General features: G+C 33.3%; 2 protein-coding genes across 3 annotated transcripts; both read left to right on the top strand.

Moving 5' to 3' along the window:
• The first annotated feature begins 16,471 nt into the window (after positions 1–16,471).
• LOC111986886 (delta-aminolevulinic acid dehydratase, chloroplastic) lies at positions 16,472–24,703 on the top strand. Of its 2 annotated transcripts, none has more exons than XM_024018569.2 (13): positions 16,472–16,622; positions 17,096–17,438; positions 17,811–17,922; positions 18,074–18,147; positions 19,822–19,890; positions 20,027–20,110; positions 20,215–20,284; positions 20,651–20,706; positions 21,172–21,293; positions 22,283–22,354; positions 22,442–22,523; positions 22,629–22,706; positions 24,288–24,703. In XM_024018569.2, exons 2-13 carry the CDS (start codon positions 17,142–17,144, stop codon positions 24,453–24,455), a joined length of 1,284 nt encoding a protein of 427 aa, XP_023874337.2. In that variant the 5' UTR covers positions 16,472–16,622; positions 17,096–17,141; the 3' UTR covers positions 24,456–24,703. The 2 variants fall into 2 exon arrangements, with proteins under 2 accessions (XP_023874337.2, XP_023874338.2); XM_024018570.2 differs by lacking the exon at positions 16,472–16,622 and adding an exon at positions 16,650–16,797.
• A 7,786-nt stretch (positions 24,704–32,489) lies between these two features.
• LOC111986913 (IAA-amino acid hydrolase ILR1-like 6) lies at positions 32,490–34,067 on the top strand (the record flags this gene model as incomplete). Its single annotated transcript, XM_024018610.2, is given in 6 exon segments — positions 32,490–32,649; positions 32,652–32,884; positions 33,036–33,164; positions 33,474–33,552; positions 33,555–33,704; positions 33,707–34,067. Coding segments are annotated over 6 exon segments (882 nt in total), but the record flags the coding sequence as incomplete, so codon positions are not given.
• Positions 34,068–72,089: the final 38,022 nt, after the last annotated feature.

The following is a 72,089-nucleotide window of genomic DNA, read 5'->3' as shown; positions in this document are numbered from 1 at the left end:
TTTTTTATAGGTCAGCAAGATTGTCAACATGTTCTGTCTAGAGGGAATCATTCCTCGTGGGGAACAGCCAGAGCAAGAACCATACCCTTATCAGGGAATCAAAACAGCTTTAGTAACTTTAGCAGGAAATTTGAAGCTTTACTAGGTCTTAGCAGGAGAATTATTTTAGTAGTTTTGGCTACTTGTGCTAAGAGCATTCGCAGCAGTGGAGCTAAAAATTTAGTTTTTTAGCTCCACCAAAAGTTACTTTATCTATTATACCTACACACCTGTTGCAGCAGTGAATCTATTTTAACTATCAACACAATAAAATAATATAAACATCACAATAAAATAATATACCCCTACAATAAAATAATATATCTCACAACCCAAAAAAAATCCCAGCATCGACCACAACCTCCTCTACAATCAGCCATAGCCACAGCCACCACTACCACCACCACCACCACCAACACAGACACAATCAAACCCACAAACAAAATAAATCCCCAAACAACCATCACAGTCACCAATCCACCACCACAGCCACCAAGCCCACAGGAAAAAAAAAATCAAACACCGTACCACCAAACCATAGCCACAACAACCACCATCGCCACCACCACAGCCATCAAACCCACAGAAGAAAAAAAAAAACCAAACATCATTCCACCACCATAGCCATCAAACCCATAGAAGAAAAAAAAAATCAAACATCATCCCACAACTACAGCCATCAAACCCATAGAAGAAAAAGAATATCAAACATCATTCCACCACCATAGCCGTTGGATCGACGGCGTGGATTGATGTGGATCGAACGGCGTGGATCGATGTGGATCGACAGCGTGGGTCTGGCGATGAGGATCGACGGCGTGGGTCTGGCGGCGAGGATCGACGGTGGCGTGGGTCTGGGTCTGGCGGCGAGGATCGACAGTGTAGGTCTAGCGGCGAGGTTCGACGGTGGCGTGGGTCTGGGTCTGGCAGTAAGGATCGACGGCGTGGGTCTGGCGGCGAGGTTCGACGATGGTGTGGGTCAGCAGTGTGGGCATGAGCTGGCAACGGTGAGAGAGACTCTCTCTCTCTCTCTCTCTCTCTCTCTCTCTCTCTCTCTCTCAAGGTTAATATTTTAATCAGGTAAGGATTAAAATATATATTTTTTTTAGCTCTCATGAACAATGCACATTTATAAATAGATGTGCACTGTAGCAATGGAGCTAAAATTTTTAGATTTAGCTCCATTGCTGCAGCAAGACTTTTGTGTTTGTAGAGCTAAATTTTAGCAATGTAGCATTATACCTCCACTGCTGCGAATGCTCTAACAAAGCTAATTCTCTCCTATTTCTGGTGTGGAGGCTTCATCATGGCCAAATAATTCCTGATTGAAGGGGTAATAAGGATTAGTATTAGCAACAGGGGTTTCTGAGGATGCCCTTGATTCTTGACCATCTTCTTCTTCTTTTGAGTTAGCATTTGCAGATTCTTCTTCATCCTTCCACTGCTATTATAATAGGGTGATTATGGCAGATTTGTTAAGATCATCAAAAGCAGACTTCTTCTTTTTGGTCTTGGCAGAAGGCTTAGCAGGTTTGGCAATCAATATGGGGTGATTATGGCAAATATGCTGAGACCATCAAAAGCAGACTTTTCTTTTTTGTCTTGGTAGAAGGCTTAGTAGGTTTGGCAATGGATGTGATAGTAGGTGCAGTTGTCGTGGGCTGAGGCACAGCTATTTGCACAAGGGGGTAAGCTTGAGCTTTATCATGAGTAATGGTGTTAACAGCAGGGAATTCCTAGGTAATATTATCAATAACATCTTGGGTGTGGGAAAACTTGTCCCACCATTTAACAAACCATTGCCGAGTAAGGACGTCCCCTTCCTTTACATACAACCATTTCAAGATTCAAAGGACCTTGTATTTTTTAACAAAATGAAGTGTCGTAGGAAACTTAGCACCATGTAAATCTGTTTTGTAAACACTTGTAAAATACTTGAAGGAGCCAGTCAGAGGTCTAGGAAAAATATCAGTAATAGGGCCAAATTGTGTCAACCAACGGGCGAACCAAAGAGGTAGGTGAGAATTGAAATTTTTATCAAAATTAACAAACCAGGAATGAGTCATATTTTCGTCTTGGTGTAGCATGAACTTGAACTAGGCATGGATGTAGTCATGGTAAGAATAAGGAATAGTCCAGCCAAATAAAGGCTTTGTAGAAGTAAGATTGAGTCCCCATTTTTCTTCAGTAACAATGTCGAGTAAGAGAAAACTATGGTAAATAACTTTGGATGTATCAGCTTTATTAGATATAGGTTTAATAAATATTGACTTCTCATGGAACAGGATAGCAAAATAATATCTTAAATCTTTACCAATATGTCCAGGAATCTAGTGGAAATTCTGAGGAAAATAACTTGTTGCAAGTTTGAGGGGATCTTTAATCATAGCTTTGTTGGGCTCAATTGAGAACAAGTTTTGGCAATATTGTTTTAAGACATATTAAGAAGCATTGAGATTTCTAGAGAAGGTGGTTTTAATAGATTGGTTAACAGGGACCATAGCATATGGGTCATAAAAGGATGCTAACACAGTAGAGTAGTTTTGTTTGGGGATAGTACCTAAGGTGGTCAAACGGTTAGCAATGTCAACAAGGGAAATAGGTTCTTGTTTAACAGGTTGTTTAGAAGTATTTGTAGCAGGGTGTTTGTCTTTCGACCTTCTACTTGCCATTGTGGCACTGCAAGAATTCATAGATAAGGAAATCAGGAATAATATTTTGAGAACTTTTAATATATTCAATATCAAAATAAAAAACACTTAAAATAGCTTGTCCTCGAGCAAAAATATGCTTTGAAGCAATATTTTTAACATCCTTTTCTATAACATATTTAGCACTTTTGCAATCAATTCGTAATAAAAACTTTTGATTTAGCAAATCACTTTGAAATTTGGAAATACATAATACTACAGATAAAATTTCTTTTTTAATAGTACTTTAATTCGTTTGTGCATTATTCCAGACTCTGAATGGAAACGAACAATTTGTTTGGATGAGTTTGGCGAAACATGTTGTTTCAGGATACCTCCATAACCAAGGTCAGAGGCATCAGTTTCAACAATTTTGAAAGCATTGATGGTGGGAATACTAAGACAAGGCAAAGTTTTAACATGGGACTTGATTTGTTTGACAAGAGAAGTATGAATATCAAACCAAGGAGGATGATTATTTTGTAATCAATCAAATAGAGGTTTACATAATTTTCTCAAGTCCTTATAGAAGTCCACAATGTAGTTTAGAGACCCAAGGAATATTTGTAGTTGTGTTTTATCAATAATGACAACGAAAAACTTAACAGCAAACTGGATGGCTCTGTCAATGGGACGAATTTGTCCTTCAGAAATGTCGTAGCCAAGGAAATAGACATTTGTTTGAAATAGTTTGATTTTCTTAGCAGAGACAACAAGACCATTACGTTTGATGGTATCAAGGAACGAATACAAATGTTTCCAATGTTTATCAAAGGATTTGGAGTAGACAAGAACATCATCAATGTAAACAATGGTGAAATGACTAAAGGTATTGAAAATATCATTTATAATGTTTTGGAATTCACCAGGGGCATTCTAAGACCAAAAGGCATAACATTCCACTCATAATGTCCAAAAGGAGAGGTGAAAGCAGTTTTGTACTTATCATTTTCACTGATTTGGACTTGCCAAAACCCAGATTTCATATCGAATTTAGAAAATATGACAGCATCACTTAGCCTATGTACTAGGTCATTCTTATTAGGGATAGGATACCTAATCCATTCAAATACCTTGTTCAAAGGCTTGTAGTTAATAACTAAGCGAGGAGCTCCTCTCTCAATTTTAGCATTTTTTTTGAACATAGAAAGCAACACAAGACCAGGGAGACTTAATATTCCTAATCAACTTCTTTGGAAGCAAATCATGAATTTCCTTTTTACAAAATTTGATAGTTTTAGCATTCAATTGGATGGGACGAGCCATAGTTGGAATGTTTTTTTTGTTAAAATCTTTCACATAAGGCAAATTAATAATATGCTTTTTCGTATGCCAAAAAGCATTAGGGATATTAGAACAAACATCATTAATCAATATTTTATGAAAATTATCAATTTTGGATTGTAATAATTTATCTGAAAGCTGTTTAGCAATTTTCTTATACCTAACTTCTTGTTTTAAAAAATATAGGAGTTTGGTTTTAGCATGAATCAAATTTAAAGAATTATCAGTATTGATTTCAAATTTGGAAGAAAATTTAAATTTCATTTTCTGCCCAAATGGGTCAGTAGTGATACCATTATGTTCAGTAAGAAAATGATATAAAGAATTTATGAAAGGAATACCAAGAATCACTTTGTCAGTCATGTTTTTAACAAGAACAGAGGGAATTTTAAAACAAACATTGTCATGGCAAATATGAACATTATTTAATTCATATTTAATTTTCATTTGAGTACCATTAGCAAAAAATAGTCTGTGGTTTTTTCATAATATTTAGAAGGAATTATTCATTCTTGAATGCAATTCATATCAGCACCAGAATCAATCATAACAATAACATTGAATTCATATTCATAGCAAACAACAATTTTAACTTTTGAAAAACATTTTGGAGGAATCAGTCCATTGATAAGACCGAGCCAATTACCATCTGTAGGAGCCTTATCAGAAAGAGGAGCTTGTTAATTGGGGCTGTCTTCACCTCTCTGCTCATCAGGCTCACTATCAGTTTGTTCATTATCAAGTTGTTTATCAATTTTTAGAAGTAACATATCTTGTTTTAAGCTAAAGTTATCATTTTTAACATTCTTTAAATCATCTTTTAGTTCAGCGATTTCTTTCTTAATAATAGTAATTTCATGTTGTAAGTCATTAACATTTATTTCTCTAGACTTCTTTTTATTAAACCTTTCTAAGGTCTCATCAAGACTTATCTTTGGTTTCTTGTTTTTATCATTTTCTTCTTTAACCAAAGTTTTCTTGTGCTTTTTTAGATATTCTTCTTTAAGCTCAGGATTATCAATTTGGCTTATGAAGTTTATTAAAAAATATTCTTGCTCTTCTTCTTTGGTTAGAACATTAATTGTTTTGCGACCTTTGGGTAGAACATTAATAGTATTGCAACAAGAGTCTTTACAACCAATTTTAATATTAGGGGAATCAGAAGTTTTATTAGTAGAATGATAGCTAGAATCACCACCGGGCGCGTTGGTCAACTGGTAAGGGGTTGTCCTAGCTTAACCAAGGTCTCGTGTTCGAGCCTTGGGTATGCAGCTGCGTTAAAACTCAGTTGGGAGAGGTTTGCCGCCCTTGTGGTCCTACCCGGCTCGAATCCGGATTTAGTCGGAGCTCCTGTGGTTTCGGATACCAGGTGGTTTAACCAAAAAAAAAAAAAAAAGATAGCTAGAATTAGTTGAGGAGAGAATATCATTATCTAACAAGGAAGATGGATTAGAAGATCATGATTTAAGAATTTGAATCAGATCTTCTTTATCACTGTCATTGATATTTAACATATTAAGCTTGTTTTTTAATTTATCAGGTTTTTTGTTGCAGTCTTTACTAATGTGACCATGTTATCCTAACAAAATCCTATATATATATATATATATGTGTAAAAAGTCCTTTTAACGTGGGACCATGTACACAATTTCCACTACACGTGGTATGGAAACATAGCAAAATGGTTAGGATATCCAACTAAAGTTGGAGGGGAAAGGGAAAGGGCAAAAGAAACGTACTTCCAACTCCAATTAAGATTTTCTTTGAACATTTTATTGCTTTCGCCTTTGTCACCCATGATTGTCATGATTGTCAAGAACATCATGCGTGAAAATCCACGAGTTCAACAAACTTTGACTATGGTACGATCCCACTAGAATCGATTCAACACATAAACATTAGTGTTCGAATCATGGGTCTCTTCATCTCTTCAATGTTTAATGTGGAGATCGAGGCTAGCGGCCAACCATGCCAAACCATCCCTTTCCATTAGCACCAAGGGAAGTGAAATAAAAATGGAAAAGAAAAGAAAGAAAGAGGAAAAGATAAAAGAAGATTTTCTTCTTCTTTTAATGCATATGATGACATTATGAAGCAGAAAGAAAAAGAAAATGAATATGTGGCATTGATAGAATAGCAGAGAAAAACATATGGGGCATCTTTATTTGTTTTTTTGTTTTTTGTTTTTTTTATGCTTTTATATAAGAAATATAATTAGTGGGTTCTGATTAGTTTAATTAGTTAAATCTCTAGTGTAGATTTGAGATCTTGCATAACATTCCCATTTCAAAAAAGAAAAAAGAGATCTTGCATAACATCAAAATCCAAATTAGGTTTTTTGTGGTATTAAGCCGCTTCCTTCCCTTCCCTTCCCTTTTTGCTGGATCCAGTAGATATGAAAAAAAATACGGCCCTGGCCCCTGATGTAAGAAGCTTTTTGCCTTATTTTAATGTGTGTATTGCACCAAAATTTTGCTGGGCTACCCGGAAAACGAGATGGGCCTTTGCAAGGCATTACTGGGCCGGCCCTGCCCTTTTCCACTAGGGTTGTACTACAATTTTTTTGGTCCAACACAACGTTTTTATAGTAGTGTAATTGGCAACATGAAACAAGCGGCAAACCTATCCCAGAAGTATCTAACATTTTCATTCAAGATTCAAACAAATTATTGAGGATAAATTATAAAGTTGGTCCCTATTTTTTTATGCTTAGATTTTAATTTGGCCATAACCTTTTTAATTGTGTCAATTTAGTCTTTAACATTTGTAGTGCCTTGTCAATTTAGTTTATGTTATTATCATTTGAATGGAAAAAACTAATATATTAAACAAAACAATAAAAATTATTTTTCATGCCACATCAACTACCAACTATACTGCCAATCAAGAAGTCTTGGATCTCCAACCTCCAAATAGATATTTCTTTACCCTTTGGAAAATGTTTGCAATCATATTACTTTTTCAAATTTGATTCTTCCTTGTAAATCAAATAGATTCAAAGAAGTTAAATCATATGGAAAAAGTAATGTCGTCTAATTTTCATTGAGGGTCTTCATGTATAGGCTGTGATTGGTAGAACAGTGCTGCAGTTGATTGATTCCTTTAAGGAATTACCATAAAAAATATACTTTTGAAAATACAAAACCAATGGTTAAGGAAATTCCTGTGTCTCACAACTTAACAAGAACTTTTGAAAGTAAAAGTAAAAGCAATCCAAAAAGAAGAGGAAAAAAAAAAAGTGCGAAACTCATCTGCAACTTCTTGAGGATGAGGGAAATGATATGAAAATTATTAGTTTGCTTGGTGGTGGAGAGAGAGAGAGAGAGAGAGAGAGAGAGAGAGAGAGATTTTAGGGTCTAGAAATGGAGATGAGTTTGGTTGGTCACATGGTTATCAGTATCCCGATCCAGATTTTAGGATTTTACAATTCTAAAATCCAACATCCTTAAACCATCCTGAATCTCACTAGGATTTTTACTAATGTCAAATCTATGTGGGATCCCAATCCAAATCTTAGGATTTTATAGGATCTCGATCCCATAGCGATACTAAAGATCCTATGATATAAAGGAAAATTCAAAATTTTTTTCTTTTTTTGGGCCACCAAATGAAGCCCAAATGCTCCAAATTGATTTTAAAAAAAATGTAATAAACAGATTACCCAATAGCCCTAGCCTAAATTGATAAAACTTTAAATATAAACTTTCAAAAAAAAAAAAAAAAAGGCTAGGTGACAATGATAAAGAAGTTCATACTATTGGTGATGAATTTGAGTTTGGTGATGCCAATGAAAATGAAGTGAATGAACCTCCAAATACAATATTAAGAGATTTTGATGATTATCTAATGGATGGTGTAGGCCATGTGGCTGCTAACAATGATGATAATGTTGTTTATAATGTTAAAATGTCCTTTGAGGAACTCAACTAAGATAACCAAAACTTTGGTCTTGATGATTGAGTATGTTTATGGAGTTGTTTGAAACATTGTTATTTGCTTTGTTTTGTTTATTGCGACATTATGAATATGTTTGGATTCAACGTTTGCATCTGTGCGTTTCCTTACTTTTTTTTTATTTTATTTTTATTTTATGCATGCATTTTAGTTTTGAGGAGACAAAGTGCACTGTTCACGGGACCCACAACAACTTTATTAAAAAAAAATATTAAAAATTGGTCACACGACACTATTCACACATTTAAAAATTATTTTGCTACAATATTTTTAGTTTTTAGCAAAATAAGCTATATCCAAACGGATCCTATGTACGCTTTAAGTTTTTTAATTTAGAATTTAGTAATTAGGAGTTGTAAATTTTGAATTTTGAACTCTATTTATGTATTTGTAATTTGGTACTTTTATTAGTAATTTCACTAATTTGTGTAAAAAATTACTTCTTTTCAATGTTTTTTTAATATATACAAGTATGTAATTCGTGCTTACGCATAAGAATGATGAATTGTAATTGTGCTATTTATGTTAGTTTGAGTTATTAAACATATAGGACATAGTTCGACCAGGACATTTAAAAGTACTAAAATAGCTTTTCTTTGCAATTTTCATGATATTGGTTATTCTAAATTTCTTATTACATTGCTATTACGTATATAATTTTGAAAATCACTATTGAACACTATATATACAATATCAATTTACAATTACTGTCTGTGAAATTCTACTACATACAACACAAAATAAAATAATAAATTGATTAAATAGTATCTCCTAAATTGAATTGGGATAGGTACATTAGATTATTCAACTCACTTACAGTTAATTATGTTCAATATCTTCGCATACAAAATATCTAAATAGAAACAGTGTAAAAAAATATGCTCATTGGTTCAAAGAAAAAATAACAGCAAAAATATAAACAATTTAATTTGTATGAAAAGCTAACAAAAGCAAAATTTAATTTTGATTCTAATTGAATTTTCTTTAAACTTTGGTTTAAAAAAGCAAATATATATATATATATTGCCTACTTAGTAATGGATAGTACATAGTCATGGTATATTACATAAAAGACTTATAAATTTGAATTGTCTTTAGTTATACAAAAAAAAAAAAAAAAAGGCTCATAAATATAAAATCATTCAAACTCTCTCTTCCTCCAATATTATATATAGAGTTAGATATATGATTATATGCTTTTTATGGTTTATTTGTATTGGACTATATAGTGTTAGATATATGATTAGGTTTTTTATGGTTTATTTATGTTGAACTCATTGTTCTTTACACTAAATTAACTCATTTGGCACAATTTAAAAAAAAAAAAAGAAAAAAAAAGAAAGAAAAAAGATTAGATGGGACACGTGGCGCAAAATTAGACTTTAATTGAATTCCAATTTGAAATCCAATTGGATTTTCTCTCAGCTTTACCTGGAATAAAAATCAGTTGAGATTTTAACAAAATATAGTTTCAGTAATAGATTAAAACACTTGCAGGATAATAGTAGTTACAAGGCTTGAAATTGGAAAGGGAAGGGTTACAAGCTTAGCTAGCAGTCTGCAAACAAAATGGGATTTGAAACTAGGAAAATTTTGTTATGATCCTTAAGAAAGGGACATCCCCCCTTTTATAGGCAAAATAAAACACTATTTAAACAGTGAATAGTGAACAGTAAAATTGACTTTTTTATAGTCAGCAAGATTGTCAATATGTTCTGTCTAGAGGGAATCATTCCTCATGGAGAACAGCCAGAGCAAGAACGATACCTTTATCAAGGAATCAAAACAGCTTTAGTAACTTTAGCAGGAAATTTGAAGCTGTACTAGGTCTTAGCAGGAGAATTATTTTAGTAGTTTTGGCTACTTGTGCTGACAAAGTTAATTCTCTCCTATTTCTTGTGTGGAGGCTTCATCATTGCTAAATAATTCTTGATTGTAGGGGTAATAAGGATTAGTATTAGCAGCAGAGGTTTTTGAGGATGCCCCTGATTCTTGACCATCTTCTTCTTCTTTTGAGTTAGCATTTGCAGATTCTTCTTCATCCTTCCACTGCTATTATAACAGGGTGATTATGGTAGATTTGTTGAGACCATCAAAAGCAGACTTCTTCTTTTTGGTCTTGGCAGAAGGTTTAGTAGGTTTGGCAATGGATGTGGGGTGATTATGGCAGATATGTTGAGACCATCAAAAGCAGACTTCTTCTTTTTGGTCTTGGCAGAAGGCTTAGCAGGTTTGGCAATGGATGTGGTAGTAGGTGTAGTTGTCGTGGGCTGAGGCACAGCTATTTGCACAAGGGGGTAAGCTTGAGCTTTATCATGAGTAATGGTGTTAACAGCAACAAACCATTGCCGAGTAAGGACGTCCCTTTCCTTTACATACAACTAGTTCAAGATTCGAAGGACCTTGTATTTTTTAACAAAATGAAGTGTTGTAGGAAACTTAGCACCACGTAAATCTATTTTGTAAACACTTGTAAAATTCTTGAAGGAGCCAGTCAGAGGTCTCGGAAAAATATCAATAATAGGGCCAGATTGTGTCCACCAACGGGCGAACCAGAGAGGTAGGTGAGAATTGAAATTTTTATCAAAATTAACAAACTAGGAATGAGTCATATTTTCATCTTGGTGTAGCATGAACTTGAACAAGGCATGGATGTAGTCATGGTAAGAATAAGGAATAGTCCAGCCAGGTAAAGGCTTTGTAGAAGCAGGATTGAGTCCCCATTTTTCTTCAGTAACAATGTCGAGCAAGAGAAAACTATGGTAAATAATTTTGGATGTTTCAGCTTTATTAGATATAGGTTTAATAAATATTGACTTCTCATGGAACAGGATAGCAGAATAATATCTTAAATCTTTACCAATATGTCTAGGAATCTAGTGGAAATTCTGAGGAAAATAACTTGTTGCAAGTTTGAGGGGATCTTTGATCATAGCTTTGTTGGGCTCAATTGAGAACAGGTTTTGGCAATATTGTTTTAAGACATATTAAGAAGCATTGGGATTTTTAGAGAAGGTGGTTTTAACAGGTTGGTTAACAAGTTAGGGACAAGCTCCCCTCCTGTTTTATACTCTCCCGTTTTCTCCAATTTTAATTTAGATAACTGACATGTAGCACACATAAAATCCAAGGGTTAAAAAACGTTCAACTCATATTAAGCTTTTTCTATTACCTTTTTTCTCTTCGTTGCCGCTTTCTCTGACCAAGATCATCATCCTCAAGTTACATCTCTTGCTCGCTCTCTCATTTTCCAAACCTCTTATTATCAAAAAGAGAGTTCTTAGAGATCATCATCCTCAACATTTGGTGGACTTCTGGACAGTGGCAATTTGGACTGAAGCGGGATTCACTTCCTTTCCTCAAAAAATAGAACATGAATTTTATATTTTATCCCATCAATTTTCTATGTCTTGAGTTCCCATTGTTATGACTTCTCAATTTTCCCATAAAATAAAAAAGATCAATTAGCCTATGATAGTGTTTGCAATGAAGTGAAAAATTGTTAACAGACAAATCCAAATATGCCTCTTTCTCCGACCAACATCATTACTGACACCTGGGTCTAGATCAGAGCAAATCATTTATGAGGCTCTAACTTACAATATCAACAAAGTTTCTCTCTTTGTATCACCACGACACAACAATAGCAAATTAGCAATGGCCTAACCCCAGCTCATACCAAATTCGCTACCCATTGAAAGTCCCACTCCAAAAATCCATATCACCTCTGAGCTAATTTTCTGCAACCACTGGCTGAAGAAAAAAAAAAAAAGTCACCTGTAAGAGCTATTAATCACACACAGTGCCCAACCCATATTCATTCAATCAGTATCTGCAAATGCCAAAGAAACCAACTCATACCCATCTACCCAGCTGGAGGACCTCCCTGTTTAGTTTCGCACTGCCACCAAACCGGGTTTTGATGCTCTCAGCCATTAATCTCACCATCGCTTCAGTCCAAACTGCCACCGTCCACCAAAGGATGAGGGTGATGTTGTTGATCGGCGAAAGAGGCAGATAAAAGACAGTAGAAAAAGAAGAAAAAGGACAGAGAGAGAGGGAGAAAACGTATAATTTCATGGACGTTTTTTAACCCTTACATTTTATGTGTGCTACGTGTCAGTTATCTAAATTAAAACTGGAGAAAACGGGAGAGTAATAAAGGGGAGGGCAGCCTGTCCCGGTTAACAAGGACCATAGCATATGGGTCATAAAAGGATGCTAACACAGTAGAGTAGTTTTGTTTGGGGATAGTACCTAAGGTGGTCAAAGGGTTAGCAATGTCAACAGGGGAAACAGGTTCTTGTTTAACAGGTTGTTTAGAAGTATCTGTAGCAGGGTGTTTGTCTTTCGACCTTCTACTTGCCATTGTGGCACTGCAGGAATTCACAGATAAGGAAATCAAGAATAATATTTTGAGAACCTTTAATATATTCAATAAAAAAAAAAAAAAAAACACTTAAAATAGCTTGCCATTGAGCAAAAATATGTTTTGAAGCAAAATTTTCAACATCCCTTTCTATAACATATTTCACTTTTGCAATCAATTCGTAATAAAAACTTTTGATTTAGCAAATCACTTTGAAATTTGGAAATACATAATACTACATATAAAATTTCTTTTTTAATAGTACTATAATTCATTTGTGCATTATTCCAAACTCTGAATGGAAACGAACAATTTGTTTGGATGAGTTTGGCAAAACATGTTGTTTTAGGATACCTCTATAACCAATGTCAGAGACATTAGTTTCAACAATTTTGAAAGCATTGATGGTAGGAATACTAAGACAAGGCAAAGTTTTAACATGGGACTTGATTTGTTTGACAAGAGAAGTATGAATACCAAACCATGGAGGATGATTATTTTGTAATCAATCAAATAGAGGTTTACATAATTTTTTCAAGTCCTTATTGAAGTCCACAATGTAGTTTAGAGACCCAAGGAATATTTGTAGTTGTGTTTTATCAATAATGACAACAGAAAACTTAACAGCAAATTGGATGGCTCTGTCAATGGGACGAATCTGTCCTTTAGAAATGTCATAGCCAAGGAAATGGACATTTGTTTGAAATAGTTTGATTTTCTTAGCAGAGACAACAAGACCATTACGTTTGATGGTATCAAGGAACGAATACAAATGTTTCCAATGTTTATCAAAGGATTTGGAGTAGACAAAAACATCATCAATATAAACAATGGTGAAATGACTAAAGGTATTGAAAATATCATTCATAATGTTTTGGAATTCACTAGAAGCATTCTTAAGACCAAAAGGCATAACATTCCACTCATAATGTCCAAAAGGAGTGGTGAAAGCAATTTTGTACTTATCATTTTCACTGATTTGGACTTGCCAAAACCTAGATTTCATATCGAATTTAGAAAATATGACAGCATCACTTAGCCTATGTACTAGGTCATTCTTATTAGGGATAGGATACCTAATCCATTCTAATACCTTGTTCAAATGCTTGTAGTTAATAACTAAGCGAGGAGCTCCTCTCTCAATTTTAGCATTTTTTTTGAACATAGAAAGCAACACAAGACCAGGGAGACTTACTATTCCTAATCAACTTCTTTGCAAGCAAATCATGAATTTCCTTTTTACAAAATTCGATAGTTTCAACATTCATTTGGATGGGACGAGCCATAGTAGGAATGTTTTTTTCATTAAAATCTTTCAAATAAGGCAAATTAATAGTATGCTTTTTCCTATGCCAAAAAGCATTAGGGATATCAGAACAAACATCATTAATCAATATTTTATGAAAATTATCAATTTTGGATTGTAATAATTTATCTGAAAGCTGTTCAGCAAGTTTCTTATACCTAACTTCTTGTTTTAAAAAATTTACTTGTTTGGTTTTAGCATGAATCAAATTTAAAGAATTATTAGTATCGATTTCAAATTTGGAAGCAAATTTAAATTTCATTTTCTGCCCAAATGGGTCAGTAGTGGTACCATTATGTTCAGTAAGAAAAGGATATAAAGAATTTATGAAAGGAATACCAAGAATCACTATTTCAGTCATGTTTTTAACAAGAATAGAGGGAATTTTAAAATAAACATTGTCATGGCAAACATGAACATTATTTAATTCATATTTAATTTTCATTTGAGTACCGTTAGCAAAAAATAGTCTGTGGATTTTTCATAATATTTAGAAGGAATTATTCATTCTTGAATGCAATTCATATTAGCACCAAAATCAATCATAACATTGAATTCATATTCATTGCAAACAACAATTTTAACTTTTGAAAAACATTTTGGAGGAATCAATCCATTGATAAGACTGAGCCTATTACCATTTGTAGGAGCATTATCAGAAAAAGGAGCTTGTTGACTGGGGCTGTCTTCACCTCTCTGCTCATTAGGCTCACTATCAGTTTATTCATTATCAAGTTGTTTATCAATTTTTAAAAGTAACATATCTTGTTTTAAGCTAAAGTTATCATTTTTACATTCTTTAAATCATCTTTTAGTTTAGCGATTTCTTTCTTAATAATAGTAATTTCATGTTGTAAGTCATTAACATTTATTTCTCTAGACTTCTTTTTATTAAACCTTTCTAAGGTCTCATCAAGACTTATCTTTGGTTTCTTGTTTTTATCATTTTCTTCTTTAACCAAAGTTTTCTTGTGCTTTTTTAGATATTCTTCTTTAAGCTCAGGATTATCAATTTGGCTTATCAAGTTTATTAAAAAATATTCTTGCTCTTCTCCTTTGGTTAGAACGTTAATTGTTTTGTGACCTTTGGGTAGAACATTAATAGTATTACAACAAGAGTCTCTACAACCAATTTTAATATTAGGGGAATCAGAAGTGTCATTAGTAGAATGATAGCTAGAATCAGTTGAGGAGAGAATATCATTATCTAACAAGGAAGATTGATTAGAAGATCATGATTTAAGAATTCGAATCAGATCTTCTTTATTACTGTCATTGATATTTAACATATTAAGCTTGTTTTTTAATTTATCAGGTTTTTTTGTTGCAGTCTTTACTAATGTGACCATGGTTTCCACAATTAAAACTGTTTCCTTTACCAGGTTTCTACTTATCCTTTTTCTTATAGACATTTTTATTTTTAGCATAAAAATCATTAGGTTTAGTAAATCGTTTTTTATATATATCTTTTACATTTGTAATCTTTATGGACTATATCATATTTCTTATCTCTCTTTTTCCTGGAAGGGGCAATAAGGAGTAAACCATATTGCTCACAAAAATTGCCCATTTCATATTTGGCATTTTTACTATTTTTTAATTGTTGTTTTAACATTTTTTGATCTTTACACATGTTAATACCAAGTTTTTTTTTTTTTTTTTTTTTTAGTGCTAAAAATATCACCATATGTTAAATTATCATAATTAATAATACCATTTTTATCAGTTAATTCTTCTTTTACCTTATGAGCCAAAGGAGGAGGCAGTCCAGTAATAAACTTCTCTTTCCAATAAGGTTTCAAGCAGTTTTTCCAAAGCATTACTCTGGAAATAAAAACATCTTTGTACCATCTATAATCAAACGTAGTGGGGCAACGCAAATTGTTCAAATAGTCACTAATACGGGAAGAAATATTAGAAGGAGTTCCAACAAAATGTTTAATAATAGTATAGATTAAAGAATTGACTCCATCAGGAATACCTTGACCAACTCTTTCATCAAAAATGGGTAGGTAATTCATCATCATCTTTTTTAACAGCCTTTTTGATGGATTCTCTAGACTCTTCAGTAAGATATTTTTCCCACCAACCGCGAAAGGTCCCAGAGAAACCGGTAGTAAGAAGATCAACAATTTTAGCATGGTCAAGATTATGGTTGGTGATATAAGCATTAGCAACCATAGACATATGACCCATTTTGTTGCAGTCTTTACTAAAGTGACCATGTTTTCCATAATTAAAACAGTTTCCTTTACTAGATTTCTGCTTATCCTTTTTCTTATAAACATTTTTCTTTTTAACATAAAAATCATTAGGTTTAGTAAATTGTTTTTTATATCTTTTACATTTGTAATCTTTATGGACTTTATCATATTTCTTATCTCTCTTTTGCCTGGAAGGGGCAATAGGGGGTAAACCATATTTTGCTCACATAAATTGCCCATTCACCCTAACCTAATCTAGTAGTGGTGTCGATTCTTTTTTTTTTTTTTTTTGGATACAAAATAAAAATTCGACTCTAACCTAATTAAGTGTATATATGTGTAAAATTTCTTTGTAAAGACTTGAATCTCGACATTTACCATTTACACTCCACAAACACTTATAATTGTGAAGTGACCCTCGCCCGATTGGCCCAAAAAAAAAAAAAAAAGAAAGAAAGAAAGAAAAAGGAAGCAAAATAGGCTAGCTAACCAACCAGAATTCTAAGCTAGCACGCCACATGAACATGATCCAACCAGAATTCTGTCATTCTCTTTTGTCAAAGTGGGCAGGGACTCGTCCTCGATAAAAAATAAAAATCAAAATAAACTAGTTAGTTTAATAAACTTGACAAAAATAAAGAAATAAAAATCAAATGTCAGCGTCCTCACCCGTCCTTTGTGTCCAGCCCTCTTCTCATTGGTTCCCCCCAAATTCCCCTATCAGATAAGCCCCCCTCTTTCTCTCTCTCATCTTTTGCTTCTTGTTCGAATCCAAGGTATGATTTTCGTGTCCGATTCCTGTCAATTCGATTTTCTCGGGAAACTGTTAGGATCTTAGGTAGTTTAGTTTCTTTTACTTCGTTTAGTTGAAGCTTCGAAATCAATTATTTTTAAATAATTGAGAATGGCTCAAAACTATTTGTGGCTCGGTTGAAGACGACTTGAACTGAAGTAGGGAAGTAGATAGTTTTTTTTTTTTTTTTTTGAATTTGAACATTTTCTTTTCTTTCTTAACTGTTTTTCTCAGCAACCAAACAGACTGCAATAGAAGAAAAATGTATGCTTTTTCTTGTTTTAGTTAGCTGGTTGTGTGTTGATAGAAATCATAGAACGACCTTTATAAAAAGCGTGACTTACATTACACAAACAATCAAATATTATTGAATTTTATGTGTGTATATATATATATATATATATTGGACCTTTTAATTTTGATCAGTGCTGCTCGTTTTGTATTTGTAATACGCAGACATTTGGTTATAGAGAGAGAGAAAAAAAAAGTATTGGGATAATCCATGGCTTCGAGTATCGTTAATGTGCCTTTCCAAGCAATGAAGGGTGTGGATTGCCACTATGTTGGGCTTAAGCCATCAACGAATTCAAAGTTCAGTTGTGTTAAGACTGCAATAAGGGTTCCTTCTCCGCGATTTTTTGTTGTAAGGGCAAGTGAGAAGCACGATGGACCCATTGAGAAGTTGGGGTTGAGTGATGCAGAATGTGAAGCTGCTGTTGTTGCCGGGAATGTGCCTGAAGCCCCTCCGATGCCACCCAAGCCAGCAGCACCAGCTGGAACTCCTGTGGTCCCTTCATATGTGAGTATTGGTATCAGAATCCCATTTGAATTGCATTGCTAGATAGCATGAAATAAGCATATAGTATGGTACCAATTATAGGGATATAATTTGGGGAAGTATATTAATAGCCTTGTAGCTTAATCGCATTGCCTGATTCTCCCAATGAGGGGAACCTGGTTTCAAATAACCCTCCTGCACTTATTGTAAACAAAAAAAATTTGGGAAAATAGATGTCATTTGTATAATTGGTTTGGAAGTTTAAGAATGGGAAAACTGTGGATTCAATGTGAAATGTTAGATTAGGTTTGATGGGTTTTTATTGTGTGGATTTGAACTTTGTTATTGGCAATTGCAATTCCTTCCTTGATGACTGTTTTTGGTGTGTATCAGCCACTGAGTCGACGTCCTCGTCGTAATCGCAAGTCACCTGTACTGCGGGCTGCATTCCAGGAAACTCAAATATCACCTGCTAATTTTGTCTATCCACTTTTTATTCATGAAGGTTTGTATTGATGTGGACCATTCTGTTGTAGACTTGTAGTTTTTTGCTTCTGGTTATATGGATGTGCATGTATGTGTGTGCTTACGTTGCATTTATGCATAAACTTGTCTCAGTTCGCATGATATGAAATTTCATTTGGCAAAACTTGCAGGTGAGGAGGACACGCCTATTGGAGCTATGCCTGGATGTTATAGGCTTGGGTGGAGACATGGACTTGTGGAAGAGGTGATTTAGCTCTAACTGATATTACATGTCTAGTGAAATTAAAATATTTAAATTTATGTTTTCTGTCCCAAGCATTAAAACTCAGGGTAATATTGTCCAAAGTTTTGCTGGTGTATGGCTAACCAAAACTGGTCTTTACTAAAGACTTGGTCTTGCTGGATTCTATCATTATTAATGATTAGATGACCTTAGGCTTTGTTTGGTCAGGCTTTTTCACAGGTGCTTTGCCTTTTAAAAAGTAGAAGCTATCAGCATCTTACCAAAATGGTGTTTGATCTTTTGTTTGGTTGGAGAAATTGGCTAGGGAAACACTCGTCAGACATTTGGAATTTAGTACCTTTGTGCTTGTTGTGGTGCATATGGAGGGAATGTAATCGTCATAAGTTTGAGGATGTGGATATTTCTGATGATTCGTTGCTTACTTCTTTCGTTATTGGTTTGATTGTTCTCGGGCTTGGGGATTCACATCTTGTGACTCCATCTCTTTGTTCATTAGCTCTCTTCTTTTTTGTAATTAGCTTTCTGTCCTCTTTTTGTACTTTTTGACTACTTTGTGCTTTTCATGCATATTGTAGTGTCTTTAATAAACTTTTTCTTACCTATCAAAAAAAAAAAAAACTCAAGGGTGCTTTGGCTTTTTGTCAATTTTGTGAAGCAGCTTATGCTTTTTAGGTGGCTTTTGAGAAGCAGCTCAAGGGTTGCTTCTCAAAGTAGCTGAGCTTCTCAAACTAATAAATTGATGCAGCCCTCCCAAATCAGATGTAAGAAAATCTGATTCCAAAACTTTACCCACCCCAATAGCACAAAAAAGACCCAAAAATAAATATAAATAGATAAACATAAGATCTCCACCCTTTATTGAGTTTACTTGTCATATCCTTTTGAAAATAATATTTCTCAAACTTGCGTTCATTGTTGTTTCCCTTTTGTTTATTTGAATGAAACTTCCATGGTAAGTGCTTTAGTGGACATCATTATTGGATTTTTCCTCTGTGCATTGTTGTCTATGTTTAACTGTTTTAAGTGTTTTGCAACGTTATGATAAAATATGTAAAAAAAACCAACTGTTCTAGGTGTTTCCCTTGCTCAGTATTGTCTGTATAAGTTGATTTCAACTATGTGAAGAACTTGAGCCAGAATCCCTGGAGGTCATTGCCCATGAACCTTGGCTCATTTTGTAAAATCTTGGGGTGGGATAGGGTAGGTCTTAAGTTCATATGTTACCATCTCATTTGAGGGGGAACAAAAAGAAGAAAAAAAAAAAAAAAGGAAACCGAGAATATGTAGAGGTTGTGTCTTGACTGGCTTATAAATTCCTTGTAAGGATCTCTGGCTGGCACAAATTTAGATTGATATTTGCATTGTTCACTTGTTTTTGGTAATTATATTGATTTTTGAGAATCTTACAAAGTCTCCAGGGTGCTTTAGACCTACTTAATTGTTTCGATTTTAGTTGTACTATATCTAAGGACTTTAACAGCTAGTTATAAGTTAGACCTAGTTTGAAGTGAGATGGCAGCAGACAAATCTTGAATAACCTTTTGCTCATATTAAGTTAATTTTCACACCCATATGGAGCATCTTTTAAGATTTTTTTTATTCAAGGTATTATTAACATATAATCTACTTTTTGGAATTGAGGACAATTTTTTGAATAAGCATTGTCTGAACCAGGTTGCAAAGGCTAGGGATGTTGGTGTCAATAGTGTTGTGCTCTTCCCCAAAGTTCCAGATGCTCTCAAGGTTCTTATTCTCTGTGCTCCTTTTTGCTTCCCTACCTTTTCATTTGTTTGGTGTTTTTTTTTTGGCTGGGTGGGGGTGGGAGGATTTCCACTCTATTCCACATAATGGTGTATCATGATTGGTTTTTGCCTTGTAGTCTCCAACAGGAGATGAATCATACAATGACAACGGTTTAGTGCCTCGAGCAATACGGTTGCTCAAAGACAAATACCCTGATCTTGTAAGTCAACACACTTCACTTGGTTTTTTAGGGCTATAGATGGGGTTTCATTTTACTTGTGTGTGTGGAAATGTCACTTTTCTTAATTTTGGGTCTTTCATCAGGTAATCTACACTGATGTTGCATTAGATCCATACAACTCTGATGGTCATGATGGTATTGTCAGAGAAGATGGTAAGAAAGATGTGTTTTATATATATATTATTTAGAATAGAGGTTTGAACAATATTTCTTAAAAAAATGGTGTTCAAGAACTGAGGAGATCAAACTAAGAAGACAAAAACAAATGACTTTTCTCAATAGTAGGATCCTTGACAGCTGCTGATGCAGGGTATTGCTTGTGCTTCTTTACCTGAGTATCTAATATTGCACCCCAATAACTTCTTATAATCATCATTCAAGTTTCAACAAAAGTTTAATCATTATTCTTAGGGAGCTGACTCTAGGCTTAAGCTTTTGTGCTTCTGTATTTTGATTTCCCATGGATACAGACATTGAGTTACTAATTCCAAATATGTATATATTATTGATACCCTGTAGGTGTTATAATGAATGATGAGACCACATACCAACTATGTAAGCAAGCTGTTTCCCAGGTAATTTTGGTAGATAAGTCTCTATGCAATATGTATTTACTGTTTGGAAAAATACAAGATATATCTATTGGCGTTTGAAAATATCCCAAGATTTCTAAAGGTGCAATTGCCTATCACACATTTTGATTGTCATATTTAGGTCTACTCATACAGAATTTTCAAAAAGGTTCACTTAATTGGGCAAAAAGATTTGGGTATACTGAGTTCTTCCACTTAAAAGTTATTGGAAACTACTTTGTCCCTGGCTTTCAAAGTTAACTGCTTTAAGTCCCCAAAAATATTGTATAAGTCTCCCATGGCCTGCAATTCATTTTTACTTGAGAATGGGGAGGTACTGGTAGTTCAGCAATCTTGCTGGGGGTCTTTAATATTTACATCTATGTTGCTATGTGTAGTAAGCACTCTGCATTGTGCTGCTGTTCCCTGACTAGTTGCTACTTTTTGACTTGGTTACTTTTGTAATAGGCCCGTTCTGGTGCTGATGTAGTCAGTCCAAGTGACATGATGGATGGACGTGTAGGAGCCATTCGAGAAGCTTTGGATGCCGAAGGCTTTCAGCATGTCTCGATAATGTCTTATACAGCAAAGTAATGTGATTACATAATTTCTCATTTTAGTCCTATTCCCATCACTTTGTGTAGCATGTATTGCATTATTAATAGATTCATAGATTTCTATATAACACACACATAAGTGCACATGTTGAGCCATGTCCTGTTACTAAAGTTCTTTTGAGTTCTGGTTTCTAAGCTTCATACTGTGTCAAAGCATGATGGTGCAATTAAGTGCCACAAAAGATTTGAGAAATATGGCCAATGTTCTGGAAATTTAAGCTACTTATTTCACCGTGCAATAAGCTTTAGAGGTTAGTAGAGAATCACAGTAAGAAAAACTATATTGTGTCTGCCTGTGTAGCAGATACACACACAGAGAGAAGCACTTATCACAGAGAGAGTAATGTGGGTACTTTTACTGACCATCAGAGTGCATGAAAATCGCATTATGTATTGTGTGGAAGTATTTTCTTTTCCTGAGATTGTGTAACAATGCAGTTATGGAGCATTTGGAAATAGTATGGATGGCATCATTTCATTAAAATGATAGCATTTTGAATGAATTTGCTCCATTCTTTGCATAGGATTACTGTTAGGATCCCAAGAACAAAATTTTCATTTTCCATACAAGTAGTGGTGATTTGTACTCTCTCTCTCCCTCCCTTTTCCCAAGTAATAGATTCATTATTGTTTTCATGGCTTCTTCCTGGAGAAGCTGGGCTATTTCTTTAAATGCAAAGAATGCAATTTGGGTAATCTCATTTTGAAGGGATGTCCAAGTACCCCTGTATAGTTGTTATTATTTCTAGTCTATTAGATTCAGTCTGATTAGTCCCTATGAGGTTTTTGATTGTTGGGAGCAGGACCTTTGTCCACACATGGTTTCTAGGTTGACCAACCATTGTAATGAGCAGAACTTTTGACTAGTTGAATAGCATTGGTAGGTATTACCTGAAGCCATTTTTGCCACTTCAGTGTTGGTCACTGTTTTTAAATGTCTGTCTCTGTCATGTTGATAACAGATTCGCAAGCTCATTTTATGGACCTTTCAGAGAAGCACTTGACTCAAATCCGCGTTTTGGAGACAAGAAGACGTATGTAGTTCATTAATGTCAAATTTTATGGTGACTTTGTTATCTAATATACTTACGCTCAGTTTTGTTTTTATTTGGAATCAAAAGTTATCAGATGAATCCAGCCAATTATAGAGAAGCTCTGGTTGAGACCCATGAAGATGAGTCTGAAGGCGCCGATATCCTCTTGGTTTGTCCTCCCCTTTTCCAAATTTCTCTTTACTTGATTCTTGAACATGTTTACTTAAAGGCAGAATCTCCCCCGTACACTAGTTTTAACTTACTTGGGTTACAGGTGAAACCGGGTCTTCCTTATTTGGATATTATAAGGCTTCTCCGAGATAACTCTTCTTTGCCAATTGCTGCATATCAGGTATGATCATTCGCTTTTGTACTTACAATATCATCTTCAGTTGCTTGCATACTTATTTCAGATTCCCATTCTTGACCTGGTTCTTGTGCACTAGCATCTATATTAATCTTCAAGACACAAATTACTTTGGAAACTCTCTTCCACATTTTTGTAGTTTAGGATGTAGTTCTCTTAGCACCAAAAAGGATACATTTCATGGGAGAAAGTATACCATGTTTCGGTAATATCAACTCAGCATTTGTTTTGGTTTTTCCTACCTAATAAATGAGTGACACTTGTTTCAAAAAACCACATCAGACTACTTTAATAAATGATTAATTTATCTTCCCAATAGTATAGAAGATTGTGATTAATTTATTGGAGTAGTCTGATGTGGTTTTTTGAAACAGATGTCACTCATTTATTGGGTAGGAAATACCAAAACAGATGCTGAGTTGGTATTACCGAAATATGGTATACTTTCTCGTTGTCATGGAAGCAGATCATGATTTTTTGCACCTATGCACTGAAATTAATTTATGTTAGCTCCATGCTATTTTAAACCTCCTGTTGGTGCAGCACATAAAGATTAAGTGAAACAAAATGATAATTTTTATAACTGTCTTGTTAGCTTATAGATGATGCTTGGTCTGAATACACAGCACATGCGTGGTTTTGGAATAGATAAGTAACACAACCTTTGCATTTGTTGCATAGTCTGTCTCAAATTTCATGTTCAAGATAACCTTCAAGGCTGAGAGGACTGCTATCATTTTAACTTTTAACATGTGTAAAGTCATACTATATCTTATCTTGCATTTGGTCTTTTATGTTTTGAGATAATGAAGCACAGCATCAATACGGCACCGATGCCATACAGATGTATTGATGCAGCAGTCCTGAATAATTGGATTGTTATATAATTTAACCGTATAAGATCGAGATTTTGATAGAACATGACATGTGCTGTACTGAATAATGCTATAATTGGGGGGGGGTGCATATTTATAGCTGTCTATTTGTGTATCAGATGCCTTAGTACCATGTCAGCCGGTTAAAATGGTACAGTTGTTATTATTTGTGTTTGAAAGGCTAATTTGTAAGAGAGGGTTAATTATGCTTGTCTCCCACCTTTTGGGAATTTATCCCTAGGTATTCTCAAACTATGATGTTTGTGTGCCAAATGGCACTTCCATTCCCCAAAGCATGGGGTGGCGGGTGAGAGTGGAGATTCAAGTCTTCTTGGGTGCATAAGGATGCACAATTATTTACCTAGGAAAAAAAAACAAAAAACAAAAGAAAAACGATGATATTTGTTGGACATGCATAATGTGTAAAGGAACACATTGAAAAGGAAATATTTTGTTGTCTAAGGACGTGACATAATCCACACTTTGTTATGTTGATTAGCAAAAAAAAAAACGTTTTCACTGTATAATTTGCAAAGATGTGGAATTCTTGTGGATGTCCTCAAAAAATGATTTTTGTTGTGTTATAACTACTACCCACATTCTTCTTCTTCAATGAGTTTGTTTAAATTTTCTGGAACTCATGGACTCATGTTTTGGGTAAGTGAAAATTTCATTAATTTCATGGATTCAGGTTTCGGGTGAGTACTCAATGATCAAGGCTGGTGGGGTTCTGAAGATGATTGATGAAGAAAAGGTTATGATGGAATCACTGATGTGTCTCAGACGAGCTGGTGCTGACATCATCCTTACATATTTTGCTCTACAAGCTGCTAGATGTTTATGTGGTGAGAAGAGGTGAGAGACTTTTAGAATAAAATAGGGGGATCGTTTATTGTGGAAAAGTCAAAAACTTTGAGTTCTTTTATTTCATCTCGTGAAAATTAAGCTGAAACTGGGAATGAGATGCTTTTAACATGTCAGTTTTGCCTTCTGTTGTTGTACAGCTGAAGTAATTAAGGTGCTTGATTGCTGTGTATTGCTTAGTGCACGTGAGTCGTGACTTTTTTTTTAAATAAAGATTAGAATAAAATGCTTGGCTTTCTCCTCTTCTTCTTCTTCTTCTTCTTCTTCTTTTTTGAGAATCTAGACTCGGAGGCCAAACTATATTAAGACAGAAAAAAGAGAAATTACAAAGAATTCCTCGTTACAAGAGGAGCTATATCCTCAGGAATGGCCTCAAGCCAGACCTGCAGCTCGTTGCCTGACTTAGAACGTCTGGCAAGAAAATGGGCAACCAAGTTACCTACACATTTGACATGAACAAAATTACAAACTCTAAAATCATTTGCTAAAACAAGAGAGTCCTGCAACACGACCATACTCTGGATGAACTACCTCCTTAGATAGTAAAGCTCTAATAATAACTTCTGCATCACCTTCACAAATTACCTCAAAAATACTTTTAACTCTTTAGCAAAATTTAGAGCTCTGCGACACGCTAGAGCTTCAATAGTTGCAGCAGACTTGGGGATTGGGATGCGTTCTGCCAGGGCTCCCACGACTGGCCCACTTGAATCACAGATCACCACTCCTAAGCCAGTAGCACTGAGGTCACTAAACAGAGCCCCGTCAAAGTTTATTTTGTAAAGAGGAGAAATGGGGGGCATCCACCTAACAGCTCTTGAGCAAACTGATTGAACACATTGCTCCTGCACCTGGGCAGACTGAAATTCCAACAAGAACATCTCTGCTTTAGCCCGAATGTGATGGTACCCAATAATAGAATCCCCCACTCTAGCCAAGTTTCTTCTATTCCAGGTTAGCCACATAATAATACATAGGAGATTTACATTAGTTCGGTTCCTTAAAGAGAACAACAAATCCAACAAAACAACAAAAGCGGAGAACTTATGTTTTGTGCACTTCATTAATTCCACATCAGCTTCCCATATAACATACAACCTGTGGCAGCCCCATAAAGCATGTACAGTATCCTCACAGACCGCTTTACAATTTGGATAGTAAGTTGTTTGGACAACCCTCCTTCGCTGCAAGTTGTACAAAGTTGGTAGTGCTTCATTTGCAGCTCTCCAAATTATATGCTTGACCTTGTATGGAACCTGCAAACTCCATATGCCCTTCCATATTTGGCTATAGCTTCTATTTGTTGAACATGTTGGAGTATTATTCCTCTCAGATAAAGCCAGCAACTTGTAAGCTGTCCGAGTGGTATAAACTCCATGAGTTGAGGCTTGCCACACCTGTTTATCTGGGATATCCCGGATACTTAGAGGAATACCTTTTATTATGTGGGCTTCATGGGGTAAGAACTCTTGCAATCAAGTCAGCTTTCCACTGATGCTCTTCTTGATCAATAAGGTCACAAACCTTAAATCCGGGCGACAAGACCGAGATTGGGGAAACAATTTTTGAGGCTGTAATTTGTGGAAGCCACCTATCTCCCCTAATCTTCACTAATTGGCCGTTCCCTATCCGCCAAACCGAGCCCAAGTCAATGACATGTTTAGCCTGGATAATGCTTTTCCAAGCGAATGAACCCTTATTTGAGACCTCACAATCTAAGATAGAACAATGAGGAAAAAACTTAGCCTTAAACACTCTATGGAAAAGACACTCTTCATTATTCTCAAGCCTCCAAATTTGCTTAGCTAGCAGAGAGTTGTTGAACTTACTCAACTCTTTGAACCCCATCCCTCATTTGTTCTTAGGTTGACACAATTTTTCCAACTAATCCAATGAATCTTCCTTTGTTCCCCTCTCTACCCCCACCAAAACTTTCTTATTAAAGTCTCTATCTCTCTGATCAGCCCTTTTGGCAACTTGAAACAAGACATGGTGTATGTAGGAATCGCTTGAGTGACGGCCTTAATAAGAATTTCATGGCCCACTTGCGACAAGAGCTTCTCTTTCCATCCCTTCAATTTCTTCCAAATCCTTTCCTTAATGAGACTAAAGGACTTCTTCTTTGCTCTGCCAACCAAGGAAGGCAATCCCAAGTACTGTTCATATCTCTAGATTGCAAGTATCCCTAGGAAAGTTTTTAGGGCTTCTTAAACCTCAGGAAGAGTATTAGAGCTGAAAAAGAGGTTTGTCTTACCTCTATTAATGCTCTGCCCTGAAGCTTGCTTGTATTTATAGACGATAGATTGTATCTTTACACTTTCCGAAACTGTGGCTCTACAAAAGACAAAGCAATCATTGCGAACAGTAAATGAGAAACTCATGGACCAGCTGGACATAAAGAAACTCCACTTATTACTCCACTCTCCTTAGCTTCTTCAAATAGAGCATGTAAACCTTCCATCACCAATAAGAATAGATAAGGCGAAAATGGATCGCCTTGGCGCAGCCCTCTAGTCGGAGTAATAAAGCCGTGGGGTTGACCGTTGATCATAATTGAGTGTGTGACTGATCCAATACATACAACAATTAGGTTGATCCATTTACGGTTGAAGCCCATTTTTTCCATAATCTTTTCTAAATAGACCCACTCAACTCGGTCATAGGCTTTGGACATATTAAGCTTCATGGACATGTATCCCATCTTTCCAGTTCTCTTAGTCTTCAAATAATGCAGTGTCTCATGTGCAATGCAAATATTATCAGTAATAAGCCTTTTTACCATAAAGGCACTTTGAGTCTCTGAAATCAGATTAGGCAGCATGGGTTTTAACCGATTTGCCAAGACCTTTGCTATCAATTTGTATAACACATTACTCAAACTGATAGGCCGAAACTCAGTAACTCTCTTGGGGCTTTTGGTTTTTGGGATCAATGAAATGAAGGTGTGATTTAGGTTTGGAGGAATGATACCTAAATTAAGCACTGAAATGACTGCTTCCAACACCTCCACTCCAATTTTCTCCCAGAAATTCTTGTAGAATAAGGGAGGGAGACCATCAGGTCCTGGGGCTGTATCTGGCTTCATTTGCTTGAGAGCTAAATGCACCTCCTCCATTCTAAAAGGCCAGAGCAGCTCAGTATTCACTGCATCTGACACCCTAGGTTCCACCCCACACAACACTGTATCCAACTCAATGGGGTTTGCCATGGAAAAGAAATTTGAGTAGTGTCTAATAAGCATCTCCCCAATCTACTCCTCCCCCTCTATCCGCTCCCCTTGTGCATTTTCAAGCCTCGAGATAAAATTCTTCTTATTTCTCTCCGTTGCTCGACAATGGAAGTACTTAGTATTTTGATCTCCATACCTTAGCCACTTTGTTTTCGACCTCTGAATCCACATACGTTCTTCCAACTCCATCAACTTTTATATTTCCTCAGTATGCAATTTAACTCGGGAATGACACCTTCCAGCCATGGATTCACCTTCTGCCTTAACCAATTTCTTCCTTTTTCGGGCCAAAGCCAAACGGACATTCCCAAAGACATTTTTATCCCATAGTTTAAGTTGTGTTTGACACTCACCAACCTTCCTCATTACCTTGCACACTGGATCACCACCTGAACTCATATCCCATGTCGAGTGGACCACTCCGCATCGCCCGTCTTTAAGCCACATGGCCTCAAACTTGAATGGTTTCTAAGCTTGGTAAAACCGGGTTTTAAGGTCATCAAACACTAAATGAGGTAACACAACAAAACCGGGTTTTAAGGTCATCAGACACTAAATGAGGTAACAGAACAGCACATGCATGTGAGTATTATTTACTTTGTTTTGTTCTCATATCAGAGGTAAATAATACTCATGCATTTGCTGTTCTGCTAGATTCTGGATTGTGCAGGAAATGAGTTTTTGGTTTCTTGCCATAAGCCGACAAGTAACTGAAACTTGATCGATTTGTTATGTAATGGAGTGGGGTTTTGAAGCAGAAGAAGAAAATTATACAGGGAGACTGGAAAGAGGGATTATGGTCATTAAAAAAAAAAAAAAGAAGGAAAAATATTATTTTGGTCTCTAAATTTTATCAAAATTTTGTTTTTTATTTTTGAATTTTAAGAAGTTTATTTTTTGGCCCTCGACTCTATTAAGAGTTTTTTCAATAGTTTAGAGACAAAAATAGGGATGAAAAAAGAACTTTTGTCAATAGTTTAGAGATGAAAAAAATTTTTAATAAAGTTTAAAGACATAAATAAAATATTTTCAATAGTTTAGGAACTATGAACTTTTCAATAGTTTGGGGATAAAAGATGAACTTTTCAATAATTTAGGGACGAAAAATGAATTTCTTATAGTTCAAGATGAAAAACAACTTATAATAAAGTTTAGGAACCAAAATAGTTTTTTCTTAAAAAAAAGAAAATTTTCCTAACAAATCTTTTAAGCCTAAGCCTCTATTTGGATATAGATTATAAATGAAAATTATTTCACTATTCAACTTATTTTTGCTACCAGTCATGAGCATCATTGCACTTTTTGGTACTATTCATAAGTCTCATTGTACTATTTCGACTAACTTTTACCTTTATTTATAGTACTTTCAACAATGAGTTTTTAGTTTTAACAAAATAAACTGTATCTAAACAGACCTTAAATGAAAGTGTTTTTCCATCTTATTCAATGTTTTTTCTTATTTCTTAGTTTCTTTGTGAGAATGGAACCCGTTGGCAATTTCAACTAAATATATATATATATATATTTTGTAATTAAAACTAAATTTCTACTTATTAAAACTTAAAAGAAAAAAGAAACATGCAAAGATTAGTTATGTCCATTGCTCTTGTATCATCTGAAGCATGCAAAGATTAGATACTGAGTTAGGAATTTGGACGACCCTTGTTAGCGGAGGTGGTTTTTGAAGTTGCTAGCTCCTTAGATCTCAAAACCCATATTCATTTTATTGTCAAAAGTTGATTAATTTGGCGACTAAACTCAGTGATAAATTTGCACACTTATATTTTATGGGAAAGAGATTTGATCGTTATATTCTCTTGTTGCCTAGGATTAACCAACATGAATGATCTTCACTCCTCTTTTGCGTCCCAATTTGATGCTTATAACTGAACAGAATGATGATAAAGGAACTACTAATTTTGGTTCACAGCACTATCCTTTGAATTTGTGTGGACAACATTGGATCCACGAAAAGTTTTATAGGTCCGTGCATAGCGAGCTATATATACATGACCTTAGAGATTTCTGGTTTGCTAGTTTTGGACATTTGTGGCATAACCTGTCTTCACTTCAGTCACTGTTTGGTACCGTGTTTTTCTTCAATGCTGTAACAAATCATATGATTCACATTTTTCCCACTGTCTGTCTTTTCCATTTCCACCTTTGTGCCCATTATTCAACTTTTCATAGCGCTTTTATATATATCATTATGAGACTTTAATATGTGTTAATTTGGTTATTAAACTTCAGATTTGAATATATAATTATAATCCTCTTGGCATAATTATTTGATATGCATGTGATAACAATAATATTTGAAAATTATTGATGAGGTGATAGAAACCATCTTCTTAAAAAAAAAAAAAAAAAGTGATAGAAACCATATGTACAGCAAATAATTAAATCTGTTCGAATTTAGTTGAAAATATTAATGTTAATTTCTCACCAACCTTATGTCTAGGAAGTAATTGTTCAAACCAAAAGTGTAAAAACCAAAGTACCCTAATGTCAAAATAAAAGAAGATGATATTTATCAAAAAATCTTATTTTGTAGAACCCCCATGATCAACATGCATTAATGGTATCCGAAGTATTATGCTTTAATTTTTCACACAGTTTAAGGGTTAATTTAGGGAATGTATCTGACTAAGTTCCTTTTGAATAAAAGGAGCAGAAAGGATGGCATGATTTAAAAATACTTTTCCAAGAATTAAATCTAGTTAATTCTTGTTAAGTATGATATAATTTTAACTTATGGCTTCGACTTTATAATGATTGTGCTTTACCATCAGGCCAAGACATCAATCAATTGTTAGTGTAAGCAGAGATCGAACTCAAGATCTTTTATTCAACAACAAACAAATTTACATGTTAAGTTAATTGAAACCCACAATTAACTTCCTCTTAGAGAAAATCGCACCCACTCATTGCAACCCATAGATGATAGATATCATTATATGTCGCACGAACTTTTGTTTAATTTTCTACGGCCCAAAGCACGGCTAAAAAGGGAGTCACATTGTATGGACAAAATTGATTTACCAAAAAAGCAGGGATTAGCTTTGAGATCCTTTATGGATTTGGTGTGACCTTACAAGTTGTATTTATTCTTGACATCTATGGTTAAAATTTGACACATTAATAGGGTTGCCATGTTCGGTTTGACTCATGAAATAATGGGCTATTTTCTGTCATTCTTTTGCTTTTTTACCTTTTTCATTTTTAATAATTGTCGGTGTTGCATTTGTCCCTTACTCTTAGACTATTTTGAGTGTTCTTCACAATCAAATACCCACGATAAAATTATATTATATATATATATATATATATATTATGTATGTATATAAAAACCATGATAAATATCGCATGTGTAAGACATTTAATTTTGAATATTCCAGAGTAAAATATAATTGATTTTAATAATAAATTCTTTCACATATGTTCACTGCCACTACCCTTTAAAAAAATAAAAATAAATGGGGAACCAAAATTAAGTATAGAATTATGAATGATAGTCTCTCGAAAGCTTGGTCTTTAAGCAGAATATATTATTCTTTCAACTGTTTAATGCATTATTATGTAGGCTTGTTGTAGCACTTTTGATTTGTAGCAACAGTTATTCTTACTTGCTTATTTACATGCTGGTAAGTGAATATATTCTTTACTTTCTTGGGAGTTGACTGATGAAAAGCAAGGAGTCTGATGTATCTTAGGATACTAAAGTCTAAAATTACTTTCATTTTTTCCTTATGCTGTACCTTCCTGGTTGGTGAATATATTCTTCACTTTGTTGGGCGTTGACTTATGAAAAGCAATGAGTTTGATCTTTGATGTATTCTTGGATGATATATATATATATATATATATATCTTTTGTTTGTGGTATCCTTTTTTTTTTTTTTTTTGAGAAAGTTGTTTGTGGTATCTAGTTGGTTAAACTTTAAAGGATAGTACAGTACTGGTTTTTATATTTAACTGTTATTAAATAAGTGAAGGAGTGAGGAAGGGCCATTGGGTAATAGATAATACTGATGAGTGATGACACTATAAAAGGGGAAAATATCATTTTTCCTCTTAAACAAGGCATGAAGTAGGGTTGATGAAGAAAATAGGATTAGTCTTATGTGCATTCTGACCTTATATTTCTTTTGGGCAACGTTGGTTACAATTTAGAGAGAAGAAAGAGAAGCAAAAGGAGACAGATAAAGGCTTAATTTTTTAGTAGAAATTGGCGCAGTGGCTTGGCCAAGTTTATGTCTGACATGCATGAAACAAGTCATGCTCAGATGTTAAAATATTTGAGGCTCAACGCTCAACATGCCACTTGAAATTTGAAAATACAATATTAAAATGGTTGTAGCTCAAGCTGCTGAGAATATAAACCAAAGTTTTTGTCTTGCATGGATGAACGCATGTGAGTCAATTTGGGTGTCCCTATTTAAGCAAAAGAATTTTTAAAAGCTTTGGAATCTGTAAGCCATACAATAGAATATGATTCCCTCCCAAACTATCAATAATGTCTTATTATACTAGTTAAATTGTTAGGGAGTGGTTGAAACATAAAAATGTTCCACACAAACCACCAAATGGGTGTTCTTTTGTTAAGAAAAATATTGTTGGGAATAGGACAAGGAGAGAGGTTTACTAAGATGAAGACTACACAATGAAGTCATTTAATATTTAACATTCATGCACACTTTATTATTAAAACATACAACAGCACACATCCATGTCAAAACCTGATCTACAAGTTTATTTTATTTATTTTGGTTAATCAGGATTTGTTCAGACAAAAGTGTGACAATTTCTTTCACTTCTAGTACTAACTACTAAGCTTACTAGCAAGCCAGTCCTGAAAATATTTGTATGGTTGGTATCACAGGGAACTGTAATACTGCTGTTTCAACCAGCAGAAGAAGCAGGGAATGGTGCAAAAAGGATGATAGGGGATGGGGCTCTGGAAATGTGGAGTCCATTTTCGCAGTTCATGTATCCCATGAACATCCTACAGGTATCATTGGATCAAGACCTGGTCCTTTGCTTGCCGGCTGTGGGTTCTTCAGAGCTGTAATTAGTGGCAAAAGGGGTCAGGCAGGGAATCCTCACCACTCTGTTGACCCCATTTTAGCAGCCTCGGCCGCGGTTATCAGCTTACAGGGTCTTGTTTCTCGCGAAGCAAATCCATTGGACTCGCTGGTTGGTATATTTAAGGACAAAGTTTTATTCTAAACCAATTTGGAAGAATCTCCTACAATCCATTATCGTGCGCTTATTATTTGTACTGTGTGTGATTTCTTTTACTTTGCTTTAATGGTGAATTTTCTGTTGGCTGTCTTTTTGTACTCAGGTTGTGTCGGTAACATCGTTTAATGGAGGTAACAACCTTGACATGATCCCGGAAGCTGTTGTGCTTGGTGGTACTTTCAGAGCTTTCTCCAACATAAGCTTCTACCAGCTTCTACGAAGAATAGAAGAGGTTTGTCTTGGAACCAGTCCTATAATTAATGACAAAGACTTTACCAAATATTAGAACAGGAACCTTTTTTTTTACCTTGTCTGTTTATAATAGAATTATAGAATAGAACCCATCATTGCTCGGCTGTGGGGACCTGCCTTTTATCGAGCAAATGAAAGAAAACAATTGTTTCCTTGACAAGGCGGACCAGCAGAAATTTATTTCAAAATGTAATCCAGAAATGACTATTGTGGGTCCCCTTATTTTTTTTTAGTGATTCTTCATTCACAAATCAATTGAGCTAACAACAATCTTCACCATGAAAAACAGGTAATTGTGGAACAGGCCAGCGTTTACAGATGCTCAGCAATGGTTGATTTCTTTGAAAAGCAGAACACAATATATCCCCCACTGTGAATGACGAGAAAATGTATGAGCATGTGAGGAAGGTGGCCATTGATTTGGTTGGTCCAACAAATTTCAGGGTTGTCCCTCCGATGATGGGTGCTGAGGATTTTTCCTTTTACTCTGAAGTAGTCCCTGCAGGCTTTTTCTACATAGGGTAAGGAACGAGACATTGGGTTCTACACACACAGGACACTCACCTTTTTTCATGATAGATGAAGACGTTCTTCCTATAGGAGCTGCAGCTCATGCCAGTATTGCAGAAAGATACCTCGACAAACATGGATGATGTGCGCGAATCAGATGCATTTTTGCTGCAAGTTTAAGATAGAGGCGCACAAGTGACACAGAGTCCAATCCATCATGCCATTGCATGCTCTATAAATTTTGGTCTAATTGGGGTTTAGGGATGGTAGGTAATAGGAAAAACTCCTCCATGCTATGAAGAACCAAGTAGAGGATGCTCTGCCTCTCGGTGCAATTGTAACTACTGGTTTGTTGTTATTACAGAAAATACTCAAAANTTTTAATTTGATTTAGTTGGCTTTGTTAAACACCTTTAATCTTTAGTGTCAAACTATCAATATGATAGTATGTGAAAATGGTTATGAGTCTCTTTAATCATCCATTATTTATAAATAAATAAATAAATCACACTTTCGTACATTCATCTCATCTGATCCTTCCATAACACAAAAATGATTTCGATGGTGTAATATCTTAGCTAAGGAAATTCGTATCATCAATTTATCTAAATATTATTATCCTTTTTTGATAGTGACGAGAAAAGTTAAGATGTTATATGCTGATAAAATTTCCTGATGATTCTTCTTAGATTTTAAGATATCATATCTCTGACACATGTTTGACTTATATTTTTATGAAGGATTGTACTACCAAACATAAATAAAATGGATAGAAATACATTATTATTCCATGTGATGGATTATGGGACAAGTTCAGATCCCAAAGTAAAAGTTGTACGAACTAAAATAGCGGCTTTGATAATTTTTGTATCTCACTCAATGGCTTCATTTGAATCTTGTTGGATTTCTAGCATTAAGAGCCCCCCCCAAAATAATGTATACTCTTTGTACTTGTCTTTGGCGGTTCTCTACTTCTCACTCTTTCTGTACTTTGTGTTTGGGGGTAATTATTATACTAGCTTTCAAGTTGCACCAAAATTTGGTTAGTATGGAAAAAAAATATTGAGCGAACATTATGGCTAATTATTTGTTGCAGGAAGCTGTTGAATGGGAACACAAAAGCAAAGTTGCCGGCAAAATGCACGCTTGTGGACACGACGCACATGTTGCTATGCTTATTGGTGCTGCCAAGATCTTAAAGAGTCGCGAACATCTTTTAAAGGTTTGGCTTCACTTCGTTATTTCAAATAAGTTTTTTTTTTTTTTTTTTTTTTTTTTTTGGTGTTCTTGAGATTTGAGTTCGATATTCACCGTACCAAAAACTAATTATTGTTTTGGTCAAATAATAAAGTACAATTATTAAAAACGGATGTCATAAATTAAAATTCTACCTCAAAAAATAGGTCTTTCTTTTTTCTTTTTCTTTTTAGATTAATTCAAATAAGTCAAGTACCTTTAAAGTAGGATTCCTTTGATTTGAAGTTTCAACTAATTTTCCCATTAGATTACGCCTTAATTAAATGATTATACACACTAATTTTTCTAAGTAGCTGTATGCTTTTCAAAGTCATAAATGTTTGAATAGCTTTTTGAATATTTGCATGTTAGGTAATTAATTGCTTCTGAAAAGCCCATCTAAGTCTCCCCTAGTTTCTCTTTTCTCTTAACAAAGCCAACTAAATCAAATTAAAATAATTTTGAAAACACCAAGTAGTAAAAAAAAAAAATTTTCCTTAAAATATAAAACCCAAATGAAAAACCAAAAAAACTAGCAAAAAAAAAGAAAAAGAAAAACCAACAAATTTATATAAAAGAAAAAGAAAAAAGAAAAAAAGAAAAAAAGAAAAAGAAAAAAAAGCCCTTCAAAAGTTGTAAATTGCAATGATCTTTTAGATTAGAAAAGTGGGGGGGAAAAAAAAAAAACTGAGTAAACCCAATAGTCTTAGTCCCTATTGAAAAAGAAAAAGGAACCTGAATAGGAAGTGCATCCATGTCAGCTCTGATGGCCACAAATGGAGGGGAACCAGTGCCGATCCAAGCTCGAATACCAGTTTTAGCCAAAGGGTATTTGTAAGTGATATCCATGCGGTCCAACTCGTCTCGAATCAACTTGCTGGTCTCGACTTCTTCGAAAGCCAGCTCAGGGTTCGAGTGAATCCTCCTCCTCAAACTTTTCAACCACTCCACCGTCTCCGGCCGCCGTGCCAGTCCCAACACCGCCTCTTTTGTCCACACCTCACCCTCAGTTGATGGTATTAAAGGAGACCCAGCAGTGCTCTTGTTTTTGTGGCTCGATGATGAAGGCCTCAAACTCAGACCAGTAGTACAACTACTACAGCTTGGATCGAAAAACGACCTGTCGTTTTCCGTTGTAGTTATTGGTTCTGCGAGAGGGATTATGGAATTAAAGGTGAGCATAACAACAACGATTGAGAACATCATCAAAAGAAGTTTGTGAAAATTCATTTTTTTTCACAGAAAAGAGAAAACAACAACAACAACAACAACAACAAAGAGAGCTTTGAAGAAGAAGAAAATGGTGAGAAAGAATTTGAGCACGTGGAGATAAAGAGGTAAAGGATAGGGGAAAGGGTAATAGAGCACGTGGGAGAATATGTAACGAAGGGTAGTGGTAGCGTGGTACTAATTTAAATACTATATTAAGGGAAGAGGTTATGTGGGTTTTGTTTGTTTGTATGTATGTTTATGGTTGATTGATTAAGGCGTCGAATCGCAGCTCATGGGTCCCACCCATTTTTTTGTGGACCTCTTTCCTATGAAACGTATGGACTTTTTTTTTTTTGGCCACACTCTCCTGCTTCGATGATAATGATGAATTGATGATGATATTTTTATTCAATTTCTTTTTTTTTTTTCTTTTTTTTACTTAGGAGATTGGAGAATAATATTAAAAAATGTCACCTCATGAATTTTTTATATAAGATGATGAAAATGGGGCCTCTTATCTCAAACTCACATTTTTACATTTTAAACAATATTATACACATTTTTACACATTTTTCACACACATGTATTTAAAAAAATTACAAACAACATTACTCAAACTACTCTACCAAACACCCCCGTAAAATTGCGACATACCACAAACATAAAGTAGTATCTCTCTATTAGAAAAAAAAAAAATCTCTAATTTTAAACAATTTATATATATATATATATATATATATATATATATTTAAATAGGGTAATTTTGAATATATTATATATAAAGTAAAACTTATTTATGGTTCTTTAGGTGTAGTAAAGTTCTAAATTGAATTCTAAATATGTTTAATATGATACTATTTTTTTATTAATTAGAGATTATATTAATTTAAAGCAGTAAAGGTTGGACAAAGCCTCTCAAAGCACTTTAACATCTAGTTCAACTTCTATAGTTTGAAAATTCTTTGCAATGCAGAGCTTCAAACCATCTCTCAAGGCCTACAATTCAGCCTCCATATTGGTTTCTATTCCTATAGATCTGGTGGGGGTGCAATCAGGGGAGGGGGGGGGGGGAGAGGTACGCCTGGACCGGGGCGGAGAAAAGAAATGGAGTCGTCACCTAGATTAGGTCTAAGAACCATATATATATAGCAACCTTCATGGAATGACTGATCTTACTACTAGAGTATGGGTTTGGAGTCTAGGTACGGCTTGGGAAGGTTTTAAGCACCCAAGACCGCCTGACCCGTGGGTCGGCTTCCACTCATTGTGTCTTACATTTTAATCTTGTTAAAGGCATATTAAACATTGTCATTTTAGACTCACGCACACACTAACATACATCTATCATGGCAACTCATATCAAACCTAGCATACATCTATCACATATAGCATCCATTACATCTAAGGCAAAAACATGTATATATCAAATCAAGGCAGAAACATAGGCATGGTAAGATCAAAACAACATGTTCACATCTTCATAGCAAATCTAGATTGCACGTCTAATATACATCATATCCATCATATCCACAACTAGATTCATGTTTTCATGTCCTCACTCCATCACAGCACTTATGCATCAATGCATGGTCATATGAATGCGTGTTCATGGAAAAACGAAGGAAAACATTAAAGGAACCCTAATCTAGCATGTGAAGAACAATCAAACAAACAAACAGAGAAACAGAGACTTACAAACAAAAAGAGGAATAAGGCAGAGGCATATTATATAAGAGAAATGAAGAAATAGAAGCAAAATGGTCGAATTAGGATTTCTAGGCCTGGGTATGCGTGCTTATACATAAAGCATGCGTGCGTAACTCAGATGTATCTATACGCATGCAAAAAGCAGGCAAATGGATACACATCTCAAAACTCTAACATAAAAAAGCAAGAACACAGCAACTCAGAAATGAAAAACTAACTTAACATGCTTTACATCAAAAGATAAAGAAAACCTAAACTAAGCAGACATATTATAGCACAAAAATAAGCGGCAGAAATAGAAATAAAGATCAAAACGAAGAAAAAAAAAGAAAAGAGGTAAGAAACTTTATACTTCAAAAAAAAAGCTCATTGGCTTGATTTTGACCATTCTTCTTAGTTAAATCTATTCACAATCAAATACAAAAGTGATTAATAATTTTAAAACTCCAAGATTAAGGCCAGAAAATGCCCTAATTAGAAAAATATTGACTTGAAAATGTTTTGTAAAAAACTCCTTCTTTGATTAACTATTTCTAGTGAATTTTGTTTATATAGTAAGAAAATAGGTTTGAAACGACTCCCAAACAATGTGGGATTCGTTCCAAAATTCATCTTTAATGTAGAAAAACTTGCCTTTCATAGTTTTTGGAACCCTAACATGTGTACGCGTGCCCAGGGTTTCCTTAGTCTTTATTTTCTAAAAATAACTTATTTTATTCATAAAAAGAGCTATATTTTTCATAAAACATTTTTTTCAAGTCAATTTCAATATGATTGGGCCCTAAACCAACCTTGGGTTTTAGAATTTCAACATCATTGTGGAACGGGAGCTTGAGTTGTAAGGGGTTCAAAATGCAGTGTCTACATCTAGAAAAACCGAGCACTCACTACCATTATGATCTCGAATGATACCTCCACCTCCTGCCATGACTAGATTCCCTAAAGTTGATCCATCCGTATTCAGTTTGTACGAATTTAGCTCTAGTTTTTTCCACCTCACATTAACCTGACTTCAAGTAGCAACTTGCTTAATACGCCCTGCATAATGATAAAAATTTAGAGATAGATTCCTCACTTTTCCATCTGACCTGTAGTTTGGTTCCTCTTTTTTGAAAAATATCTTGTTTCGATGAAGCCATAGACTCCAAATACCAAATGCAAAGAAGTGGTTCCATGGTAGTTTCAGATCTTCAGAGGTCACTGCTAAACACAAATTCTTCTTCAACTAGCTGGATAAATTAGAGTTTAAAAAAATTACCAACACAGCAAGTGTAACCTGAATTTAGTCAAAAAACTTTAGCAAAATTATAATCACGCAGCACGTGGATAATGGTCTCACTCTCTCTACCATAAAGTTCACAAATGTTTTCTTCAATAATACCTCTAGTCATAAGCAAATCTTGATAGGGAAGCTATGTAAGTAACATTTCCACACAAACACCCGAATTTTTGGGATAGTATCAAGTTTCCATATCCATTGCCTAGAGAAATACTTAGGAGACTCTAGTCCACCATTAAAAAGTTTATAGGCTAATTTTCCTTTAAAATTGCCCGATGGAGAATAAGCACAAGTCAAAGCATCAGTACACATAGGAGATAAAGGCATTGAGATTGCCTTTGTTTTTAAAAAGATGCTAGGAGGGAGAACAAAAGATATGCAATTGGTGTTCCATGATGCCTCATGGGTGACATCACTAACCATGAAAGAGTCTTCATTACGATTGAGAGGACTATAAATTAGAGATCTTAATGCCCTATCAGATAGCCACTTATCATGCCACAAATTAAGAGTACTACCTATTAGGACATGTGATTCAATGTTAGGAACATATGTCGCTACTTTATGTAATTGGCTAATCCTTTGACAAAACGCACTTTACTTGTAATTGGGCAGATCTAGGATGTGTTTAATACTTCAAGAAACAATGTTTCAAGTTCAAGTGTTAAAGCCATGCAAGTCTGTCCAAGAATCAAGTAATGAAGTGTTGGATTTTAAAGCTCAACAGCTAGCATCTATCGAGGTTTAAAAGTTACTGAAGCTTGTGGCTCGATAGCTAGCTCGATAGATGGCTATCTATCGAGGTTTATGAAAAACAGATTTTTAGGTTTGCTTTGCATCCAATCCAAGAGTATATGTTTAGGTTTTCTTTTTTCACAACCCTAAACATATACAAAGATTATTTTAAGAACCGTCAAAGGTTGCATAATTGCACAAGTGTGAAGCAAAGTTTTGTTTATGCAAATTGTGACCGGAGACAGAATTTTCAGGTTTGCTTTGCATCCAATCCATGAGTATATGTTTAGACTTTCTATTCTCACAACCCTAAACATATATAAAGATTATTTTAAGAACTGTCAAAGGTTGCATAATTGCACAAGTGTGAAGCAAAGTTTTGTTTATACAAATTGTGACCGGAGACAGAATTTACCATAATTCATCTTTCTCTTGAAGAAGCTGTTATGTTTGTACATCGTAGAGTTTTGTGACCAAAGAGCTTTTTGATCTTCATCGTGTGATGAACTGAAGAACTTTGCAGCCAACATCTTTCTCAAGTTGGTGATTAAGTTGCGTACTGGGATCCACGCATCTATTGGTTAATCACATACTAGGAGCCGTGCATTAAAAATGAGAGATTGTCACTACATAACAAGTCCAATTGGGTATTAGGATAAGGGTTCAATTGTAGGTTGGTATAAGATACTGATATTTTTTTACTTATAACCGCTTGTTTTGCCGTGTAGGTTTTTCCCATTCGTAAACAAATCACCGTGTCAATTTATTTTCCGTTGTATACTTATTTATTTGGTGATTTTTTGTGTGTTGCCACATACATTGCATGTTAATTTGATTAATTAATAAACTTGGCTAATTAATCGATTAATATTTCACAATGGGTCAATACATTCTTGGCCTATCACTACCAATGCCTACTTTCCATTTGGAACCTTGTAGGAAAATGTGATAACCCCTTCTTCATTCCTGCCTATGTTCTTGAACAGTTCCTTTTAGGATTTTTATACTTACTCCTCAACACTTTGGCCTATGGTTGTTCTCTCTCTGTATGTAGCCTCCAATTTAATTTTGTTAGCAAGGCCAACTTTTTTGGTTTAGTTGTAGATATTCTCAGTCCTCCCCATCTCTTTAGTCTCATAACTTTTTCCTAACTAACTGTGTGTAGCTTTCTCTTCTCCGCAATTGTACCCCATATAACATTCCTACTGATCTTATCTATTATGTCCAAAGTCTTCCCAGGAAGCATGGTTCCTTGCATAACATATGCAGGTATTGCAGAAAGAACTGATTGAGTTAGTCTGTTAAAGTTTGACTCGTCTTGCAAAGGACAAAAGATGAGCCTTCCATCTAGCACGTTTACTCTGAACTCTTTCGATGACATAGTCAAAATCATGATTGCTAGAACCTGGAAGTTTTAATGGAAAACCCAGGTACTTCCCAAGATTTAGGGTGGAATGAAGATCTAGACAAGAGCCAAGCACACCTCTCCTATCTTCAGATACTCTTAGTCTCGTACAAATTGACTTTTATAATATAACATCCATGAGTTAGTTCTCACACTAACACACCGAGTTCTTTTTAATTAAATTACAAATTAAGTCTCTAATTTTTACTTAGTTTTAATAAAGTTTTTTTTTTAAAATATTTTTTCATTTCAAATGTCTACTTTTATTTACTTCTAATATAATCATTTCGTCCAATTCTATAAAAAAAAAAAAAAAAAAAAAAGGGTAATTGTCCCACATTACTTAAGAGAGTATGTTGTGTGTAGTATAACTTGCCCTACTCTTCTTTAAAAGTTATCATGGCTTTTGAGTGGATTTGTGGTGTGCCTTTGTTAGGAATGCTATAAGCATATGGATAATAATTGTTGTATTGAGATTTAGTTAGTTAGTTAGTTACAATTTCAGGCATTTTAATCACATTTAGCACATACTGGAATTATTAATGCACATGGGGAATAATAGAACCAATAGGATGAGGCCATGTGGGCCAATGGGATTAGAGCTAGTCTCCTATAAATACATGATTATAATCCAACATGAGATATCAATTGAAGAATAAACCAACTTCTTAGTGCATTAGTGCATCTCTCTTAATCTTTTTCTTTCTCTATGGAGAGTGACTACCTCGAATTAAGTCAATTTTCCTACAATTCCCATAAATTCCTCTATAATTCCCATCCAATCCCATTAGGAACCACCGGATTCCTAACAGCCTTTGTGTTAGAACCCCCTTCCTTCTTTCTTTTGTGTGTGTGTATGTGTTTGTTTCTCCAAAAAAAAAAAAAAAAAAAAAAAAAATTGCAAAACTACACTTTTCTCTCTATGACTTTTATTCTTTCTTTTGTGTGTGTGTATGTGTTTGTTTCTCCAAAAAAAAAAAAAAAAAAAAAAAAATTGCAAAACTACACTTTTCTCTCTATGACTTTGATCAATTGTCATTTTAATCCACCAAATTTAAAACTTATCATTTTAATCCTTTAACTTTGATAGCATGGTCACTTTAGTCATTTTGTCCACTACCGTTAAAAAGTTGCTCCATCAAAACATGGTTTAACATTTTTAACGTAAAAATAATAAATTTAGAGATTATTTTGTTAAATTTTTAAATCCAAAACAATGGCAGACTCTAAATTTAGTAGATTAAGATGACAATTCTTCAAAGTTAATAGATTAAAATGATAAATTTCCAACTTAATGGAATAAAATAATATGCAATTGATCCAAGTTAATAGACTAAAGCAACAATTTTTAAATTAAGTAGATTAAAATGAAAATTCATTAAAATTATAGGATGTAAAATGTATTTTTGGCTTAAAAAAGACTAACACTAATGTCAAGATTGGAAAAAACTAGACAGAACAGCTAAATTAAAACATATTAAAGTTAATGATTGAAAAAAATAAAACCCCCAAACTTGAAGCATTAAATTAAAGTGTTAAACTTGTAGACATGAAGGTTGAAGGCTGTGAAATAAATTTTCATGGGCATACAGGGTCAAAAGAGTCTTTACAAAATTTAAATACAGTAACTTAAGTGTTGTTTTTTAGGTTCTTTTTTTAAAAATTCAACTATATGACTATTTAATTAAAACGATACTTCCATTACATGAAAAAAAATTCACGTAATAAAATCTCAGGAGATGAACATAAAGAAACACGGTCTAACTACTAAACTAAATCTTGCTTATTTTTAAAATAAATATTAAATATATCAACATCATTAGACAATGACCTCTTTTTTTTTTCTTTCCTTTTTTTATTTTTCTTCTTTTTGATGATGGAGACAATTACCGTATTTGATACCGAGATAAGTCAGTATGGATGTAGGTAATGAAGTTTGCGCAATGAAAAGGATCTCTCATTCATCAAATTTAAAAAAATAAATAAATAAATAAAAAAGGCCGTAATTGATTGGGTACTACAATTAATCTAGGCACTATTAATAATTATAATTGGGATGATAAAATAACTCATGAATATAGAGCAATTACGTCATGGCTATTTGAAAAGTTGGTACATAACTGATATATATCTAGAATGTATTTAGATACCGCTTATTTTGTTGAAATTGAAAAATTATTATAGAAAGTACTGTAGATAAAAGTAAAAGTTAATTAAAATAATACAGTGAAGTCTATGAATAGTATCAAAAAGTACAGTATGACCTATGAATAGTAGCAAAAATAAGCTGAATAGTGAAATAATTTATGACTTTCATTACTTCCCAAACGCACCCTAAGCGTGCGTTTGGATTGGGATTATAAATGAAAATTATTTCACTATTCAGCTTATTTTTGTTACTATTCACGGACCCTACTGTACTTTTTAGTATTATTTATGAGCCCTACTGTACTATTTCAATTAACTTTTACTTTTATCTATAGTACTTTTAGTAATAAATTTTCAGCAAAATAAGCGGTATCCAAACAGACCTTTAGTGTGTGTTTGGCTCTAAATTAAAAAACCAGCTTATTTTACTATTTAGCTTATTTTTGCTACTATCCATGGGTCCACTACACTTTTTTGATACTATTCATGAGTTCTACTGTACTATTTCAGTTTATTTTTATCTTTATCTATGGTACTTTCAGCAAAATATTTTCAATTTTAGCAAAATAAACAGATCCCAAATAGACCCTTAAACTGAAGTCTATTTTTCGTGGTAACATCCTCTCAATATATCAGTTATCAATAATGCTACAAGCACACATATTTTTATAATACTTTTACAAATTATGGATATAACAAATTTTTATTAGCTTTTATCCGAGCTCATTACTAATATCATTTCTTTATTTCTCAAGAATCACTCATTAGTTACTACATTTTGTAAATTTTTTGTAAAATAGTTTTACACCAAAATCATAAGAATATATATATATATATATATATTGTTGACACCCCATTTTGCAACCTGTATTTAACCACGCATGGAGGGTAAAAGGGTAATTTTGCCTTGAAAATATGTATCTTGATTCTAGCCATTAGATCCTTCGACTCATTTCACCAAAATGATCTTGATGTTGTAACAATCAAATCGACTGGTCATAAGCCCTAATCAGACCACCAGATTGAAAGTTATCATCAAATCAAGTTTTAATGGCTAAGATGTACTATCACAAATTGAGTCTGACTATATATGATTATGAAAAATTGATTTCAATTGGTTATAGGAGTGATTAATTTGAGATCAATGATGTGTCATAATTTGATTGGTTAGGACTACATTTTATGGTGAGGTTGCATACACCTAATTAATTAGATAGTTAAACATTAATTATTCAATGAGTAATTTGTGTAATTATCTTTTAATTAGAGTAAATTTGGAACCAATTAATTCTGAAATGGGAGTTATTGGAGCCATTTAATGTTAATTAGGAGCTAATTTGGGACCTATTAATGTTAATTGTGCTGAAACCATTTTCTAACAAATGACCTCTGCTCATCATTTCATCAATATCTCTCAGAATGTTTTGAATCTGTGAATGAGGTTAATTTTCCCAAAAACTAGATATCCTGGACTTCAATTTGAGCACAAGAACGAGACAATTCCGATCAGAATTGGGTCAGATATGATTTTTCGAAGTTAGCTCTACAAGCTGTTACAGCAGCTACGGGAAAACCGAATTTTGGCTTGCTCCCCACTCCCACCAATCTCTCCATTTAATGCACCAGATTTTCCCCAAGGCTAAAATGAGGTCTAGGTTCATAATCTTTGTCAACCCTCATTAAATGGCCTTCCATTCATATTCTCTCCACTACCACTATATAAACCCTCCCCCTCCTTCATTCCAAGACACGGAAAAAATCCCCTCTTTTCGCCTCTCTTGAGTTCTAGTGAAGTAGAGTAGTCTTGTCATATCTTGGTCTTCCTGAGACTCAATGTATTGAGTGAGACTCACTCTCCCTCTCCTAGTTCTTCTTTTTTCCTCCACCCTTAGGACCTCCACCAAGAGTCTCCTCCTCCACCGTATGAATCTTGCATGAAGGTATAATCCATTTCCTTAACTTGTTTTTTGTGTTACTATAATGAGAATTTAAGATTAAAGTATGATAGTAATTATTTGAATCCTCTTGAATATGTTTGAATGTTTTTATGTGATCTTCACATATTCTTGGTTGTTCATCACGTGTTCTTGCATATTGCTAGTTTTGATCTTAAATTTACATCAAAAATATGAAAAACATGTTTGTTTCATAATTCTTTCAAATCCTTGAATTTAGGTTATCACCATCCACACACATTCACTAGAATTTTATTTTTCAATTCAAATGCAATGTTTAATAAATTGAATTACGGTTTATCACATGCACACACATTAAATTCAACATGTAAATCGATTGACACATTGGATGATATGATATGATTGTTGGCTACCATAGTCTAGAAGACCGGTTTTACCGGGCAAGGTGGATGCCTTACACCTTCTCACCTTGTAACACAGCCTCCGAACTTAGATCAAGGGTTAGTAGATCAAATGCTTATCCTTGTAATTTTCAATTTCTAGATTGTAACTAGGAAACAAAGCCATGTACTTTATCTTAGATTGTATCTAGGACCAAAGCCATGTAATTTCCTATGTTCAATGTAAATTCAATTTTAAATTAATAAAATGAGGAATTTTTTTAATTATGGTTTTCTTATTTTTCCAATAATTAAATAAGTGGCAACTCCATTGTAAAACCCTTAATCTAAAGGGGAAAATATAACGAGTCGAACCTCCATTTTGAGGGGCAATAACACGACTCCACCCATTCACGTGGGTTTGGCCCAACATTCATTAAAACGGGCCGGAGGCGCGGTCTCTCACATATATATATATATATATATATATTTTAAAGAAAAAGATGAAAAAAAAAAAAATCTTATGATTTTGGTGTTTATTACCAACTAAAACATACTTATTAATGACATTAACTACAAGAAACAAAGTTAATGATTGGTGCCTCAATAGTCATAAAAGGTGGATGAGACCAGAGTTTGCTAAACCACTTGTTGTAATTATCGCTCTATTTGTTTTGATGTAAAATATTTTTTGAAAAGGTTTCCCATTTTCAGGTGTTTGTTTGCATGTAAAATATAATCAAATTTGTAAAATATTTTTGTTGGCCATAAAATATTTTATAAAAAGTTGTAAAATGTTTTACACTTGAAAATTTGATAAAACAATTTCCAAAAACATACAATAGCTTCCCCTCTACCATCTGGTTGCTAAGTCACTTGTCTGGTGCCTGGAGACACCACTTCAGCAACTGATACCTTTGGTTTAGTGTCTAGTAACTCTACTCTGCGACCAGTGTTCAAAGACTCCATTTCGACGACCGATGATTTCACTCTGTGACCGATGTCAATGGTCTGATATTTGGAGACTCCACTCTATCAGCTGATGCTGACAATCCAGTGGTAGGAGACACCTCAACGACAATTGATGTCAGCGGTTCGATGGTCGGAGAAGTCGCACTAGCGACTGGTAGCCAAAGACGCCACACCGTAACTAGTGCCAAAGATATAGTAATCGAAGACTTTGTTTTGTCAACCGGTGTTAGTGGTTTAGTCATTGGAGATACAGCTTTAACGGTAATCGTTGGCAATCTGGTCGCTGAAGCCACCACTTTGATTGCTAGTTCTAATGGTCTGGTCACTGGACCTCTAGCACTAGCAGCTTCAGTGTTGAGCTATCTTTTTTGTGGTTTGCTTGAAAATTTTATTTGTCAAAACAAACACTTGAAAATGTTTTACTGAACATGTTTTACATGTAAAATATTTTACATTGAAAAAATATTTTACTTCAAAACAAATGAAGCTTACATTTAAGGGGATATTTTCCAATTAACTCAATTAGTAAAGTGTTCTCATACCGCCATGCATCTTTGGCATTATGGTCACTTTTCAAATACAAAGTTCTTTTGGAGTCGAGAGCAAGGGTTAGAATTTAAGCCTCCAGGAAGATGCTTGTAAAGTATTTTTGTTGTCAATTATAATGGAACAGACATCATAAGTTAAAAGTCTATCATATAAAGGGAAAAAACTACGTGCAAGGAAAATTATTATCTCTATATATACTATAAAACTGAAGCCTTTGACTTTTTATTGACCTTCTGAGAGTGTGCCTCATAAGCTTTGCTACTCCTACAATTTTCCACATCAATAATATTTAAAAAAAAAAAAAAAACTCTCTTTTCAAAGGTAGACTCTCTTTTATTTGACTCTCTTTCAACCCAATAACCAATACCCTTCTTCCTCAGCCTTCCAACCCTCCAATGTCACTGCCTTCAATCCCACAGAAACATAGGTAAGTGCAGCTCCCATAAGCAGGAATTTGATTCATGTAATTTTTGCAGCTATTCTTTCGTATTTTGTACTTTTGGGTTGTAGAATTCGTAATTTTGAAAATTGAATACAATTGCAATTTATTTTTTTGGGTGCAACACATCACGCTTAGGAATCCTAATTTACTTAGGTTTAGAAACCCTTGTTTTTTTTGGTTATTTGTTGCGTTAACCTATGGCCAAAGTTGTTAAACCGATTCAACATAAAGGATAAGCCGATTAAGGAGTAGAAGTATCAATCCCACGACTACACTACCTATTTGGTTTCTTTTCTTGGGTGCACCTTGCTGGTATAGCAGGAACATGTTGGTTATGAGCGTGCTATATACATATGACCTTAAATTATAAATTCTATTCAGTTCTTTTATGTCTATACAGTTTGTAGGCTCTATTCAGTACTATTAGGTGTTATTGATATTAGTTTTGTTGGGTGTTGTTGGCATATAATTAATTAGTATTTTTATTTATAATTCAGTTGCTAATACTGTTGTTGGTTAGCGCTACTTTTGTTAGGATTTTTCTTTTGTTTTGGATTTAATTTTTTGAATTATTATTTGGGTTCATATGGCTACCACTTAGAAACTTGATTTTACTGTATAGTTTCTTCGTAGGCATTGATCCATGAACCTTTAAATTCTAGATATAAATTCAAAATTCATAAGGAATTTTAGATTCTGATTCTTATTTGTTTCCATTTGGGATTTATAGGTAGAGATTTATAGGAAATTCACCCGGGAAAAATTGAGCTATGGGTCTAAATTAAGATTAGAGTTTGAGATTTTTATCAATGGGAATGATTTGTGGGTTCAATGGATTTGGGTTTGATTTAGAGGTGGCTTAGTGTTAACTTCAAGGAGAGTTGCAAGATTAGCATACCTCGCAACTCTATGACATTATTCACATCTTAAATCAGAAAAAGTATCGATCAATAACCACCAGAAGCACGAGAAAGTATATTATGTTTCAGTAATACTAATTCAGCATCTGTTTTGGTATTTCTTACTCAATAAATGAGTGACACATGTTTCAAAAAACCACATTAGACTACTCCAATAAATGATTTAATTCTCTTCCCGATAGTATAAAAGATTGTGATTAATTTATTAGAGTAGTCTAATGTGGTTTTTTTAAAACAAGTGTCACTCATTTATTGGGTATGAAATACCAAAACAGATGCTAAGTTAGTATTACCAAAACATGATATACTTTCTCTAGAAGCACAATTGCAATGGCAGTTGCACACCAATCTCATTTAGTATCTCATTTAAAACCTGCAATTTCATCATTATAAAAGCATTACAAAATACACACAAACACACTAATCATTGTCAAAAACACCAGAACATTTACTACCTCTCTGTCTCCCTACATTCTATCAACATTTTTCCAGTTTTAGGTCCAAGAAAATCCTTTTAGTTCCAAGAAAATTTTTGTGGCTTAAACCCTATGGTCAAGAAAAGTAATGCTTATGTAAGTTAAAGAGAAGAAATCCACCAATGTGGTTCAAGATCATCATGGATGGATATTTGGCAAAGTTCATTAATAATTCAAAAGTTGTTTCTTATGCATATTGGAGTATGAAATTAATTAGGTAGATTAGGTAATGATCATCTTGAATTATCTAAAAATTATCATAATATTGATCATTACTACTTACATGTTAATCTAGATCTAACATTTTAGTTGTTTTTTAGGATCATCAAGATCTATTATTGCATAAATTTTATAATTTTTTTCTACTTTTAGATAATGCAATTGGTTTGAATGATTGATGGGATGCTTTTAAACCCATATTTAATGACTGCATTATAATGATTTTTAGTTATTTGAGTTCTAAAATTATCTTTCATAGCAAACTTCTTTTGTGTGTGTATAGGCTGTATTGCAATGAGTTCAACAGTGACTTCTACCAAAGTTAATTTTTTATTAAATTATCCACATGATTATTGTTGATGATGCTCTTTTATATGTTAGAAAGGAATTGATATTACTCTTTGATATAATGTAGAAGAACTGCTGGACAAACCTACCGTGCAGTGACTTGAAAAAATTCAATAATTTAAGGTTTCATTAAATTCATTGACATTGTACTTGGTTGATCTTTAAAACAACTATTGCCAAACTCAAGTGCACTTTTTGGTTCTTTGGAGATATAAGAGGGGAGGGGTCTGGCTATTTGGTTCTTTGGATCTGAAGGAAAGAGGAAACATTTTGGTTGAGAGCAAGCATTACAAATGGTCTCAAAGGCTATTAGTGTATGTTGACAAGTTCGGGTTTGATGGTGCCACAAAAGTTTCAGTGACAGTCTTCACTTTAGTTACTAAGCTGTCATATATGTAAATTAGGCTACATATTGAAAAAAAAAAAAGTTAGTAAATTAGGCTTGGTATTGAAAGTTCTTGCTTAATATTGAGAGTTACAAAAAGCTATGTTCAACCACTAAACTACCTGAGTGTTCCTTAAAACTTTGGGATATGGTTTATATAATAGGCTTCAATAAATTGATCAATCATCACATATTTAGAAACAAATATGTAACTTTGCAATGTGAACTAGACATTTCACTTGCATATCTCTTTTCCAACCACAAAATGTACCAATAATGAGAAGTACTATTTTGAATGGTGGCTTAGTTGGAAAATAAGTGTGCTTTGCCAGAGGAGCAAAGATTTATAAATTTTTTGCTTTCATCAATATAAAGGAAGATGATACAAAAAGAAAAATAAATAAATAAATATGTTCTTAAATATTTTTCTGAATTTTTTTTTATGTGTCGCACAGGTTAGCGACTAATTATTATTAAGAGCAAAGATTAGACAAAGAGACGTTCTTATGTTTATGGGAATCGCATTTACCACATACTAAAAAGTTTTACAGTTTTTTCATTTATTTACTTAAAGTGCAGGTCGTTTGACGATTTAGGGACGAGTCAATTTGAAACGCTCCCAAATTTGTTTTTCACATGCGTTGAAACTTGAAAGGGACTATAATAGATTTGAAGGTTCACAAAACAAAACAATAGGTTTTGGATGTTTAAATACCTTCACATGGTCAAGTTTCCTTTTCTAAAAAAAATACATAAATAAAAGGAAAAAAAAAAAAATCTAAACCTAGCTAGAATAAGCGAAGTGAAAATTGGTTCTCACTTTAATTAGGTAGAATTTATTTTTTGATATAAGATAGAAATTCTACTCTAATCTAATTTAAGTGTATGTGTGTGAAGCTCCCTCCTAGAGACTTGAACCCCGACCATTGCCCCCTACACCCCCATAAACATTTATACTTATAGAATGACCATCGCATTAAAAGTGCGCGACAAGCTCCCTCCTAGAGACTTGAACCCCGACCATTGCCCCCTACACCCCCATAAACATTTATACTTATAGAATGACCATCGCATTAAAAGTACGCGACAAGCTCCCTCCTAGAGACTTGAACCCCGACCATTGCCCCCTACACCCCCATAAACATTTATACTTATAGAATGACCATCGCATTAAAAGTGCGTGACAAGGATTTAATGGTGAAATTAAAGCTCACAAACGGAAGCCAACGTCACTACTCACAAATCATTACACAGTAATGGCATTAATAATTGATATTATAGAAGTCGCTTACTTGAACTTTGTCGTTAGCCGTATAGGTATAAATAATAAGAAATGATGTCTACAATATTTTTACAACAAATTCTAAGTGGCAAGTTGTTACTGGTTGTTATTGTTGGGGCAAAAAAATAATCTTAGTGTTAGTTTCAAATTTGAACCAATAATAACTAACCACCTGTGATTTGTTGTAAAAATGTTATAAAATTGTTGTAGACGTAACATCTCTCATAAATAATACTCCACTAGTTAGTAGCATGTTTAAGAGATATTTATAAAACTTTTGAATTTGTGAACCAAATTAATGAGACCACCGACCAATGACTTTTTTTGGTACATATGATAGGGATTTAAATTTATTATATTATTCTTCTTTAAAAAATAAAAATAAAAATATTAATCATAAGATTCATAAAAATATTCAATCCCAAAATTTGTTAACTAAAAACCACTATTACTACAACTTCACTCAAAAGTTATGGTAACTTTTAAGAAAAGGAAGGACAAATTATACTACACACAGCACACTCTCTTCTTTTGTGTTAGAACCCCTTTCCTTCTTCCTTTTGTGTGTGTGTTTGTTTCTCAAAAAAAAAAAAAAAAAAAAAATTGCTAGGTAATTGGTTATTGCGGGGGCTTGAACCCCTGAGCTAGCGGTTTCATGATAAACCGGGTACCACTTGGGCATCGAGGCCCGGTGGTATAAATTGGAGTCATTTGAATGTCACGTAATTAATTTTTTTTCTCTCTCAAAGGGTAAAGGGGAGACCAATCATTTCGATCATACTTAAGGTGACCACAGCAACTCCATACCCTCTAATTAACCAATGCTTGAAGTTCCCAGATGATAAGAGAGTTACAAACGTTCACTTGGGTGGCTTTGAATTAACCATGTATATAGTTTGACATTAACCTCGTGCAAGGATCCAATAATTTTGGTTATGACAAGTAAGAATGCTCGATCTGAATCAATATCACACAGTCGCGAACTTAAAAGCCTACTCGACATTAGCATTCTTATTGTTGGGCCATACCCTTTATGGTGGCAATGCCCTTAGAAGTTAGAATCTTAGATAAACTAAAGAAATCAAGTAAACAAATTTGTATGGATCTGTTTGAAACTTTTCTCTTTCTATCCAAACATACGGTAAACTTAGAATTAAAATTCTCTCCAATCTATAAAAGAAACTAAAATGGTCGATTTCATGTTGAAAATTTAGTTTTTCATAAATTTGAAATATGCATACTGGTAGGTTCTAAAACTTTAGAACAATTGGCAAATTGTGAATACAAACTTGAAGAATCTCAAGATCCGGTATTATAGAAGTTGTTGCATTCTCCAGTCATCAAAGGTGCTAATGATCTAAACCTTCAAGGGTGGTCTTGGAGTCACCAACAGGAGAGTTTGTGTTTTTTTTTTTTTTTTTTTTTTGTTATAAGTGTGGGTGCTTGTGTTGCAAAGGCTTAATAGAGAAGTAGTCTGTGGATTCGGAGTGAAAACTTTTGTGTAAGCAATATAAAACAAAAAATTATATTTTCATTTAAAAATCATTGTACCACACAACCATGGATTCTAAATAGAACAAATTGCGTACCTCTCTTAGCAATCCAAGCGTGTTGCCTCCCAAAGTATACACGTCTCTCTCTCTCTCTATTTCTTTTTGAGTTTTTAGAAGACTGCAGTATCACACAATAGTTCTGATGGCCAACCACTAAATGTGATATTATAAAATCTTATTTTATAGTAGACTTCTAAAACCCTAGAGAGAGATTGGACGTGGGATTCTTAGGGATCCTAATCTTCAGCCGTAGGATTTTATCAATAACTTTTTTAACTTATCTTGAAACTCTTTCAAAATTATTTCTTAATTTTCTCAATGATATCAAGAAAATATCTGAACTTCTACATATTGCAATAATGTTCATCAACACATTGCAATTGACCCTTGAAGATTAGAGAATTACAAATGAGGTCCCATTTCATACAATTTTATATATATGTCCTTCCACCATACTATATTCCTACAAGCCACTAGGACTGAATTAATATCACTGTCATGTCCCTAGCTTATGTAACCCTTAATTTTTTGATTTCATAATTTCTGTTGGACTCCAATTTTTTTTTTTTTTGAAAAAACTCTTTAAATATATATATATATATATATATACAATATATGAAAAACATTTTCGAAAAATGTCACCGGTTGGTTTTGTTTTGAGTCCAACTTCAATATAAAATCAACTGAATATACTATCTTCTTTAGAGACTGGTGAATTTATTGTTGAGCATTTATATATTTTACTCATTACACACATAACCCAACATGTCTGTATATAGCCTTTAAAATTGGCATCACTAGTTGACATTGTCAAAGTTATGTGCATAATAAATAAATATACACAAACCCCTCATGTTTGAGAACAATAGAAAAATTGTGTTAGGACAACCTTTTAATTAACAGTGATCGCTCCATAAGTTGTCCTTGATTGGATCCAATTCAGTGTATGTACTTGTTACATTACACCTACTTGTTTGCTTAAAGTCACTACCTCAAGGATGGAGTAAATCATCCTATCATATAGTAGCACAGCAAGTGTAGGCTTCAGTGGTAATATTCAATTAATATCCACAACCTAGAACAATTTAATAATCTATGAAAAATCATTACTCCCTGTATTTGGTTCCTTAACCATTAACATGATTTTCCTACAGATGTGACATCACATGCCACGTTTAAATAATGAAATATACCTATAAAAATTATGAATGTGAAAATAAAATTTTATCATCAAATAAAAATGCATAGTATTATTTTTTGGGGCATATAATTCTAACACGGAGCTTGTACGTAATCGTGTTAGTAAATTTTACATGTGGTAGCAATAGGATGTTAGTGGTCTAAGTTTTATTTTAAACTTTGATTCTCTATAGTGGATTTGTTTTTTACCTTGAGGATAACTAGGTTAAATCCTCCACATGTTTTTTATCGGTTTGGTTCTTAAGTCATCATATCGTTTTGTTATTTATTTTTCCGCTATTTTACATGATATGATTGTTTTGTTTTAACTTAGATTTGAATAATAAATCTAAATATTCACTTGGTTAAATAATTAGGTTAAACAATCTAGTTTATAGGAATTTAAAAACTTACATATACATTTAAATTTATATAAAAGAATTCCCAAAAAAGATCAGAAAATAGACCATCTAATTATTGAAACAAAAAAGGAAAGGGTTGTATTCATTAAATATAAACGCGTGGAGGGCACAAACCTCATTGCCAACAAGACTAGTAGTCTTTTTTTTTTTTTTTGAATAAACAAGACTAGTAGTCTTTTTTTTTTTTTTTTGAATAAACAAGACTAGTAGTCTAGTAGGAGAAAGAGAAGTAAGGATATGTTTGGTATACTGAATGGGGATTACAACAGGAATTGTAATCTTTATTACTAGTAATAAAGTGTGTTGTAATGTAATAACTAAACATATTCATTAGTTTAGTTGTGAGTTATAATATTAGAATGAAACTTAATATTTATTTTAGGAAATATCTTACTCATACAATTATATCTTCTTAAAAATTGTTATTTTTAAATTTAAGAGAGATATGTGTTATTTTTTATGATTTTTTATTTTTATAATTGTTAGATGTATATGGAAAGTTTGTTTATTTAGAAATATATTAAGTTTTGAATTTATTGCACTTACTAAGGAATAGCTAATACAACCTTTTAAAGATGAATAATTATTCTTCATTTTGAAGAATAGCTATTCATAAGCAATGATTATTCCTTGTAATAAAAACATAACCAAACTAAAGAATAACTAAACCATAGTAATAACTATTACATTACAGCGCCTATTACAGTCTACCAAACATGCCCTAATAGAATGAAAGACTAGAAGTAGTACTCTTTTGTTTGTCTACCTCGGTGATTATTGGAGCACCAGTGAAATGTGAGTATATATATATTTTTTCCCTTTTTCTTTGATCAATCATTTTCATAGATGTAAATGTAATGTACGTCTGTCTGTGGGGTTACATTGGCGTGCAATTTCCACATTATCAACCATTAAATCGAGAAAAATACAAAGCCCACTGCATTTTTTTGACAGTCTTTTGGTTTAATGTTGTAGAAAACGAAGTTTATTTGAAATGTGAGTACTATTCAAACTTATTTGAGAAAATGAGAAGAAAAGTGAATTTCGATAATACTATTATCGAATTCTGAGAAAAAGTAGAAGAGAGGAGAGAGAAATGATGTTACGGAAGTAGGAGAGAGAAAAAGAAATTTTAGCAATGGTATTGCCAAAATATGTGCCCAAAAAAACCCAGCTGGCCTGCCTGAAATTGGAGACTGACCTGATCGAAATTTAAAAAAAAAAAAAAAAAAAAATTGAATTGTGGCAAGAGTAATGCTACAAACACAAACTATTTTATAATATTTTTACAAATTGTTGTTATGCCCAACTTCTTACTGGTTCTCATTAGGGCCACCAATAACATCACTTTTTTTATTTATTAATAATTACTCATCACATCAGCAGTTTGTAAAATTTTTGTAAAAAAATTTGTATCTCTAGCATTTTGCCAAAAGTGGATGATTAAAAAAAAAAAAAAAACTAAATTGTGGCAAGAGTAATGCTATGGTTAGGGTGTCCAAGCAGCTCGCTTAGACCCGCCACCACCCGATCCAACAACTCCGGCGATTGGATGTGGGTTCGGATCTCTCTAAACCCGACATCGAAATGTCGGTTGCGGGTTTCCTTTCTCAAAACCTGTGAATCCTGACCCGCCTGTAATAATTATTATTTCTGACGATTTTTCAAGAATTTCAGACCAGATCCGGCGAGATCTCATTGAGATCCATTGAGATTTAGTCCAAATCATTTGAGATTTGGCGAGATCTCGTCGTTATCCAACAAAATCTAGGCCAGATCTCATTGGATCTGACTAGATATCACCTAGATCTCAACAAATCCTACCAAATATCGTTGGAACAGGCAGGATCTCGACGAAACTGGCAAAATATCAGCCCCAATGATAAAACCTGAGACTGACCCAATACAACCCGAAACTGACGAGACCCGAATCGGCAGATCTGATTAGATAGTTCGGGTTGGTTTCGAGTTATTTTATAATCCACCCAAATTATTCAAGTCGACTCTGGGTTGGGCACAAACTTAGCCTAGCCTAACTCGTGAACAGCCTTAGCTATGGCCATACTTGTCACAATTCTTTTTTTTTTTTTTTTTTTTTAGTCCTCCAAAAGTTATGTTGTAGCATTAATCTTGCCACAATCTTTTTTTTTTTACTCCTCCAATTTCGGCAATTCAATTGCCACAATTGAGTTTTTATTTTTTTTATTATATATATATATATATATCTTCCACTTTTGGCAAAATGCTAGAGATACAAATTTTTTTACAAAAACTTTCACAAACTATTGATGTGGTGATTGATTATTAGTAAATAAAAAAGTGATATTATTGGTGGGCCCTGATGAGAACCAATAAGAAGTTGGCTATAACAACAATTTGTAAAAATATGGTAAAATAGTTTTTAGCCGTAACATTACTCTTGCCACAATTCATTTTTCTTTTTTATAATCCTACAATTTTGGCAATTCAATTGCCACAATTCAGTTATTTTATTTTATTTTAATTTCAGTTAGGTTAGTCTCCAATTTCAGGTAGGGTAGCTAGGTTTTTTTGGGCACATATTTTGCAAATACCATTGACGAAATTCCTTTTTCTCTCTCCCACTTCTGTGATATCATTTTCTCTCTTCTCTCCTACTTTTTCTCAGAATTTTGGCAATGGTGTTGCCGAAATTCATTTCTCTCCTCATTTTCCCAAATAAGTTTAAGCATTATTATAAACACTCAATTTTGCACCCATAATTTAATCAAGGAAGATGATTAGAGTGACCATCCATGTACTTCAAAAATCATGATTGCATTACATGCCTTAATTCATTCATTGCATATCATAAAAATAATCTTGGGATTCTAATGGTCGTGACGGTATGTCCGATTTCCAAATCGTACTATCAGATCGAAAGATATCACATGACCAAGTTTGCACGATTAACATGCATTGTGTCTAGGTTGAGTCAACTATGCATAATTAATTTAAATTAATTCTGATTGGTTAAACAATTAAAATTAGTTAAATAATTTTGTGGTTGGTTGATAATTAGTGTCTAAAATAGGATTGTTTGCATAGGATTAAAGGGATAATTGGATAATAATAAAATTGTAGATAATCTGAACTTTATCAAGATTTATTTTAGAGTATTTATCTACAAGATAATTTTTCTTGAAAAGACCTGAATTATCCAGAAAAGAGATAAAAATATTAGAATACGAATTGAAACACGTCTAAGTGCAAGGACTGGTTCAAGGAAACCTAAAAAAGGAGTCCAAAATGAACTCGAACATGAAAGTGCAATCAGCACCCAAGAGTACCATTCGGCTCTTTTGAAGTGTTGATTGGCACTTTAAGAGTCCTGAATTGCACTCTTTTGGGCTTTGACCCAATTCTCTTCTGGTGCCAATAAGGCACACCTTTTTCGACTTTGTCACAGAAAGACACATCCTGATTCGCATTCTACCTATGGTTGCTTATTTTTTAAGCATTCCAGTCTCTATAAATAGGGATTGGATCCTAAAATTCAGCACATTCTTTTACACTCTAGGAGAGACACCTTTTCACACTCTTAAATTTCTCATCCCTCTTTTTTGGTATTCTCTCTTAAACTAGGGTTTTTAAGTTTCAAAGATAATTGAATAAATTTCTTTGAACCCTAAAACATCTTCTCAAGAAGAAGAAGTGCTCCATGTAAGAGGTTGTTTCTGATTACCCTTTTCTTTTCTTAATGCTTCTCTTATTGTGATGATGTATGTATGCTTGCTTCTTATTTTTATTTTTATTTTTTAGTTTAGTTGTTTAAAGTATTCATATCATGAATTATTGACTTCTTTTGTCAAAACATGTTCTTAAATCTTTTATTATTGTTGCGATCTTTTTCTTATTTTCAAAAATCTGTATGAAAACAATTCTTTTTCTTGACTCAAAAATGGATCTGCATCTTCCTTAGATGTAGATTAGAATTTTTCTTAAAATAAAAAATAGATATGCATCTTCATTAGATGCAGATTTGAAGTTTTCTTAAATCAAAAACCGATTTGTATCTTCCTTAGATACAAATTTGATTTTTTTTAACATAGCAGATTTTGAAATAAAGAAAAAGATCATGAATGGTTATGTTTGTTGTGTTTGCTTTATCCATGTAGCATAAATTTGTTTCTTGAATGAAATCCTCTTCATAAAAAATAAGAATAAATAAATAAAAATTTCAAATTTTCTTTACACATAAAAACAGATCTGCTTTTTTTTTTTTTTTAATACTTAAATCTTATTTTTTATTATCACAAAATAGATATGATCTTTTACGAATCAAAAAACCATTTATTTAGTTCTCAAAAAACAGATATGATATTTTTTAAAACCAAAAGACTTTGTTTTATTAAATAAAAATAGATCTGAAATTTCTCCCTAAAAACCACCTTTTTTTACACAAAAAAAAAAAAAACAGATCTGATTTTTTTTATAAACCAAAATTTAATTTTTTACTCACAGCAACAGATCTGAATTCTTTTAAAACAAAGAAGAGGATGCATTCATAAATAAATTTGTGTGATTTAGTTTTATTCACATGTACAACATATCATTCATAGCATGCATAAAAGGGGTACATTGGTCACAAGAGTTTAGAAGACTAGACTCTGTCTGGGCGTAATAGGTGCCTAGCACCTTCCCATTCCATAACCTAGCCTCCAAATTTAGGTCTTTTGGATAGGTAGATCTAGCCTTATCTTTGTTTTATTTAGGGTAGATTGTAACTAGGACAAAAAAACCATGTAATTATTTGGTAGGTTGTAACTAAGACCCAAAGCCATGTAATTTTCAATTTTTCAAACATGTATTTTTTTATTCAATCAATGAAAGGAAACAATTTAGTCATGTATTTTTTGTATTTAGTTTTTCTTATTTTTTTGTATAAAAAATAAGTGGCGACTCTAGCTACATCACTTAACCAAAAAGAGAGATGCCTTAAAAAGTACCAAATTCTCTTTTTTGAGAGCACCCAGGTTTTGTGGTCTTTCACAAGTACCCATATCACAAATAAACTTCGTTTTCTACGATATTCAGCCAAAAGACTCATTTTTTGTGGCACTTGAGTCATTTTAGTTAACTCTTTTTTTTTTAATCTCCCTTTATTCTTAATTTAATTTTGTCATTTCTACTAGACAATTAGTAAGAAATATTTTCTTCTAAAAAAAATACAAAGAAAGATGACTTTGGTGTGATGATGGTTTTTGTAAAACTATTAACATTTATAACCACAGAAAAAAAGGGGAAAAAAACCTATTTTAATGTTTTTTTTTTTTAAATTTATGAGAATTTGAATGAAATATTTATTTGTAAAGAAAAGGGATTTTTTTTTTTTATAATTTTTTTATAAAAAAATTTATGAATAAGAAACGGCATATTTATCAAGCCTATATTAGCTAGGGACACAAACAATCCGGAGTATGGACATGTGATCAATGATATTCTTTTGTTAGCTGACAGTTTTTGTGTTTGTAATTTTTCTCATGTTAAATGCATAGGAAATTCGGTTACGCATTTTCTGGCCAGAAAATCTATTTCTGGCAATAAGCTTCAAGTCTGGATTGAATCCACTCCTAATGATATAGCTCTTCTAGTCACACATGACTCTTTGAAATTGTTTTTTTCATCTTTAATAAATTTGACCCTTCGATTATGTTTTCTCAAAAAAGAAAAAGAAAAAAAAAAAAGAACTAGCTTGTTATGCTAAATGCTTGTTTAACTATTTCCTAATCAGTAAAGAAAAGGCAAATCATTATTTTTTATAGATGACAAAAGCAATTAGGATCTTTAACTCCTAACCATGAACTCCATCCTTTCTTCTAGTAATATTTTTTATATATAAAAATAATTAAAAACATAGTATTAGTATATCTAGTCCTCTAAATTTAAAATAAAAAATGTATTATTTTTAGAAAATAAAGAAAATTTCTATTAAATAATGTTTATTAGTTTTAATTTTTAGGAATATATATATGTCTAGAATATAATTTTTTAGAATATACTTTAGTTTAAGAAGCTATATATGATATAAGAGTAATAAGAAAAGAAAATGATACACTTATTATTTATACATTTTTTAAAGAAAAATATACCTTAAATACACTTTGATTTAATTGGTTTTATATATGGTATAAGAATACTGAGAGGAAAAAGAAAATATATGCATTAATTATTTATATAAATGTTGCATAACTTTTTAATTTGGGAGCATAATTAAATTTTAGGACAAAATTTAGTTACAAAATTGGTTGTAGCATTAAATTACAACTTTACTCAATATCTTTTTATTGAATGTGAATTTTGACAAATCCACCATTAGATTACATCTTCATCTTATATCCTCCATGCTTGCAAAAATTTTAAAATATTAAAGATCAATAGTTGTGTCATCAATAAATTGTATAAATTGCAAATTTTTATATTTTAAAACTATGCATAAAATATAAATTTATAGATTATATAGTAAATAATATTCAATTGACACAAAATTTGATATGTGTATTAAGAACGTAACGAACATATAATGTAACAGTTAGATTTTCAAAATATGTAGTAATATTTATTTTATTGAGTAAGGTTGTAGCATTAGGGTGCAACCAATTTTGTAGCTAAATTTTGTTATAAATTTTATATGCATATAGAGAAGGGAGGAAGGAATTTTAAAAACCCAAGAGGGCCATGGTCCCTCCATACACCCTTTACTTCCCCCATCGTTGGTATTTTTTGTGATGCTCCATAATTTTATTTTGAACCATATCCCCTTTTTCATTATATACCTATTAAAAAAAATTGTATATACAAAGTGTAAGTTGTCAAACCTTAGGTTGACAAATCAAATCCAGGTAAAACCATTGCTAAAATATAATTAAACCAACAATTGAATTAAATCAATGTTTGTAATTATATAAGTAAATGAGTCAAAGAGTTAAATTTTTAAGAAATCTTATTTATCCTTCTTTTTGCACTTGGGAAAATAGGTGTCTACACTCCATAACTATTTGTTCAATTTATTTTAAGAGTTAAAGAAAAAGTTATTATGAGATATTAAGCATATGTTGGGCAACAACTTTTCTTTAATAAAATAGAATTTTCGAACTTATGTTTTATCTATGTATTTTTAAAATTTCAATTTTCCTATATACAAATAGACGCTAACAATTTTTCAGCAAATAACCAAATATATTTTCAATAACATCCAAACTCACTGTAAGGCCGTTTTGAGTTTTCCTTCATAGAGGCTAGGTTAAGGCCTTAATTTCTTACTGAGTGTCTATTGAACCTAAACATGGTAAGGGGTTGTCCTAGCTTAACCAGGGTCTCGTGTTCGAGCCTTGGGTATGCAGCTGCGTTAAAACTCGGTTGAGAGAGCTTTGCCGCCCTTGTGGTCCTACCCGGCTCGAATCTGGATTTAGTCGGAGCCCCTGTGGTTCTGGATACCGGGTGGTTTAACCAAAAAAAAATATTTTGAACAGCAAACTATTCTATCAATGGCATTTCAAAAAAAGAAAAGAAAATAACTATTATATCAATGGTTTTCGTGGATTTTTTTTTTTGGGTTTGATTTTTTGGTGTTTGATTTGATATGATAGAAAACTTTGGTCAATGGAAAACTTGTGGACGGAATCAATAGGTTATGGGTGTAAAATTTTCTTTTTATTGTTGTTGTACATTGTTGTCTTGTTTCAAAATAGAAATAGGGCCGAGATTTCACATTTATCTCTTTATTTTATGAAAAGTAAGAAATGAGCAGCTTTCACACTTTTGAGATCAATATTTAGAAGGAAATTGAACGAAATGAGCATTTCTTTTTGATCTTATTATTCTCAAAGAGGAAAATAGATCGAATATTCGTCCAAAAAAAAAAAACCTTTGAACCCATTCCATTACATTTATTTCTTCTTCCCAACTCCCAAGCAACAAATCGTAACTTTCAGTTCAAAAATCTTCCAGTTCAAAAAAAAAAAAAAAATCGTAACTTTCTTTCGTTGAGCTAGCTCATTGGAATCTCTGATAAAACATCAAATCAGCATTTTGGGACTGCAATCACACTAGCTCTGCATCATCCTACTCCTACGTCCATAAATGGTCTTCTCTCTCTCTCTCTCTCCCTCTCTCTCTCTCTCTTTAGCACGTGAAAAAGGTCGTTGGGATAAGAACGAAAAGCAAGCAGCAAGGATTTAAAATGGGAAAGAGACACTTTTGGTGGGATAATTCAAACCAACCACAATTATTGTTGTCCACATCTAATATTGCATTTTTGTATTACTTGTAAGCTTATTTTAGAATTAAAAGAGAGATAAAATCAAACTTGATTGACAAGATCGGCCCAACTTTTACTTAGGCTGTGTTTGTTTCGTGTAAAATATTTTCCGGAAAATACATATTTTCTGGAAATGCTATTTTCCGGAAAAGGAAAATATTTTTAAGTGTTTGGTTGTATTATGAAAATTGGGGTGGAAAATATTTTTATGTGTTTGGTTCAATTAGGAAAATGCTATTTTCCTACAACAAATTCCGGCAGTAAAATTCCGGCCACAATAACAACAACAACAAATTCCGGCAAACGCAACAACAACAACAACAACAATAATCGGTTCTAAAAAAAAAAAAAAAACAACAACAGCAATCAAACTTAAAAAAAAAAAAAAAAAAAAAAGAGCTGAGAGATCGAGGAAGAGGAAGAGGCGCGGCGACGACGATCGACGATCGACGATCGACGGTGAGGCGCACGCTGGGTTCTTCGGGGATCGAGATCGAGATCGAGATCGAGATCGGGATCGAGATCGAGATCGAGATCGAGATCGGGATCGAGATCGAGATCGAGATCGAGATCGAGCGCTGGGTTCACGGCGAGGTGCGGTGCGAGGCGCGCGGTGCGAGGAGCGGTTCTTGCGGTGCGAGGAGCGGTTCTTCGGCGAGGCGCGGTGCGAAGGCGGCGCGGTGCGAGGCGCGGTTCTTCGGCGAGGCCCGGTTCTTCGGCGACGGCGGTGCTCTCTTTCTCTCTTTCCCTCTCTCTGTCTTCATGCTCTCTCTTTCTCTCCATTTTCTTCTCTCTGTCTTCGCGCTCTCTTTCTCTCCATTTTCGGAACTCATTTGAAGTGAAAATGAGTCCGGAAATCATTTTCAGCCTTGACCGTGAGTCAACTGAAAATGATTTCCGGAAAATGCAATTTTCCAGCGCAACCAAACACAAGGAAAATTCGAAAACCATTTCCGGAAATGGTTTTCACCCAAAACAAACGCAGCCTTAGTAAGAGTTCAAATACCGTTTATTTTGTTAAAAATTGAAAACTGAAAGTTGAAAACAATAAAAAAATATATTTTAGTTATTATTCATTAATGAATTTATTATTTATTAGCTTGATTACATTGTTTATGTCTCATAAATAGTGCACTAGGCATTGGTAAACAAAAAAAAAAAAAAAAGCTAAAAACGCGCAAAATGCAGAAGTTAGAAGTACAAACACACTTTCCAAACGCACCCTTAATGACAACATTCTCATTAAGATGGGTAAATGCTATAAATGCTAAAATTTAACCAGCCAAATGCTATAAATACTAAAAAACATACTCCATCAAAACTCTTAAATCTTATTTATTTTGCAATACCTTTATAGTGGACTGCTAACTCTAGCAGCCCACTGTAGCAAGATTGTAAAAAAAAAAAAAAAAAAATCATTTTATATTCACTCTTTGTCTTCTTTCTCCAGACTTTCTTTGCTCTCTCTCATTTCCGTTTCTTCCATTTCTCATTCTTGCTCCCATTTCTCTGCTCTCTCTCTCCCTCTGCTCGACGTCTCTGCCTCCCTCTTCGACGAAACCCAGGCCGGAGCATCAAGCCAAGCCGATATCTGTCGCAGTGGTTTCTTTTATTTTATTTTATTTTATTTTATTTTTAAGTTTGTGATTTGATGTTAGATTTGGCAGTGGTTGTGTGCGTTATGGATTTGGCGTTTTGGGTCGTGGTCTGATGTGCTCTGGCGATTTTGTGGGTCTGGGTTTGTGGGTCTGAGTTCATGGGTTTGGATTCGTGGGTTTGGGTTCGTTGATCATCGACGTGACTGGCGTGGATCGTCGACTTGATCGGTCTCATCGGCGTGGGTCATCGAGAGGGAGAGAGGGAGAGACAGTGAGACCGAGAGGGAGAGAGCAAGACAATGAGACCAAAGATAGTGAGGATGAAAAAAATAAAAACAAAAAAGAATAAAAAATTATAAAGAAATAATATTTAAATGAATTTGTAAAAAAATAGAAGTTTTGATGTTTGGTATATTGTAAAATGAGATATTAAAATAAAAAAAGTAGTGTTTTAAGATTATAAATGCTAAATTTTTTGTAATTGTTGATAGAAATGCTCTAATAGTAATAGTAATGAGTCTATTTGTTATCTTTACTGGTGGGCCATTTTTTATTTTTATTTTTTTTCCTCTCCCAGGAGGGGCATTCCTTGCATTTCCTTCTTTTTAGAGATTTGACAGCATAGGATCTATCTAATAGCGAAGATTATGGTTTTTAGTTGTTCTTGATGTCTTTGATGACGATGATGATAATATCATGGCTTTGTGGACCCTAAGAAATTGGGGTTTGAGATATCATTATGGGTTTGAACCTATTTACCCAAAGCCAAAAGTTATGGCTATCATGAAAAGTTACCTACCTAGCAGGGTAGTTGACATTTCGAAAAGTGCAAAAGTGTGTAACACAGCATGCAACGGTTAAAAGTGGGTCGAGAGCTCGAGAAGAACTAACTGTTACCACCGGTTTAGATTTTTTATTTTTTTTATTTGTTTGTTCACACTACTTTAGATTAATGGAAAACTATTGGGTCTCTCTCTCTCTCTCTCTCTCTCTCATGCAAAAGGGGTAGATGATAGATTTACTCAAAGAATGAAAATAGTTAGTGTCCATTTAGGAATAGTTTATTTAATAGAAATTAAAATTTTTTTACTAAAAGTATTATAGATAAAACTAAAAGGTAGTTGAAATAATATAATAGGACTTATGAATTGTACCAAAAAATGTAATGAAACTCATGAATAGCAACAAAAATAAACTAATAATACAAAAAACTGACTTTTTAAGCAATACCAAATGCATACTTAATAAAAACGTTGTATCTTTTAAACTGAAGGGTGTTTTTATTTTATGTATCTTGCATTATATATGAAGAGTGGTCTGGACCAATACCATTATATAAGCACTCTACTTCTTTATATGGGTCGGTTTAATGATGCTGATTGGAATGACTGGCCGTTTTGAATCTGATAGATTGTCCACTTTGGATTTGTACATTTATTGAAGACAATCCGGTTATTTGGCCCAATAACAAATATAATATTGTTGATTAGTCTTATATTAGAGCTGTGTATCGAGATATGACTCATATTACTTCTAAGATATTATGGGCTCAATCTCTCCCTTGCGACTTGGGTTTTGATGTTCTTACTCACTCCTATGTAGATGTATTATAATAATCTCTCTCTCTCTCTCTCTCTCTCTCTCTCTCTCTCTCTCTCTCTCTCTCTTTTTTTAACATACTGAGAGTATAGGGTTTCACTCAGGAGCGGATAATGTGCTACTATTATCATGCTCTGCTAGGGGAAGTCACATTAATCGCCCCCCTCTATCCAATTTTTTTTTTACCAAAAAAAAAAAAAAATTATGTTGCTACCTTTATTATTTGAGATTTATTTTTGAGAAAACTAATTGTTACTCCTTTTGTTAGTTCAGATGATCAGCTAGGAGATATTCTCAAGAAACTATTAGCTAATGTCTCCTTTAATTGATTGTCTTTCAAGTTAGGTATGTTTGATCTGTGTGCTCTAACCAAAGGTGGTGTTTGAGGTACTTCTTGTTATTGTTTATATTAGTAAGCAATTTTACATAACATAAATGTATTGTTTAAATCATGCTATAAAATCTTATTTATAAATATTATGTAAAGGTGAGGGGCTGATATACTTAACCTCAAACCCCTCTCTCTCTCTCTCTCTCCTTTTTACCCCATAGATAGTTCTAACTACATGGGAACAATAATCAATTTTAGCTCGAATGGTTTATAGAGGAACTCTACCCTTTCTGATCCATTCGACAAGTGCAATCTCTTTTTCGTTGATACATCCTGCAATTTGTACTTGAATTTATTTTGTACCTACTTGTTTAGTAATCTTAAGACCTCATATTATACAAGTTAATTGTCTTAAGACCACGTTTGGTACACTGTAGTAGACCCTATAATGTAATAGTTATTTCTTAGGAAGAACCATTCAATTATTTGGTTATGTTTCTATTACAAAGAATAGTTATTCCTTATAAGGAATAACTATTCTTTAAAATAAAGGATAATCATTCCTTACAAAAACGAATATAATATTTATTCCTTAACCTAATTAATAGCTATAAAATTATAATTACCTAAAAGCCCCTAACTTTTGGGTAATTATTGGATACTCTCGGAATACTATAAATGTATACTCCCCCATTCTTACATAATTGTAGGTCTCACTAATTAAATTCATGGCAGAACTCACAATTCATGTGAGAGGGGAGAGTACGCATTTATTGTACTCCCGGAGTATTCGATAATTTCCCCTAACTTCTAGCCCCACAACCATAGCGCATCTCTCTCTCTCTCTTTCTCTGACAAAATATGGCTTTGTCCTCTCACATACTTCGTATCTTCTTCTTCTTCTTCTTTATTATTTAATTTTTAATTTTTTATATAAATTTTGTCCTTCCTCCATTGTTTTTACTCTTCTTAGTTCTTTCTTCAAATATTGAATAGTAAATGACAATGACCATTATTGAAAGGACATCACTTGCATGCTAGATGTCATGTATTTCATTTTTACAATTTGATTTGAACTTTCTTTTAAAAGAAAAATTGCTCCTTATATCTATATTCATGTACTATAAACTAGCTAGTATCCATATTAATTTTTTAACCTGTACAATATGATATCAATTTTTTACACACTTTTTAAATATTTATGAAAATATTAATTAGTCTATCAAATTAGAATGACAAATCTTATATGATTTACTATAATTTTCTCACCACATAAACTTTCATTTCTTTACTATAATTTTCTCACCGCATCATCTTCGAATAATTGATTTTATTCCTTTTTGCCAACATAAACATATACCTCCCCACCTCAATTGATCTCCGATCTCTTCTGAGGTATTATTGAAAGAACAAGAAAAACTTGCTTAGCGAGCTGGGACCATGTAATGAAAGAATGAGAAAAACTTTGGTTTCAATACGTTATCAAAGTGATCTGTATTTACCATATATATATATATATATATATTGCAACAGATGAGTTCTATTCTATATAAATTAAATTAAAAAGTGATAAACACTAGATAAATACATGTTCAAATTAAATACAAATATCCTAGTATTTATCCTCAGAATAACTGAGTCTATATAACACTTATCATTTTCTTTTTTTTTTTCTTTTTTAAGCCAGTAATACTCTCAATTGTGAATAGAATTATGCACTGCCTTATTATAAAATAAAATATAGTACATATTTTTAAAATATGGCCGTGTGCTGTTTAACTTTAATGAGGTTTTAAATAAATAATAAATAAGGATATAGAAATAAAAGTGTTATTAATTAGGTGAAAGAGGTGTAAATCAATAGCATTTATTATTATTATTTTTTTAACTTTAGATCTATTAGAAATTTGTGGTCTAAAAAATGTGTAACTCTTGTCAGGTTACATTATGTGTAACTCTCTCTCTCTCTCTCTCTCTCTCTCTCTCTATATATATATATATATATAACTTCATAAGAATTTTTCCCATAAAATTCACACATGTTTTATTTAACATTTTCACATAATCATGCATTATAGCAATGTTCATTCATCATCTTAGATTTTTTTTTTTTTTTTTTAACAAGATAAAAATTTTACTCTAGCCTAATATAAGTGTATATATATGTAAAACTCTTTTCTGGAGACTTGGACCCTGACTTTTGCCCCCCACACTCCATTAGTATTTATACTTGTGGAGTGACCATTGTGGTTATGATCTTAGAATTAATTGTGGTTAGTTTGACTCTCTGTGCCTTCATTTATTATTTTCTTGTCTATTTCATAATTTTGTGATGAATAATGGTGAGTGTAGACCCCATTTTGTGTTCTTTCCATTTCTTAGCTGGATTGTGTGGTTATAATTCAATTGTGTGATGGATGAATGCCAAACACCTTTTAAATTAGGTTGTAGCTTAACCTAATGAACGATGATTATGTTATGTAACACTGTTTTGTAGTTTTCTTTGTTAGATTTTAATTATGAATTTTATTCTTGCATTTTGTTTTTCTTTAGATTTTAATTAGGATGAAACCATGTATTATAATATATATACATATATATATATATATATATTATTTATATAAATACTTTGAATCTAGCTCCACGATAAAGTTCACTATTAAAAGATCTAAATAATCCCAATCCATTTGGGAATTCTAACAAGTTATACGATAGATTTCTTGAACTCCACCAGAATTGTGAGAAAACAAAAAGTAGAAGAATTGTATTGGGTATTCCATCTACTTCCTATATTCTAGTACTCCTTCTCTCTACCTTGTAGAGATTGTCTTAATTTTAATTGCTCTTATGCATGCATGCTTCGACGCGACCTCCCCATCCTGTGGGGCATCCTTTTCAAAATTGGTATTTGAAACTTATGGTTATATAAGAACTCTATGTCCTCCAAAAAGGTGCAGTTAATCCTAAACTACAAGAAACTTATTAAAAAGGAATGAGACGTTTCGTAAATCGTAATTGCCATCAATTCTTCTACCAGGCTAAAACGTTCCTCTATGGCAGTCAAATGGGCCAAACCTACTCTTGGATGGTTTAAACTCAATACTTAATACTGATGGTTCCTCCTTTAGAAATCCGAGACTTGCTAGAGGGAGAGGGTTAATTTGAGACGGTGAAGGAACTTGGAACTCGATCTTCAGGGCATACAATTAGCGTCCTAGAATTGGATTGGCCTCTTGCTTGTCAATATGCTTAGAAATAATTAAGTTACAACCTCCAAAAAAAAAAAACCAAGTTCTTTGTCCATTTATGGAACCTATGGTGGTCACTTTGCTAGCCTCGCTGATTTGTTTTGTACTAGAACAATTTCTGTTTAATGCACTTATCTCCCATTTAAATAGAAATGCATCCATATAAAAAAGAACTAGTATATAATAATGCACGTAGAACAGTGATGCACAAATTTCTCTTGTTATCAAATTGATATGTATAGACATCTCAATTCTTCTGGGTGGATAAGCTTAATGGATCTTTTCTTATATATAAAGAAAAAAAGTCTCCAACGTACTCGATATAGGTAAATCATTTTGAGGATGACTACCAATAAAATAAAACTAGTCATAAAGTCATATATGCCTTTGAAGCATTTAACTTAGGTCAATGTTTATGATAAATAATTTTGAAGTGATTAAATTTATCATTTACTATCATCAACTTGAGCATATTTGAAATGGAGAAAAATAGAACAAGAGGAGATTTGAACATATGAAAGGTCAAGTTTTTAATATACATGAAAGATGATCAAATTCACAATATCAAATATGGTCTTAAGTTTGAATCACGATTTCACTCTAAAATTTTGATATGCCAATTGAGTTAATTGGCATTCAAAAAACATATGAAAATCTTAATATGATTCGACATTATCCACATTATTAAATAAAAGAAAAAGAAATATTGCACAAATTTTCAAGTGCCAGTAGCACATGGTTTGCCTGTGGCAGTTTTGATTTTATTCAATTTTAACAATAATTTTATCCATCTCCTTGGACGGCCTTTGGACCCCATCAAGAATTCCTAAATTGTATATATCACATCAACCCACATTTAACAGTTTTGTCTTAATCGATGATTGTTTTGCCCAATTGGCACCCTCACAAATGGTGATGTTTTGCTTCTTTTATCGTCCATTGTATAATAAAGCTAGAGTAACATTGAGCTTATGTTATAATTTTAGTGTCCTGAATAGAATAAATAAGCTTAAATATGTTAGAAATTTCTTAGACACTCTCCCTTTGCAAGTTAGTTTTTAAAGATGAGATTTGCCTGTTTGTCAAAGCCATCAAACACCACTAGTTAAAAACGTGACGTATATAGGATAATATAGCAGGGACATTCTCAAGTTGTCTCTGTTTTATTTATACACAATTTTGTGCTGTAAGTTGTAACCCCTTGACAAGTTGGTAATCTTTTCAATGGGGTAGTGATGAGTAGCTAGTAGGACCTTCTAATCTATAATATCTTGGGAAAGGGGACAAATTTTTCACAGTTTGGATGCCACACCCACCTTATGACATAAGGAATGATACATGATATAGTAAGGAGTGTACATCATCATCATCATCATCATCATCTGAAAGTTTTTGCAGGAGCAATATAAAACAAAAATTTATATTTTCATTTAAAGATCATCGTACCACACAATCATAGATCCTAAATAGAACAAAATTGTGTACTTCTCTTAGCAACCTAAGCGTGTTGCCTCCTAAGGTATTCACGTCTCTTTGTGTATTTCTTTTTGAGTTTTCAGAAGACTGTAATATGACTCAGTAGTTTTGATGGCCAATAACTGATTTGATGTTTTTTTCTTTTAAAATCTTATTTTTATTTAAGACTTCTAAAAACCCAAGAGAGAGATTGGACGTGGGATTTTTAGGGATCCTAATCTTCAGTCGTAGGATTAATCAATAACTTTTCGAATGTTATTGACTTATCTTGAAACTCTTTCAAATTATTCCTTAATTTTCTCAACCATATCAAGAAAATATTTAAACTTCTACAGATTGCAATAATGCCCATCAACACATTACAATTGACCCCTGAAGATTAGAGAATTACAATTGAGGTCCCATTACTTACAATTTTATATCTATGTCCTTCTATCAAACTATATTCCCACAAGCCACTAGGACTGGATTAATATCACTGTCATGTCCCTAACTTATGTAACCCTTAATTTCTTGATTTCATAATTTCTATTGGACTCCAAAATATCTTTGAAAAAACTCTTTAAATATATATATATATATATATACACAATATTATATATATGAAAAACATTTTTGAAAAATGTCACCGGCCGGTTTTGTTTGAGTCCAACTTCAATATGAAAATCAACTGAATACTTTAGAGACTGGTGGATTCATTATTGAGCATTTACATATTTTACTCATTACACACATAACCCAACGTGTTTGTATATAGCCTTTAAAATTAGCATCACCAGTTGACATTGTCAACGTTATGTGCATAATAAATAAATATATACAAACCTCTTATGTTAGAGGACAATAGAAAAATTGTGATAGAACAACCTTTTAATTAACAGTGATCACTTTATAAGGTGTTCTTGATCGGATCCAATTCAGTGCATGTACTTGTTACATTACTCCCTGTCTTTGGTTCCTTAACTATTATAGAGGCAACATCACATGCCACATTTAAACAATAAACTATACCTATAAAAATTATGTATGAGAAAATAAAATTTTATTATCAAATAAAAATGCATAGTATTGTTTTTGAGGGCACATAATTCTAACAATTT

This window comes from Quercus suber, unplaced genomic scaffold (assembly GCF_002906115.3).
Source record: "Quercus suber isolate HL8 unplaced genomic scaffold, Cork oak 2.0 scaffold_577, whole genome shotgun sequence".
NCBI lineage: Eukaryota > Viridiplantae > Streptophyta > Magnoliopsida > Fagales > Fagaceae > Quercus > Quercus suber.
This window is presented reverse-complemented; position numbering and strand designations above follow the sequence as displayed.

Bases quoted from the DNA above. Each gene is read 5' to 3' on its own strand.
- LOC111986886 (XM_024018569.2), top strand. From the start codon at position 17,142: ATGGCTTCGAGTATCGTTAATGTGCCTTTCCAAGCAATGAAGGGTGTG. The intron at 20,707-21,171 runs GTAATTTTGGTA...CTTTTGTAATAG, and splicing joins GTAAGCAAGCTGTTTCCCAG to GCCCGTTCTGGTGCTGATGT. The intron at 22,524-22,628 runs GTTTGTCCTCCC...CTTGGGTTACAG, and splicing joins AAGGCGCCGATATCCTCTTG to GTGAAACCGGGTCTTCCTTA.